This window comes from Nicotiana tomentosiformis, chromosome 10, assembly GCF_000390325.3.
Source record: "Nicotiana tomentosiformis chromosome 10, ASM39032v3, whole genome shotgun sequence".
Taxonomy (NCBI): domain Eukaryota; kingdom Viridiplantae; phylum Streptophyta; class Magnoliopsida; order Solanales; family Solanaceae; genus Nicotiana; species Nicotiana tomentosiformis.
Genome location: NC_090821.1, coordinates 9,871,638 through 9,943,726, shown reverse-complemented (window position 1 = coordinate 9,943,726; position 72,089 = coordinate 9,871,638). Strand labels below are relative to the sequence as shown.

At 36.6% G+C, this 72,089-nt stretch overlaps 1 protein-coding gene and 2 pseudogenes across 5 annotated transcripts; 2 read left to right on the top strand and 1 right to left on the bottom strand.

Annotated features, from left to right (window-relative positions):
* The first annotated feature begins 27,369 nt into the window (after nucleotides 1–27,369).
* Nucleotides 27,370–36,116, top strand: LOC104109177 (cyclin-T1-3-like). Of its 5 annotated transcripts, none has more exons than XM_033659426.2 (7): nucleotides 27,370–27,555; nucleotides 28,773–29,103; nucleotides 32,068–32,149; nucleotides 33,497–33,631; nucleotides 33,891–34,066; nucleotides 34,156–34,349; nucleotides 34,572–34,608. In XM_033659426.2, exons 2-6 carry the CDS (start codon nucleotides 28,871–28,873, stop codon nucleotides 34,340–34,342), a joined length of 813 nt encoding a protein of 270 aa, XP_033515317.1. In that variant the 5' UTR covers nucleotides 27,370–27,555; nucleotides 28,773–28,870; the 3' UTR covers nucleotides 34,343–34,349; nucleotides 34,572–34,608. The 5 variants fall into 5 exon arrangements, with proteins under 5 accessions (XP_033515317.1, XP_009616698.1, XP_009616700.1 ...); XM_009618403.4 differs by having other exon boundaries at nucleotides 27,372–27,555; nucleotides 28,863–29,103; nucleotides 34,156–34,307; nucleotides 34,572–36,116; XM_009618405.4 differs by having other exon boundaries at nucleotides 27,372–27,555; nucleotides 28,819–29,103; nucleotides 34,156–34,307; nucleotides 34,572–36,116.
* A 13,954-nt stretch (nucleotides 36,117–50,070) lies between these two features.
* Nucleotides 50,071–51,616, top strand: LOC104113302 (stemmadenine O-acetyltransferase-like; annotated as a pseudogene).
* Nucleotides 51,617–51,914: 298 nt separating this feature from the next.
* On the bottom strand, nucleotides 51,915–63,794 carry LOC104113287 (DNA (cytosine-5)-methyltransferase DRM1-like; annotated as a pseudogene).
* Nucleotides 63,795–72,089: the final 8,295 nt, after the last annotated feature.

The following is a 72,089-nucleotide window of genomic DNA, read 5'->3' as shown; positions in this document are numbered from 1 at the left end:
TGGGGTGTTGATAAACGGCCAAAAATAAATATTTTTCGATGTACTTTTATCTCATAACTTGTGTGGTTACGGTAGGTTACATGAGTTTTTGTAGTGAATTATGCGCATTACGTGCATTCTTATGTGTAGGAACAAGTTGGACAAAAGTGAGCAAAAGAAGTTGATTTGGGACCAAAAGACAAGAAGAACTTTGCTCGTTCATTCTTGCATGCGCACGAGAGAGTGAACGAGCTAACCTAAAAAGGTTGTTCCGAAGTCGGTTTGTATTATTTCGCCCCATGCAAACCCTATCACATATAAATAGTCCTTAAACTCACTTTTGAAGGGGATTAGACGTTTCTAGAGAGGATTATCGACTGAAGGAGGCAAGAACATACTAGGAGCAAGGCGGAGAATTCTTCTACGAGTTTTTCACTTCCTTCTTCCTATTTTCATTATTGGTTATGAATTCTAATATTGTAAATTTGCATATTATTACGAGTAACTAATTTGTCATTTAGGGTTTTGATGAAACCTTTTGTAGGATGAATTCTTATTACGTGTTTATATAATTGAGCCGTTGGATTTCTCTACTTGTTCAACTACATGTTTATTGTTGTTGATTGAATGGCCATCAATTGACTGTGTCTATTTAATGTGTATTGCTTGGAAAAGGGTATATATTTAGATAGTTGTTGAACAACATCACTCCTAACGTATGTGAGGAATCAATACAGAGGGTTTAAAGGTGGGATTATGAATAACGAAACCTTGGTGCGATCTTAGTGAGCGGTGAATTAGTGTCCGCTAGCGTAGTTCGGAAGAATATATCTAGTAAATTGTTATAGTTGCTCGGAAGAGAATTACGATACCCGAAGTACTCATGATCGGTAGAGAATACTTAGGCGAAATTATAGAAAACATAGCGGGAGAATTCCGACAATTGGGGAAATCATAACTCTAGACCTCCTTAGTCTTGTTAGTTGATAATTTTATTACTTTTGTATTTGTTAATTACTTAGTTTAAAATAAAAATTACAATCTTTATAACTAAAAAATTATTTGAACTTGTATTTCTTAGCAATACTGAACAATTGTAGCTAAGCCTTAGTTCTCTGTGGGATTCGACTCCGGACTTTTAGACCGGATTATATTTGCAGCGACCGATTATCCTTTTTAGGACTAGAATTGGGCGTGATCAGTACATGTATCAGGCGCAAATAGTATTTTTCTCATTGTATGAATCTCACCGCCTAGTATTTATTTAGTAAAAATGAGAAGTCTCAAAAAAAAACTCGAAAGTATATTTTCTTGAATTTCTTATTAAGTAACTTTTAAATTTGATGAATTATCTAAATAGACTATTCGAGTTATGCATAAATGAAGCATTTGCTGATACTAAAAAATATAATAACATCATAACGAAAGTTTGTGTACATATTAAAAAGATTGGAGGACGGCCAAACAAGGGAAATTGGAGAAAAGAGTTCACTTTAAGGTAGGAGGAAAACTTTAATCTCTCTCTATATATATACTATATTAAAAGCACGAAGGCCTATCGAAATATTTTTCGCCTTTTATACCCTTCAAAACTTGATTTCACATTAGATAAAATAATAATTTAATTATTTCTTTAATATTTAAAAATAAATATTTAATAATTTCCCTAATATTTAGTACTTATTTCTATTCTTCTAGGTTTAGGAGACCTTTTTTCTCATAATTCGAAACCTACGAAACTTTAAATTCACATGGAGACTTCTCTTTGTTCCTTTTCGATTTAGAAGTCGTTTTTCTCTCTCTCATAATTTGGAACCTATTAAACTCTAATAATCTAGGGAAACTGCCAAACATATCTGTAAGTTATGAATTATTGCCGCAAATGTGCATAAGTTGCAGATTAACGGCTTGACGCAACAGATTAGTAATATTTTATAAAAATAATAATTCCATAATTTATTTTTTGAGGTTGATTTATTTAGATAGCAGCCCTTCTTTAATTGCGGTTCATAGTTTTCTAACACTATTTTCTTCTTTATGTTGGTGTTTAATCCATATCTATCAATAGGATTTTGGAGAATTTTGTTGCAATGACGGAAGCTGAAACATTGACCCGCTTATACTTTAAGATACAGATATTGAAAAGCAAATAAGGGTAGGAAGAAGCAAGCAGTTGATATTGTCCTTATAAAAAAATAACTTGAAGGATTTCAAACTTTTGGTACGATTCTGAACTACATTTTTCTAACTTTTGGTGGGGTTTAGAACTATTTTAATTCGTTGATATTATCCTTATGAAAAATAACTTGAAGGATTTCAAACTTTTGGTACGATTCTGAACTATATTTTTCTAACTTTTGGTAGAGTTTAGAATTACTTTAATTCGTTGGTGGCTATATATATATATATATATATATATATAACCTTTTAGATTAGATTTCAATTACCACCCTTGATAGCTGGTCGATTGATATAATTTTTACTAAGAAGAAGAGACAAAAAAAATTTTGATAAGTGACTAGAGATGAAAAGAAAATTGAAAATCTTGAGATCGAGGACATAACCATTAAACTATAATTTCTGTAAATTTATCATATATTTTTAATTATCTTCGGTGATTTTTCAAGGAGTAGATATTGGCGACATTCAGTGATGAAAATTTAGTTTTTAAACAATATTATTGCAAGTTAATAGAAGTTTATTGTAAATACACATTTTGAGTCAAAAATGCTAATATGATTTCACTCATTATCCTCGTAGCACCATAGCAACGTATTCAATATGTGATTCTCTTTTGCTTTTGCTTTTGCTTTTGTTTTATTCTTATTTTTTTTGTTACTAGAATTTTGATATCCCAGATCATCTAAGAGATTGCCTAGCAAAGATTATCGAGAAAAAAGTTTGTTAAGATCTCTTATCTGATGGACACGAGGATTTAAGTAGAATTGATGCTTATGTAAAGACTATGTTGTGCGATGATGGGTTTAGGACTTTCAGTAATGGAGATATTTTCTTCAAGTGACTATGATTATTAAGATAGTAAAAAGAGGAAAATACTTAGGTAGGGCTTAAAAGAATAGCTAGTAAAGAGGAAAAAACTAACCGCATATGCAAACTAATGGGGCTTGAAAAACTACCACCAAAATAAAGCCAAGATCAGTAAGCGAGGATAAAAAGAAGATACTACATGAAAGAATATTAACTGCAATTTGAATTAATTTAATCTAGCTCATGATTATTTTTGTGTTGATAGCTCATTGTTTCTTTCATAACTTTCAGTATTTTTGTGTATGATGTGGAGAAAGTAGGCATATAAATGCATATATATTACTATTTTAATGCATACAAATGTTATATCACTACCTTAATTAATCAAAGTGTTGGCGTTTGCAAGTTTAGAAGATATTTAACATATTTGGCTTTACTTATTACATCAAAGTAATTACACTTATTTTTTCATTCCAATTGCGTGTTGAATCTATTTGAACATTAATTGCTATTAGACATAGTTTATTCTCATCGTATACTATTTTCTCACTAACAGAAGTCGTTTACACGTGAAAAGCATGTACTCTAAAACTAGTACTATATTAAAAGCACGAATGCCCTTATCGAAATGTCGTTCGCCTTTTTTACTCTTTTAAAATAGAGTTCACATTAGACAAAATAGTCATTTAATTATTCTCGTAGCTAATATTTAGGTGTTTGAATCAAAATCAAATTTATTATTTTTAAACCTTTCCTTATCTTAATTAAGTAAGAAGTCCTTATATTTAGGACTTTAAAATAATTAAAATTTTACCTAGATTGTTTCCAAGGCAATACCTTAATTTATGTAATGCATATTTCCGTCAACTAGATGAAAAGAACTTTTTTTTGGGAAAAAATTATTTATTACAGAATTTGACTTTAAAAAATAAGAATTAGCTTTGAAATTCTTCACATAGCTAATAGGATCCATCACAAACCTATAGCTATATTCTACTCAATAATGAATATTTGCCTTTTAGCTACATAATTTATTTGTCATTTTTTTTTTTTATTTCTTTAATTGCCCTGTCTAAAATACATATTACTAGCGCGGGCAACTGTTGGTTTCTTTTTAGAGCCCCAAGAAATTAGATTGTCACCAAAGTAAATGCAGAATTCAGTGAGCGACGAATTATTGGACAACCAGCCCCGCATAAGAGTATCAAAAAAAGTGTTGAGATAGGGCGATGAGGAAATCTAAGACCATAATATAATGGAGAGTGCCTTTCAAATACCTTAAAATGCGTTTAACACACTGATTATGAACAGTGATGGGATTGGCCATAAACTGACAGTCATAATTAACAGCATAGCGGAGGTCCGGTTATATTATATTAAAAGCACGAAAGCCCTTAGTGAAATGTCGTTCGTCTTTTTTACCCTTTAAAAATAGAGTTCACACTAGACAAAATAGTCATTATTATTCTATTTTTATTAGGAATATTCATTTAATTAATTCTAATATTTAGGATTAGTAATTGAATTATTTTCCTAATATTTAGTACTTTGAAATCAAACAAAATTTTGTATATTGATTATTTCCTTATTCAAATTAGGTACAAACATCTATATCTGGGTAATCGAGCAAACTTTTAGTTATAAAAATTATTTTCTCTTAGAATTTAGTAATTCTAGCACCAAAGTTTTAAACTAATTCTAAACTAAATATTAAAATAGGCTTTGACTTAAATGTTCTCTTATCAAATAGTAGATATTTTCACTCTTATTCTTGAATGTCTTATTTTCCTAAGTATAAGATCAGAATAACTAGGGTCATTTACTTATTTTCTAATATTTTAAAACTTTAAAATCAATAAAATTTTATTTATTATATTTTCTTACTTGAATTAAAAGTTTGAAAACAAGTAAGATTATTTTACTAAATTATTTTCTTTAATTGAGATATAACTATAATTTGTGATAAATATCAGTATTAACTGTATGGTCGTGATAAAGTCATTCATGTGATAAAAGAGAACATATATCAACAACATCATTCATGACTAAATGAGATTCAATCCGTTCAACCCAATATTGTGTCATTAAAATATTATCAACAAATAAATATTAATTAGTTAACTTAAAAAATTATATTTTAAAATGTGTATGTAGATAAAAGTAAATGTTATAAACTGTCACGATCCAGTTTCACCTATAGGTCGTGATGACGCCCAACACTACGGCTACGCAAGCCAACTTAATAAATTAATTATTTATTGACAACATTTAAAACTAAGAGAAATAACAAAAACCAAATTCTACCAATATGTGTGCCAAGATCTGGTATCACAAGTGTATGAACATCTAGTAGATTATACAAAACCTCAAATATTGTCTGAAATAAAAATAGACAGAATAAAAAAATACAAAGAGAGACACTAGTAGCTGCAGAACGGATAAGAGAAACACCTCACCACTATGCCACTGGATAACGTGGGTGTAAGACGATAGGTCCCCCCACTAGTACTTGCCTCAATTCCTGCACAAAAAGTGCAGCAAGTGTAGTATGAGTACGTAAACAACGTGTACCCAGTAAGTATCAAGCCTAATCTCGAAGTGGTAGAGACGAGATGGCTGACTTTGACACTCACTATGAGTCAATAATAATAATTGAAATACAATTAGGATATTTAAATCAGCATGAGTTACAGAATTTAAAATAATTTATTTAATCAAAGGAAATAATCAAATTCCTTCAATTCAAATAATTTCCAGTTTATTAATTAAATATCATTTACAGGAATAACAATTAATTCTTTAACAAGTAAGAATAATAATTCATTAAATTTCAAGTATTTTTTTTTTAATTTATCAATTAGCTTCGCAAGCTGAAATAAATTATTAAAGTATCGTGTAATTATTATTATTAAGCACGATTTCTGCCAAGGACGTACGGCCCGATCCAGAGTGTTGTGTACACTGCCGAGGGACGTGCGGCGCGATCCATAGATGCATCTATCCTGCCGAGGTGTTCGGCCCGCTCCATAAAATAGGATGACATTTTCTTATGTACCTCCGGAAGGAGAGTATATTTATTATAAGATAAATTCGGGAGGAAGAACAATTTCTCTTAACAACTAATTAACTTAAACAGAAAATTAAGTATATGAGATTTTTATCCTTTAATATTTTTATCTAATAATTCACAATATATGTATATATCAAATAATATTAATTAAATAAAGAATACAATTTACACAATTAATTCATGCTTTGAGTCCTAAACTACCCGAACTTTAGCATTAATAGTAACTACGCACGGACTCTCGTCACCTCATGCGTACGTAGCCCCCACAATTAGCAATAATTATTTAATTTAAATCACCTATGAGGTAATTTTCCCCTCACAAGATTAGACAAGAGACTTACCTCGTCTTGCTCCAATTTAATCCACTATAAGGCCTTTTCCATGATTATCCAACTCTGTCTGGCTCGAATCTAGCCAAAAATAATCGTTACAATCACTAAAAATTATAGGAATTAATTCTATAAGAAAATACTATATTTTTAATAAAAATTCTGAAATTAATTAAAAATTTATTCGTGGGACCCACGTCTCTACGAAATATGAACACCCACTCAACCACGAGTCTACCCATACCAAAATTACTAAATTCCGATAACAATTCGGCCCTCAAATCCTCAAATCTATCCAAGAGGGTTTTCAAACTTTTCCAACTCAATTCACCAATTAAATAATAAAAAATAGTAATGGATTCGGATAATTTAACCAATATTGAGTTAAGAACACTTACCCCGTTATTTTCTTTGAAAATCTCCCAAAAATCCCCTAAATCCGAGCTCCAAATCATTAAAAATGGAAAATGGGACGAACAGAACTTAAACTCTCTGCCGAGTGATTTCTTCTACGCGATCGCGAACTTCCTCACGCGATCGCGTAGCACAAATTTTCTGCCCAAACATTAACCCTACGCGATCGCATTAAGTCCCACGCGATTGTGATGCACCAGGTTCTGACTCTACGCGATCGCATCCAATGACACGCGATCGCGATACACATACTGGCCAATCCTACGTGATCAAGGACGTATCCACGCGATCAGTAAAAAAATTTCCAACTGCCTAAATTATCCCTACGCGATCGCAACCCCATTTATGCGATCGCGTAGAACAAATCCACCTCTGCTTAAATTACTCTACGCGATCGCAGACCAACTTACGCGATCGCATATAAGGATACCAGAAGAAAATACCAGCAGCTATCAGCAGTGTTCCAAAGGCCAAAAGTGATTCGCTAGTCGTCCGAAATTCACTCGTACCCCTCGGGACCTCAACCAATTATACCAACAAGCCCCACGAACTTAGTCGAACCCTCAAATCACACCAAACAATGCTAAATCCACGAATCATCCCTCAATTCAAGTTTAATGAAACTTAAGATTTCCAACTTCTACATTATGTACCGAAACCTATCAATTCAAGTCCGATTGACCTCAAATTTTGTACACAAGTCATAAATAACATAACAGAGCTATAAAAATCAGAACTGGATTCTGACTCTGATATCAAAAAGTTAACTCCCCGGTCAAACTTCCAAACTTAAATTTCTATTTTATCCATTTCAAGCCTAATTTAACTACGGACTTCCAAATAAAATTCCGAACACGCTCCTAAGTCCAAAATCACCATACGGAGCTGTTGGAATCGTTAAAATTCTATTCCGGGATCATTTTCTCAAAATATTAACCGAAGTCAAATTTAGCACTTTAAGGCCAACTTAAGGGAACCAAGTATTCCGGTTTCAACCCAAACACTTCCAAATCCCGAACCAACTATCCCCGCAAGTCATAAATTATTAAAAGCACATATAAAAAATTTTATTTTAGGGAACGGAGTCTTAAAAGTTAAAATGACCGGTTGGGTCATTACATTTTCCACCTCTTAAACAAATGCCCGTCCTCGAACGGGTTTAGAATTGTACCTGAAGTGCTGAATAAGTGTGGATATCTGCTCCGCATGTCTTCCTCGGCCTCCCAAGTCACTTCCTCGACTGGTTGGCCCCTCCACTGGACCTTTACTTTAGAAATCCTCTTGGACCTCAACTGGCGAACTTGTTTATCAACAATGGCAAATGGCTCTTCTTCATAACCCAAACCATGATCTAGCTGAAGTGTGCTGAAGTCCAACACATGTGATAGGTCAGCATGATACTTTTGGAGCATAGATACATGAAAAACCGAATGAACTCCCGATAGACTGGGAGGTAATGCAAGCTCATAAGCAACCTCCCAATCTCGTCTCAACACCTCAAATGGGCCTATAAACCTTGGGCTCAACTTGCCCTTCTTTCCGAATCTCAAAATCCCTTTCATCGGCGAAACCTTCAAGAGAACTTTTTCACCTACCATAAAGAATAAATCATGCTCTTTCTGATCTGTGTAACTCTTCTGCCTGGATTGTGCTGTACGAAGTTGTTCCTAAATCAACTTTACCTTTTCCAATGCATCCTTTACCAAATCAGTACCATATAACTTAGCCTCACCGGGCTCAAACCACCCGATGGGCGAACGACATCACCGACCATACAAAGCCTCAAATGGAGCCATCTCGATGCTGGATTGGTAACTGTTATTATAAGCAAACTCGGCCAAAGGCAAGAAACGATCCCACTGACCTCCAAAGTCAATCACACATGCCATAAGAATATCCTTCAAAATCTGAACTGTCCGCTCTGACTGCCCATCGGTCTGCGGATGAAAGGCTGTGTTGAGCTCTACACGGGTCCCCAACTCACTATGTACCGCTCTCCAGCAATGTGAAGTAAACTGAGGACCTCTATCTGATATGATAGAAATTAGCACACCGTGCAACCGAACTATCTCCTGAATATAAATCTTGGCCAACCTCTCTGAAGTATACGTAGTCACAACAGGAATAAAATGTGCCGACTTGGTCAACCTGTCAATAATCACCCAAACTACATCAAACTTCCTCAAGGTCCGCGGCAACCCAACTTCAAAGTCCATAGTAATTCGTTCTTATTTTCACTCTGGTATAGTCATCTGCTGAAGTAGGCCACCTGGCCTCTGGTGCTCATATTTAACTTGCTGGCAATTTAGACACCTAGCTACATACTCAACTATGTCCTTTTTCATTCGTCGCCACCAATAATGCTGCCTCAAGTCACGATACATCTTAGTAGCACCTGGATGAATAGAATACCGAGAACTGTGTGCCTCCTCCAGGATCTTTTTCCTCGGTCCATCCACATTATGAACACATAGACGATCCTGGAGTCGCAGAACACCATCCGCTCCAATAGCAACTTCTTTGGCACCACCTCGTAGTACCGTTTCTCGAAGAACCATCAAGTGTGGATCATCATACTGACGAGCCTTGATCTGTTAAAATAGTGAAGACTGAGCTACAACACATGCAAGAATTCGGTTGGGCTCTGAAATATCCAGCCTCACAAGTCTATTAGCCAAGGACTGAATATCCGAGGCTAATGGCCTTTCCTCTACTGAAATAAAAACCAAACTACCCATACTCTCCGCCTTTCTGCTCAAGGCATCTGCAACCACATTTGCTTTACCCGGATGATACAGGATAGTAATATCATAATCTTTTAGTAATTCCAGCCATCTGCGCTGCCTCAAATTTAGGTCCCTCTACTTGAACAAATACTACAAACTGTGATGATCAGTATAAACTTCACAGAACACCCCATAAAGATAATACCTCCAAATCTTAAGGGCGTGAACAATCGCAGCTAACTCCAAATCATGTACCGGATAATTCTGCTCGTGTGTCTTCAACTGACATGAAGCATATGCAATAACTCGCCCTTCCTGCATTAATACACAACCCAAACCAACGCGTGAAATATCGCAATACACTGTATACATCCCCGAACCGGAAGGTAACACTAATACTGGTGTTGTAGTCAATGTTGTCTTGAGCTTCTGAAAGCTTGCCTCACAATTATCGGACCATCGGAACTGAACACCCTTCTGGGTTAATTTGGTCAAAGGTGCTGCAATAGATAAAAAACCTTCCACGAACCGACGATAATAACCTGTTAAACCCAGAAAACTCCTTATCTCAGTCGCCGTAGTGGGACGATGCCAATTCTGAATTGCCTCAATCTTTTTAGGATCAACTCTAATACCTTCGCCCAATACAATATGTCCCAAAAATGCTACAGACTCTAGCCAAAACTCACATTTAGAGAACATAGCATATAGCTTTTGTTCCCGCAATGTCTGAAGTACTACTCTCATATGCTGCTCATGTTTTTCCTTACTGCGTGAGTAGATCAAAATGTCATCAATGAAGACAATGACAAATAAATCAATATACTGCCTGAATACCCTGTTCATCAAATCCATAAATGTTGCCGGGGCATTAGTTAAACCAAAAGACATTACCAGAAACTCATAATGATCATATATAGTACGAAAAGCAATTTTTGGAACATTCGAATCTCGAACCTTCAACTAATGATACCCCGACCTCAAGTTGATCTTAGAGAACACCCTAGCACCCTGCAACTGGTCAAATAGGTCATCAATACGCGGAAACGGGTACTTGTTCTTAATAGTGACTTTGTTCAATTGGCGATAATCAATACACATTCGCATTGTGTCATCTTTCTTTTTCACAAATAATATCGGTGCACCCCAAGACGATACACTCGGTCTGACGAACCCTTTAGCTAGTAATTCTTCAAGTTGTTCTTTCAACTCTTTCAATTCTTTTGGAGCCATGCGATACGGTGGGATAGATATAGGCTGAGTATCTGGAGCTAAGTCAATACAGAAATCAATATCACGATTAGGTGGCATACCTGGAAGATCTGAAGGAAATACATTGGAGAACTCCCGAACTTCTGGCACTGAATCAATAGCCGGAGTCTCTGCAGTAGTATCCCGAACATAGGCTAGATAAGCCAAACAACCCTTCTCAACCATGTGTTAAGCCTTTATAAAAGAAATAACCCAATTAAATGAACTAACCGACGAACCCTTCCACTCCAGCCTAGGCAAAGATGGAATAGCCAAGGTAACAGTTTTGGCATGACAATCTAGAATAGCATGATATGGAGATAACTAGTCCATACCCAAAATAATTTCAAAATCGATCATCTCGAGCAATAAGAGATCTGCTCTAGTTTCATAACCATAGAATGTAATAATACAAGACCGGTAGATCCGGTTCACAATAACAGAATCGCCTACAGGAGTGGACACATAAACAGGAGTACTCAAGGACTCATAAGAAACACCCAGGAATGGAGCAAATAGAGATGACACATGTGAATACATGGATCCTGGATCAAATAATACTGAGGCATCTTTGCCGCAAACAGAAATAATACCTGTAATCACAGTATCTGAGGCCTTTGTATTTGGTCTAGCCGGAAAAGTATAGAACCGAGCTGGAGTGCCAACTGGCTGGCCTCCGCCAGGCTGACCTCCATCTCTAGGACGATCCCTACCCACCTGTCCTCCACCTCTTAGTGGTCAGACTACTGGTGGAGCAACTGGTCCGGTAAGCATAGGCTGTTGACCCTGCTGTACTGGTCTACCCCGAAGCCTGGGGCAAAACCTCCGCATGTGACTGGGATCCCCGCACTCGTAATAACTCTTCGGTGCGATGGGCTGCTGACTAAGTGTCTGGCCCTGGGGAACTGAATACCCACTGGGAGGACCCTGAATAGCTGATGGGCGGTAAGAACTCTCTGGTATAGCACTGAGATAAGGTCGCACTAGAGCACCTCGAGGAGGTGATGGTACTGGATATGGGGGTCTGCTGGACTGCCCCCTCACAAACTGACCTCTGCCCCCAGACGGAGCACCCCTGAACTCTCCAGAGTACCTGAACTGCTTATCTCTCATAATCTCTTCTTGGCTCTGCTGACGCACACTCTCATTCCTCCGGGCTATCTCCACAACTCACTCATAAGAAGTACCCATCTCAACCTCTCAAGCCATAATGGCTTGAATACCAGTATGTAAACCGCTACAAACCTCCGCACTCTCTCCACCTCAGTAGGGAGTATCATAAGTGCATGGCGAGATAATTCAGAAAACCTCGCCTCATAATCAGTCACTGACATCTGACCCTGCTGGAGCTGCTCAAATAGAAACCACAACTCTTCCCTCTGGGAGGGTGGAATATACCTGTCTAGAAAGATACGGGTGAACCTGTCCCAAGTCATGGGAGGAGAATCTGCTGGTCTACCAAGAGCATAAGACTGCCACCATCTACGGGCTCTGCCCTCTAGCTGAAAAGTAGCAAAGTCAACCCAATGAGATTCTAATATCCTCATGTTGTGCAGTCTGTCCCTGCAACGATCAATGAAGTCCTGTGGATCCTCATGCCGCTCACCCCCAAAGACAGGAGGATGTAGTCTAGTCCATTTGTCCAATAGTTTATGAGGATCGGCGGCTACAGCTGGCCTGGGCTCAGGTGTAGCTGTTGCTACTGGCTGGGCTCCACCCACGGGTAGTGCACCCTGGGTCTGATTTACAGCAGTTGCTTGTCCATGAACCTGCGCGGTATGGGTCTGTGCTCCCCCGCCCGCCTGAGATGTGGCTGGATCTGCCGAAAATAAACCGGTCTGAGTCATATTGTCCATGAACTGTAGCATACGACCCATGACATCCTGAAATCCCGGTGCAGATATGAAATCCACCGGAGCTGGCTCTGCCATAGGCACCTCACCCTGCTCCTCAATAATGGGATTCTTTGCTGGACCCACTGGCGACATAACTGGAACAGTCCTGGGACGTCCTCGCCCTTTACCACGGGCTGAAGCCCTCCCTCGGCCTCGGCCTCAGCCCCTAGCAACTAGGGGAGTAGCTCTTCCCTGGTCTGGAACTTCATTCGAGCGCGTTCTCACCATCTGTGAGAGAATAAGAGAAGGATATTTAGTACTACATTAATTGCACGATGGAATATGAAGAAAGGTAATTTCCTAACACCCTATAGACTCTCGAAGATGAGTACAAACGTCTCTGTACCAATCCGTAAGACTCTATTAGGCATGCTCATAACTTGTGAGACCTAAGTGAACCTAGTGCTCTGATACCATATTGTCACGACCCAATTTCACCTATAGGTCGTGATGGCGCCCAACACTACGGCTAGGCAAGCCAACTTAATAAATTAATCATTTATTGATAAAATTTAAAACCAAGAGAAATAACAAAAATCAAATTCTACCAATATGTGTGCCAAGACCTGGTGTCACAAGTGTATGAGCATCTAGTAGATTATACAAAACCTCAAATATTGTCTGAAATAAAAATAGATAATAAAAAAAATACAAAGACAGACACTAGTAGCTGCAGAACGGATAAGAGAAACACCTCACCACTATGCTCCTGGATAATGTGGGTGTAAGACGATAGGTCCCCCACTAGTACTTGCCTCAGTTCTTGCACAAAAAGTGCAGCAAGTATAGTATGAGTACGTAAACAACATGTACCCAGTAAGTATCAAGCCTAATCTCGAAGTGGTAGAGACGAGATGGCCGACTTTGACACTCACTATAAGTCAATAATAATAATTGAAATACAATTAGGATATTTAAATCAGCATGATTTAAAGAATTTAAAATAATTTATTTAATCAGCGAAAATAATCAAATTCCTTCAAATGCAATAATTCTCAATATATTAATTAAATTCCTTCAATTCAAATAATTTTTAATTTATCAATTAAATATCATTTACAGGAATAACAATTAATTCTTTAATAAGCAAGAATAATAATTCATTAAATTTTAAGCATTTGTTTTTAATTTATCAATTAGCTTCGCAAGCTGAAATAAATTATTAAAGTATCGTGTAATTATTATTATTAAGCACGATTTCTGCCGAGGACGTACGGCCCGATCCAGAGTGTCGTGTACACTGCCGAAGGACGTACGGTACGATCCATAGATGCATCTATCCTGCCGAGGCGTTTGGCCCGCTCCACAAGAAAGGAGGATATTTTTTTATGTACCTCCGGAAGGAGAGTATATTTATTATAAGATAAATTCGGGAGGAAGAATAATTTCTCTTAACAATTAATTAATTTAAACAGAAAATCAAGTATATGAGATTTTCATCCTTTAATATTTTTATCTAACAATTCACAATATATGTATACATCAAATAATATTAATTAAACAAAGAATATAATTTACACAATTAATTCATGCTTTGAGTCCTAAACTACCCGGACTTTAGCATTAATAGTAGCTACGCATGGACTTTTGTCACCTCGTGCGTACGTAGCCCCCACAATTAGCAACAATTATTTAATTTAAATCACCTATGAGGTAATTTTCCCCTCACAAGATTAGACAAGAGACTTACCTCGTCTTGCTCCAATTTAATCCACTATAAGGCCTTTTCCACGATTATCCAACTCTGTCTCGCTCGAATCTAGCCAAAAATAATCGTTACAATCACTAAAAATTATAGGAATCAATTCTATAAGAAAATACTACATTTTCAATAAAAATTCTAAAATTAATTAAAAATTCGTCCGTGGGACCCACGTCTCGGAATCTGGCAAAAGTTACGAAATATGAACACCACAAAATATGAACACCCACTCAACCACGAGTCTACCCATACCAAAATCACTAAATTTAGATAACAATTCGGCCTCTCAAATCCTCAAATCTCTCCAAGAGGGTTTTCAAACTTTTCCAACTCAATTCACCGATTAAATGATAAAAATAGTGATGGATTCGGATAATTTAACCAATATTGAGTTAAGAATACTTACCCCGTTATTTTCTCTGAAAATCTCTTAAAAATCGCCTAAATCCGAGCTCCAAATCGTTAAAAATAAAAAATGGGACGAAATCTCATTTTCAAAACTTAAACTCTCTGCCGAGTGATTTCTTCTACGCGATCGCGAACTTCCTCACGCGATCGCGGAGCACAAATTTTCTGCCCAAACATTAACCCTACGTGATCGCATCAAATCCCACGCGATCGCGATGCACCAGGTTCTGACTCTACGCGATCGCATCCAATGACACGCGATCGCGATACACACACTGGCCAATCCTACGTGATCGCGGACGTATCCACGCGATCGCAGTAAACAAATTTCCAACTGCCTAAATTATCCCTACGCGATCGCAACCCCATTCCCGCGATCGCGTAGAACATATCCACCTTTGCCTAAATTACTCTACGCGATCGCAGACCAACTTACGCGATCGCGTATAAGGATACCAGAAGAAAATACCAGCAGCTATCAGCAGTGTTCCAAAGGCCAAAAGTGATCCGCTAGTCGTCCGAAATTCACCCGAGCCCTTCGGGACCTCAACCAATTATACCAACAAGTTCCAAAACATCATACGAACTTAGTCGAACCCTCAAATCACACCAAACAGCGCTAAAACCATGAATCATCTCTCAATTCAAGCTTAATAAAATTTAAGATTTCCAACTTCTACACTATGTACCGAAACCTATCAATTCAAGTCCGATTGACCTCAAATTTTGCACACAAGTCATAAATAACATAACAGAGCTATGAAAATTTTCAAAACTAGATTCCGACTCTGATATCAAAAAGTCAACTCCCCGGTCAAACTTCCAAACTTAAATTTCTATTTTAGCCATTTCAAAACTAATTTAACTACGGACTTTCAAATAAAATTTCGAACACGCTCCTAAGTCCAAAATCACCATACGGAGCTGTTGGAATCGTCAAAATTCTATTCCGGTGTCGTTTTCTCAAAATATTGACCGAAGTCAAATTTAGCACTTTAAGGCCAACTTAAGGAACCAAGTGTTCCGGTTTCAACCCAAACACTTTTAAATCCCGAACTAACCATCCCCGCAAGTCATAAATCATTAAAAGCACATATAAAAAATTTTATTTTAGGGAACAGGGTTCTAAAAGTTAAAATGACCGGTTGGGTCATTACATAAACACTATCTTAACTATTTATACACATCAAAATATACATGAAATGTTAATAGACCTTATATTTTTGAGAATTATATGACGCCACGATACACTTCATGTTGGATAAAATAAAATAAAATAAATAAATAAATAAATAAATAAATAATAATAATAATAATAATAATAATAATAATAATAATAATAATAATAATAATAATAATAATAATAATAATAATAGAAGTACTGATTTTCTACCTTAAATTATTTTGACAATCATTTTATTTCTTTCTAGAAATAAAAAATAGTACTCATCCAATTAAATTCTCCGTAAGATAACTAAACCAAATAATATAGAATTTTATATATTAGGTACTTAAACAAATATAATTTATTTTTAAGGTCATCAAAATATAGTATTGTTGCATGATATTAGAGTACAAGTCAACATATTATTCAATTTTGTCTGAGCTACTAAACTAATTGCACAACTCATATATCAAAGTAATGATAAAGTATTAGAATACTTTTGTGTGACATCATTTTTTTCTTTATTAAGTTGGCTAATAGCATCAATATATATATTTTTAAGAGCTTGGGAAATTATTTAAAGATTTTATTTTATAACTCTATCATATAGTTTAATAATATTCGTGTCATTTTTATCACTGAGATCGAGTATGCATGTATCCTAAAACTAGTGTATTCAAGTTTTCCCACCCTTCATTTGTTATTTTACTCTACTAAACAAAAATTTGAAGGTAATAGTTCTTTACAACAACATAAGTTCAAAACATAGGTCGAAAAGTAATCTCTGCCAAAGTCGCACCAAAGAATTTTCGAGCCACATGTGTCACGTCACAAAATTCCATCACAAGCGTCGTGATGACACCTAGTCTCTAAAACTAAGTAAGCCGATTTCAATTATATTTTGAAGCCATTTTTAAAAAAAATAAGTAATCAAAACTAACAGCGAAATAAATATGAATATAGAACCTCCCAAGACTGGTAGTACCGAGTCACGAACTCTAACTGAATACATGGAATGATTACGAGGACCGAATATACAATATTGTTTGATTAAAATTAACAGTACAATGAAATGAAAAGACTCCAAGGGACTGCGACGACCAAGCAGCTCTACCTTGAATCCTTATGATCCCGCTTTAACTCTGCTCAATTCCGATATCTCCAATACCTGTCTCTGCACAAAAATGTATAGAAGTGTAGTATGAGTACACCACGGTCGGTACCCAGTAAGTATCAAGACTAACCTCAATGGAGTAGAGACGAGGTATAGTCAAGACACTCACTAGTCTAATAACATGTGCAATATAATATACAAAATAATAGGAAACAAATAACAATAAGGCCAATACAAAACAACCAGTGATGTGCACAGTAAGACAATAAAATCACCATTAATATCTCTCAATAATTAATAAATACAATTACACCCAGTTAAATCAAGTTCTTCAATTAGACATTTTCACACATAATTCTTACTAACAAAACTCTTTTTCAAATGTAATTTCCTCAAATAAATGTCTTTCGAATATAAAATTCTTTCAATAAATGTCTTCAAATATAATTTCCTCAAATAAATATCTTTCAAATGCAATTCTTTCACATAATTCTTTTTGAATAAAAATTATTTCAAATAAATATTTTAAAAATAATTCTTTCAATTAAAAAGTCACCATGTGACACCTTATTTAATAATAATAAAAATACGGGTCTCAACCCATTTTCATATTTTTCGTAAACACGTGTCTCAACCCATTTTCAAATTTTCACAGCACTTCGTGCCCATAATTATATCATCATATTTTTCCGGCACCTCGTGCCCATTTTTCATATCTCAGTTGCACGGACAGTTCACGTGCCAATATTATCATCATTAAATCATAGCACCTCATACCCACATTTCATATCACAACTGCACGGACAATTCACGTGCCAACATCTTCATTATTTACTCACGGCACCTCGTGCCCACATTTTATTTTATAATCCGCCTAGCAATAGCCACAGGCTCTCAATTTCAATATAAATCAGATTGTTATCAATTTACCAACAACAAGACAAATTGCACAAGGTATAAAAATAAGCACAAGAAAATCAAAACATCACATGAAAATCACCAACACCACAAATCCACATCATCACATATCGTCCCTGACAATAGCCACCCTTATCGCTCCTATTGCCACCCTTATCGCTCCGCCCAGACAATATCAATAGTCACCCTTATCGCTCATATTACCACCTTTATCACTGCGCCCAGACAATATTCTAACAAATACAACAATAGTGAAATATCACTCTTATACCCACATAATATCAACGGTGAAATGTCACCCTTATCTCCCCAAAATAATAACTCACACAACATAACAATTTACACAAAAAATTATCACGGCAACATAACAAAAATCAATTCATATCACAATTTTTCCAATGGACACAACCAAATTTTCAAAGATACAACCAAATCAATTAATTTCACAACAAATAGCCGAAGGCCCCACACAATGTGTATAATACCCCAAAAGAAATCAACAGAGATAGAAATTACTCAGCATAAAGCAAAGCCTTCATTAATCTAAACTTAGATAATTATATTAACACTTCTTTTTAAACTTGCTTAATTAATTATTTACACAGGAAAATTCATATTGAAATTAAATTTCAAGAAATATCAAACCAACAATACTCACGAAATTACATAAATTTTCAAGTAACAATCACATCAAATTTTCATATAAAAACAAATTCAACAACAAAAATTTTGGCATGGCAAATAAATGATTTAATAAATACTAACAACTATCCAAATTACTATACAATTTGCCCAAGACTTTAACTCAATGAATTTTGCATATATAAGCCCGAGTACGTACTCGTCACCTCACGTACACGGCATTTCACATTTCACAAATGGCATATAAGACTCGATGCCTAAGGGGTAATTCCTCCACTCGAGATTAGGCAAGACACTTACCTCGACGAAACTAAGTCAATGCTTTGAATGATCTTCGTGAGTGAAGCCATCTTCGGACGACTCAAATCTGAATTTCGCCCCTTAATAATACTACGATGGTCCACCGCACTAAACAAATTTTAATCTACAATAATGCAAAACAATTGCACCAATATTAGTAAACAAGTTTCTAGATTTTTGGTCATTTAGGCATTTTATCAAACATGTAGTAGGTATGAATCTCTACATATCTTAACCATAGAATTAGTTCATCCAACTACTACCATTTACCAATAATTTATCTCACCATCATTCTTAAATAATTCATAACTTCCAACATCACATACATTACCATCCATCCACACCCAACCAACAAAATTCCATCAAATAATCACCTTTAAATCTCTACAATGGTTATGTATTTAAATTGGGAACATATGGCTTCCAATCATCATACCATAAGTTCTAATACTTAAATTCATATCCCCATCATATATCCATATATGTAAGTCTAAGGGTGTAGGATTACCTTTTTGGAAGAAATCTTGCAAAACCCTCCTTTGAGTTCTTGAAATAATTTCTTGAAGATCTAAGTATTTTATGTGTAGATTTCATCAATAGTAGTGTAGAAATAATGGAATTTAACATCAAGATAATGGAGATTGCTTACCTCTAAGAAGAGAGGAGTTGGTGGTCTTGAGAGAGTGGAGAAGAGCTCCGAAATTCGTCCAAATGAAGTGGGAAAAATGAACCTCGAAATTGTATCTATAGGCCCAGATTTCTGGGTTTCGGATGCTGCCCCGGATGCTATGGCAGCACTTCACTGCCAGCCCTTCTTTCGGATGCGGCCTCGAATGCTTCACATCCGTAGTCTCCTCTGCCAGCCTTTGGTAATTTGGTCATAACTTCTTATAGAAATGTCCAAATAACGAACGGTTTGAAGCGTTAGAAACTAGACTCGAAGATCTTTCATTTAATAGGTTGTACATCACAAAAATCCTTATATATATGTCTTGTGCCAAAACATAACAAATCGATCCAGAATGATCTCAAATTTTGCACACAAGTCGTAAATGACATAACGAAGCTATTCAAGACTTCAAATAGTTAGAAGGAGCGTAAATGTTCAAAATAACAAGTCGGGTCATTACAATATGTTTGCTATACGAATGAAGAAAAATAATTGATTATCAATATGATAATATATTATTGGATATTGAATTTTTATTACTAATATGATGTATGCATACTTGGGCAAGGTAGATTTACAAAGAATATAATTAGTTGACATGAATGGTTTCAAGTTAGCTTCTGAGTTGGGATCAAAATATATATATCTACCGGGCGGTAATGCGATAGATATGATCCCTCCATTTTTAATGGCTCTCACGCTATGTGAATTCGAATTGAAGTTGACGTCCTAATACGGGTATAGAACACCGAATGAGAAACCAAAAAAGTATTTAAAATCATATAATTGCTAGAATTTTATGAGAGCTTCCAATAATTAAAGCACAAAAATGATTGAATATGAACATAAAAATATACAAGAATTATCCAATAAGCTTAACAGGCATGACTCTCTATTAATACTATTGTATAAATTAAATTTCACAAAGGGAGAATTTAAACTCATAAATATTTCACCACAAGAACCTCGTCCTTATATAACTTTCACCGCGGCTTGTAGCCGGTTTAAATATTTTACATCATATATAAAATGCGAGGATCTCGTCCTCAATTCCGAATTGCAAGTATTTTGCATATTGTGCCAACTGAAATTTTCAATTTCTTTTCTTTCTTCTTTTCAATAAATTTTGTAAATATTTTTTTTCATAACACATAACGAACCCTCGTACCGGTAGGGCATATAATTTATAAAAATTAGAATCAATTATTCCGAAATACATTAAACTCATTGTAATTAATAATAAAAATTGCTTTTGGACTTACAGCCCTCAATGGTGCACAACATAAAAATGACAGACACGGGCTTACATCCTCAATTTCCCAACAGGGATAATATATAAGTGAGTCACAAAATTATGAAGCTCGCCCATAAGCGGAGCATAATAGGAGGATCCACCTCAATATTCAGAACCGAATCAAATTAAGGGAAAATATCCTTTTATAACAAAAGTCAAGATCATACATGTAACGACACCATCTAGTGTATCGGCCTCAGCCAAATCATAGCATTTATATCAACGGGTCGGGGCTCCACCTCGTAGGCGTCCTCTACCTGCTTGTCCTCCACCTCTAACTGGTTGTGTACGTGGAGTAGTAACTGCATTGGGGTCTATCGCCTGAGTGTTCTGATAAAATTCACCCCTCCCAAGTCTGGGACAATATCTCATAATGTGCCTAGTGTCACCACACTCATAACAGCCCCTATGGGATTGCGGTTGCTCATACCGAATCTGTACCGGAGAACTGGAATAACCATTATAGGAATCCCGTGCTGGTGGTGCATTGTAAGAACTTACTGGAGCACTCCGAGTAATCTGATGTGCGGACTGAGCTGGTCGACTGCTCGAGCCTCCGCTATAATGGGTCCTAGTTGAAGAGTAAAATCCACTGAGCCCTCCAAATCTTCGAGACCTTTTAGCCTCCTAAGACTCTCTTTCTTCGCCTAAAAACCCTCAATCTTTCTCGCAATCTCCACTACTTGTTGAAATGGATTATCAGTTTGCAATTCTCAAGCCATGCATATTTTAATATCATAATCGAGCCCTTCAATAAATCTGCGGACCCGCTCTCTGATTGTAGGAACCAAGATAGGTGCATGACGGGCTAACTCACTGAACCTGATAGCATATTCTAACACTGTCATAGTGCCCTGACGCAACCGTTCAAACTTTGTGCGCCACGCATCTCAGAGAGTTTGGGGAACAAACTCTTTCAAGAATATTTCTGAAAATTGAGCCCAAGTCCGTGGTGTTGCATCGGCTGGTCTACCTTCTTTATAGATTTGCCACCACCTATACGCTGCGCCTGACAGTTGAAATGTAGTAAAGGCAACTCCGCTCACTTCAACAATACCCGTGGTGTGGAGAATACAGTGACAATTTTCTAGAAATTTTTGGGCATCCTCTGTAGCTGTACCACTGAAAGTAGGTGGGCTATACCTATTAAACCTCTCAAGTCTCTTTCGTTCTTCTTATGATGCCTCTAGCCTGACCTCAGGCCGAACCGGAGTAACATGTTGTACCGGTATTATACCCAGAATCTGACCAACGTGAACCTGCTGCTCTAGAGTTATGATAGGAGTCTGAGCCACTCCCCCAATTCGCGAAATATTTGGTGCAACAGAGATCAATCCCACCTGGGTTAATGTACCAAATATACTCATGAACTGTGCTAAAGTTTCCTGAAGTCTGGGGGTAACAACAGGTGCTTCTGGCACCTGTCCCCCAACTGGAGCTACTGGTGGCTCCTCAACTGTTGCTCTGATAGGTGTTCCAGTCACAGCACGTACCCTTCCTCGACCTCTACCTCGGCCTCTACCTCGGCCCCGGCCTCTTGCATCCCTAGCAGTATATGCGGATGCCTGTTCAGCTAACCCGGTAGCATGTGCCCTCACCATTTGTGAGAGAATAGAGATACAAAGGCTCAAATTCCAAATTCAACAAATTCCGCATGACAGGAATGAAAGAAGTGGAAATTTTTTAACAGTTTTGTAGCCTCTCGAAGATAAGTACAGACGTCTCCGTACCGATACGCAAGACTCTACTAGACTCGTTTGTGACTCGTAGAACCTATGAATCTAGAGCTCTGATACCAACTTGTCACGACCCAAAATCCAATCACAAGCGTCGTGATGACACCTAGTCTCTAAGACTAGGTAAGCCGATTTCAATTACATTTTGAAGCCATTTTTAAAAACAATAAGTAATCAAAACTAACAGCGGAACAAATATGAATATAGAACCTCCCAAGACTGGTAGTACCGAGTCACGAACTCTAATTGAATATATGAAATAATTACGAGGACCGAATATACAATATTGTTTGATTAAAATTAACAGTACAATGAAATAAAAAGACTCCAAGGGACTGCGACGACCAAGCAACTCTACCTTGAATCCTTATGATCCCGCTTTAACTCTGCTCAAATCCGATATCTCCAATACCTGGATCTGCACAAAAATATGCAGAAGTATAGTATGAGTACACCACGGTCGGTACCCAGTAAGTATCAAGACTAACCTCAATGGAGTAGAGATGAGGTACAGTCAAGACACTCACTAGTCTAATAACCTGTGCAATATAATATACAAAATAATAGGAAATAAATAACAATAAGGCCAACACAAAACAACCAGTGATGTGCACAGTAAGACAATAAAATCACCATTAATATCTCTCAACAATTGATAAATATAATTACACCCAGTTAAATCAAGTTCTTCAATTAGACATTTTCACACATAATTCTTACTAACAAAACTCTTTTTCAAATATAATTTCCTCAAATAAACGTCTTTCGAATATAAAATTCTTTCAATAAATGTCTTCAAATACAATTCTTTCATATAATTCTTTTGGAATAAAAATCCTTCCAAATAAATATTTTGAATATAATTCTTTCAATTAAAAAGTCACCATGTAGCACCTCATTTAATAATCATAAAAATACGGGTCTCAGCCCATTTTTATATTTTTCGTAAATACGGTCTCAGCCCATTATTATATTTTTATGGCACTTCGTACCCATAATTATATCATCATATTTCTCCCGCACCTCGTGCCCATTTTTCATCTTTCAGTTGCACAGACAATTCATGTGCCAATATTATCATCATTAAATTATAACACCTCGTACCCACATTTCATATCATAATTGCACGGACAATTCACGTGCCAACATCTTCGTTATTTACTCACGGCACCTCGTGCCCACATTTTATTTTATAATCCAGCTAGCAATAGCCATAAGCTCTCAATTTCAACATAAATCAGATAGTTATCAATTTACCAACAACAAGACAAATTACACAAGGTATAAAAACAAGCACAAGAAAATCACAACATCACATGAAAATCACCAACACCACAACTCCACATCATCACATATCGTCCCTGACAATAACTACCCTTATCGCTCCTATTGCTACCCTTATCGCTCCTATGGCCACCCTTATCGCTCAGCCCAGACAATATCAATAGCCACCCTTATTGCTCCTATTGCCACCTTTATCGCTCATATTACCACTCCTATCGCTCCGTCCAGACAATATTCTAACAAACACAACAACAGTGAAATGCCACCCTTATACCCATATAATATCAACGGTGAAATGCCACCCTTATCTCCCCAAAATAATAACTCACACAACACAATAATTTACATGGGAAATTATCACAACAACATAACAAAAATCAATTTATATCATATTTTGCCCAATGGCCACAACCAAATTTCCAAAGATACAACCAAATCAATTAATTTCACAACAAATAGTCGAATGCCCCAAACAATGTGTATAACACTCCAAAAATAATCAACAGAGATAGAAACTACTCACCATAAAGCAAAGCCTTCATTAATCTAAACTTAGATAATTATATTAATACTTATTTTTAAACCTGCTTAATTAATTATTTGCATAGAAAAATTCATATTGAAATTGAATTCCAAGAAATATCAAACCAACAATACTTACGAAATTACATAAATTTTCAAGTAACAATCACATCAAATTTTCATACAAAAATAAATTCAACAACAAGGATTTTGGCATGGCAAATAAATGATTTAATAAATATTAACAATTATCCAAATTACTATACAATTTGCCCAAGACTTTAACTCAATGAATTTTGCACATATAAGCCCGAGTACGTACTCGTCACCTCACGTACACGGCATTTCACATTTCACAAATGGCATATAAGACTCGATGCCTAAGGGGTAATTCCTCCACTCGAGATTAGGCAAGACACTTACCTCGACGAAACTAAGTCAATGCTTTGAATGATCTTCGTGAGTGAAGCCACCTTCGGACGGCTCAAATCTGAATTTCGCCCCTTAATAATACTACGATGGTCCACCACACTAAACAAATTTCAATCTACAATAATGCAAAATAATTGCACCAATATTAGTAAACAAGTTTCAAGATTTTTGGTCATTTAGGCATTTTATCAAATACCTAGTAGGCATGAATCTCTACATATCTTAACCATAGAATTAGTTCATCCAACTACTACCATTTACCAATAATTTATCCCACCATCATTCTTAAACAATTCATAACTTCCAACATCACATACATGACCATCCATCCATACCCGACAAACAAAATTCCATCAAATAATCACCTTTAAATCTCTACAATGGTTATGTATTTAAATTGGGAACATATGGCTTCCAATCACCATACCATAAGTTCTAATACTTAAATTCATATCCCCATCATATATCCATATATGTAAGTCTAAGGGTGTAGGATTACCTTTTTGGAAGAAATATTGCAAAACCCTCCTTTGTGTTCTTGAAAATATTTCTTGAAGATCTAAGTATTTTATGTGTAGATTTCATCAATACTAGTGTAGAAATAATGGAATTTAACATCAAGATAATGAGGATTGCTTACCTTGAAGAAGAGAGGAGTTGGTGGTCTTGAGAGAGTGGAGAAGAGCTCCAAAATTCGTCCAAATGGAGTGGGGAAAATGAATCCCAAAATTATATCTATAGGCCCAAATTTCTGGGTTTCGGATGCTTCCTCGGATGCTATGGCAGCACTTCACTGCCATCCCTTCTTTCGGATGCAGCATCGGATGCTTCCCATCCGTAGTCTCCTCTGTCAGCCTTTGGTAAATTTGGTCATAACTTCTTATAGAAATGTTCAAATTACAAACGGTTCGAAGCGTTAGAAACTAGACTAGAAGATCTTTCATTTGATAGGTTGTACATCACATAACTCCTTATATATGTAGATACTCTCGTCCTAAGTTAGGTATTTTGCCGAAACATAATAAATCGATCCGGAATGACCTCAAATTTTAAACACAAGAAGTAAATGACACAACGAAACTATTCAAGACTTCAAATAGTTGGAAGGAGCGTAAATATTTAAAATAACAAGTCGAGTCATTACAACATATTTACTATACGAATGAAGAAAATAATTGATTATCAATATGACAATATGTTATTGGATATTGAATTTTTATTACTAATATGACGTGTGCATTCTTGGGCAAGGTAGATTTACAAAGAATATAATTAGTTGACATGAATGGTTTCAAGTTAGCTTCTGAGTTGGGATCAATATATATATATATATATATATATATATATATATATATATATATATATATATATATATATATATATATATATATATATATACCAGGCGGTAATGCGATTGAAAGGATCCGTCCATTTTGAATAGGTCTCACGCGATGTGAATTCGAATTGAAGTTGACGTCCTAATACGGGTATAGAACACCGAATGAGAAGCAAAAAAAGTATTTAAAATCATATAATTGCTAGAATTTTATGAGAGCTTCCAGTTGGGTGCCACCTAGGTTAAATAGCTAGTAGCCTAATAAAGACTTTAACAAAATGTTTAGGCAAGAGTATTTTTCGATTTCATAGACCATCGTTTATCTTAAGCATTGTCTAAGACCATTTCCAAAATATTCTGAATACATCATTAATTCTCTTAGCTAGCGTATGGATATAAATTTGATTGAAACTTAAAAAAAATAATTTTTGAAGTTGTGTTAAAAAATAATTTTGAAAGTTGAAATTTTATTTGGACATGCATTTTATTTGAAAAAAACTTGGAATTTTGTGAGTGGAAGAAAACTTGGAATTTTGGAAACTTGAAAATTTTTGAATCCCCCCCTCCCACCCCATCCAAAAAAAATATGATCATATTTAATAAACAAACAACATATTCAATTTTTTTGAATAAATGAAGACAAAATCTATGACCAAACGGGACCTTATTATTTATATCATGCTTGGTATTTTATAATTTTCATGCTTTGGCCTCCTTCATGAATAATCAAAATTAATAAAGTATTTAAAATTTAGCTACATCGGAATCAAATTACAAGACTCTAATTTTTTAGTTATGGGCCTGAAGATTCAAATTTTGGATTGTTGGGTCAGAAATTCGAGCTGCAACGTTTAACTTGATATTTTAAACTTCGAAGTTCTAACTTTAGAGAGCGAAAGTAATTGTGACAAGTCACCCAATAGTATAAAGTTAAGAAGGATGATGAGAAGGAGAATTGTCTTAAATTCAGCAAATTTAACTAAATTTAAAATAAATTTTAAAAACTGAATGTGTTTTAAACAATGCCCTTAAAACCGGTTACCTGGTGTCATTTCAATGTCTCGGTTATCAATTTATTTTTTTATTTTTTATAGCAAAACTCAATAAAGTTAAGCAAACCGGACAATTAAACCAAAAGCCGGACGGTTTAAGTGAACCGCAAATTGGAATAAAATCACTTATAGTGAGGAATAGTCTTTCTCCAATTTGCATAAAGCCCCCACATTTTTCCTCCCTGCGCTTCTTTCACTCTCTCGTCCTCTCCCAAACCCAAACCCTCCGAATCTTCAATTTTCTGAATTGCCGTCATCCTCGCCGTCTCTCGCCGTTAAATCTCGCCGGCGGTGAAGTAGAATCTCCTCAGTTCCTTGTAACGGACAGGTTTTTCTCTAAGTCTTGTGTCGTATCTGTTTGTTCTTCTTCTAACCCTATCTTGTAGAATTTCTTTTTTGTTTTTGATTTTCCGTTGCAGTGGCTAAATGAAAAAATTATTTTAAAAAAGGGTTCTTTTTTGTTTTCATAGTTGAGGAGTTTAAGCTCTTACTAATATTATTATTATTATTTGCGTTGAGCATGAGAGATTTGCTTATTTTTAGTATCATTCTTATATATTTGAGCAAATAGACTTACCTACCTTGTAAAAATCTGATTTTTGGTGACACTTAGTTTCTTGATTTTTGAGCTTGTTAATTGTACTAACTATTTTGGTGAATTTATCAAAGTTATTGAATTTCTTAAGAAATATATAATAATATAGAATCCAAACGATAAGTAAGTTGATGTTATTTTTGTTAAAAAAGAACTTCCACAATTTGCTCAAAGCATGTATCTGCTTTCTTGTTTGCATTTTTTTCTTTTCTTCTTGACCTATAAGAAACTGTTCATGTGGATTTTTCCTGCTTGTAAAGTTTTATCTGCTTTACCCCCGAGTTAAATGGAGAAACATGGTCAATGAGAATTCATATAGCTGACCCCTACTTGTTTGGGACGGAGGCATAGTAGTAGTAGTATTTTTAATTGTAACCTTCTTCTGGGAATTGATTGGTGGCGGCATCAATTTTCTCTTTGCTCAATCTACGTCTTTTTCCAAATGAAGTTTTAAATGATCTCAAGATTGTGTCCACCAACCCCCAAAATCAGTTGCGGAGGAAGAAGCAACATTCTTTGTCTCATGGATAACATATTCTTGGCCTGTTTATGTGTTTGTTAAAATCTTGTTGACTAGAATCATGGATTTGAAAGTGTGAAAGTTGAATGTTCAGACTTATTAATGCCATTGGATAGTACCATATGCCAATTGTTTGTCAAAAAAAGTGTTACGTACCATTTTACGGCTCTCAGCAGATGCTAAGTGTTATGATGCGACATTCTCCCCCTTTTTGGGAAAGTAAGTCATATAAATGCCTCCTCAAAGAAATAGTTAATGTAAGCTAGAAAACTTAAATTGGTTAATACAGACTCAATGTCACTTGCATCTTGTGAAATTGACAATGTTTTTCATTTTGGGTTTTATGCTTTTATATTTTGGGTTTTGACTGCCTCTATGCAGTTATGTTTCCTGTTCAAATCCTCTGTCTTTCTGGCTGATTTATTTATAGGATGTTGCTCGGTGATGATCATGTAAATAATTGCTGTTGTCCATAGAGACCATTTTCATAATTTATTGATAACTTTCGTGGGGATTGAAGAGGTTCTTATGGCTGGTCTGATGTCTGGTGATCCCTTGACGCATCATGGAGCTTATGAAGGTGGAAGTTTTAGGGCTTCTCAAGAAAGGCCAGATGACAGTGGTGGTCGTTGGTATTTCTCCAGGAAGGAAATTGAAGAGAACTCCCCATCGCGACAAGATGGTATAGATTTGAAGAAAGAGACTTATCTACGCAAGTCCTATTGTACATTCCTGCAAGATTTGGGCATGAGGCTTAAAGTGTAAGTCCTTTTTTTTTTTTATTGTCGTCGTCATTGTGGCTTTCTTATGATTGGATTCCATTTTTTGTGCTATTTGGTGATTGTTCTTTTAGTCTTTTCTTTTAGCAGGTGCAATGTTTGCATTTTTTTACACACTGCTAGAATTGCTAATGCGTGACTTGGTGTAATCTATACCTTTTTGATAAAGATGACTTCGTATAATCTGTACTGCAGTTCTGCCTTATCATTACACTGTCAATCTGAGGTTACTCTAGGTTGTGGTGAAATTGGCTTACGATAGACCCTTGTGGTCCAGCCCTTTCCCGGACCCCGCGCATAGCGGGAGCTTAGTGCACCGAGCTGTCGTTTTTTTTAAGCATTCAGTTACTTGTAATTTCTGTTGAGGAATACAACTATCGAGTTTATTGGTTGTGGATTGTGCTGTTCGAATTTCAGTTTGTTTCATTGGTGCTTTCATTGAGAGGTCACTCATGGAGGACCAAAAGTTACTCAAGGCTCTAGTCGACCATTCGGTTCAGGAAGTCAAAGATTCAGTGTTTAAGGAACTCTCTAGAATTCGTGGTCTTCTCATGGAGGTTGTTGCTAACAGACCGCCGGCAGGATGAGAACCGGCGACAACCACCCTCCGCCACAAGCCAGTGGAGTTCAGTCGCTTTTGTGGTGAGAATTCGGAAGCCTGGTTGTTTCAAGCGGAGCACTATTTTGATCACTATGGAATTGCTGAAGATGAGAAGCTCACTATAGCATCGTTTCACCTCGACTACGAAGCTTTAGTGTGGTACCGCTGGTTGTTTCGGAATAAGCAGCTAGCGGGATGGACACATTTTGCAGAGAAGGTACGCGTTCGTTTCCTTCCAAAGGGGCTTGAATCGGCTGAGGGGCGACTGGCTAAGCTCCGACAATTGACCACTGTATCGGAGTTGCAGAGCCGTTTTGAGAAGGTGGCGAACGAGACTGATGACATCTCCGATAGGCTCATGGGCCGCCTGTTTATCTCTGGGCTGCGTGATGACATTAAGAACTCGATTTTGGCCCATTGGCCCACTACGTATGAGGATGCATTAAATTTAGCCCACATCCATGAGCAGCGGATTCTCAGTGAAAAAGGACCGACCCGACCCGCGTTTGCCAACAAAACACCCCCATTATTACTAAACCCTAGCCTGTCGTCATTTCACAAAACACCCACGACTCATGTGTCCACCGTTTTGACTCCTCAAACACCCAACTGACCACCCCTAAAACGATTGACTCATGCTGAACTCCAGAGCCGATGTGAGCGGGGTATGTGCTACAATTGTGATGAGAAGTATACTGCTGGCCACAAGTGCAAGGTTCCTCCCCAATTGATGCTTCTCACTGATGGCTCCGATTTTGACCCAACGATGCCAGAAACCTTTGTTTCCGATGATATTTTGGCCGAGGAGCTGCAATATTTGGAGGTACAGGAGCATTCTGCTATTTCTTACCATGCTCTCGCCGTTGGCAGTTCGGGTACCACCCTCCGTTTTACCGGACATGTGAATGGATCAGCGGTCAAGGTGTTGGTCGACGGTAGCAACACCCATAATTTAGTTCAAGCAAGGGCCGCGAAATTCCTACATTTATTGATCACCTCTGTACCCACCTTCTCGGTGGTGGTGGGAAGCGGCCAGCGGCTAGCGGCTGCCTTGCAATAGTGTTGCACGCCAAGTATCATTGTCTGTTCAAGGAAGTGTTCTCGACTTGGACTTGTATTTGCTGGCCGTTCATGGAGCAAACGTGGTCCTCGGCGTTTCTTGGCTAGCTACCTTGGGGCGAGTGGTGATAGACTATGCTGATCGTCTATTTGAATTCACGCTCAATGGAGCCGTTGTTAGTTGGAAGGGTGAGGAGCCGGTAGAAGCACAACCAGTTCAACTGCATAGTTTGAGGCGGTACACAACTACAACTGCCATTTCCGCATATTTTTGTTTACAAGTGGTACCATAAGATGTTCTTACTTCCACTGTTAATCAGATTGCGCCAGCACCGCCACCAGCAAATCTGTTTCCCCTGAACTGCGCCAGCTCTTAGATTCATTTTGTGATGTCTTCCAGAAGCCTGATGGGTTGCCTCCTAGCAGGCCACAGGACCATGCGATACACTTGGATCCTGGGGCTGGTCCGATAAATGTCAAACCATATAGGTATCCATATTTTCAGAAGCATGTTATGGAACAATTGGTGTCGGATATGCTCAAAGATGGAGTAATAAGGGCGGGCACCAGTCCTTTCTTTCTCCAGTTCTCCTAGTCCGCAACAAGGAAATAAAATAAATCTATACAATCAACCCATCTATCAAATTAAGTCGGATCTCCTAAATATAGTCAAATCTCTTGAAATCATGCTAATCAACACTCCTAAATCAAATCTCCTTGAATCATGCTAATCAACAAGTAGTTGTACCCCGTGGTGCTCTTAATAACACAATGTTTTCTTGCTTGTTCCCCACCTCCTCCTCCCCCCCCCCCCCAAATTTTTTTTTTTTTTTAATATGGCCAAATATGACCTCTTGTGTCCCCTAAATGTTTCAAAATTCTTTAGAGATATGATTTTTTAAGTATTGCTCTCTCTTCCCTTTCTTCTTTTGACTGCGGATATAAGTTCAAACTAGATAAAAAGGAGGGATATCTGCACTAAGATTTTCTAGTGTCATTTCTTACTGATAAATGCATATGCCAATGCATATTTATGCATGTGTAAATATATAAACATAGTTTAGAGGACTAGTCCGCGTCTTGTTCCTTTGTTGATATACAATATCATATTAGATACGATGATTGGAGCTCTCTTGATGTTACAGCGGCTTACAGCATTAGCAGTTGTTTCTTTTAAGAACTCTCATTTGCGCTTTCTCAGGCTTGTCATAAATGCAGTATCACACCTATTTCACTGTATGAAATAAACCATTATCATTCATGGTTCAATTGTTGGGTGCTTGCAGGCCTCAGGTAACAATTGCCACTGCAATAATATTTTGTCATCGGTTCTTTCTCCGGCAATCTCATACAAGGAATGATAGGAGGGTAAGTAACTCTCCGATCCGTTTCAGTTTTACCATCTATTGCATCTATGGCTGCTTGACCTTTTGTATATATTTGTTAAATGAAAGCAGTGATTGCATAACATATTTCCTTGAATATCGTGTAAGCTTGTGGATGAGCAAAAGATCTTTTGGTGCCTAACCAAGTTACAGGATATGCCATATAGTTGGGTTTGGCATCTATTGGCTAAAAACGATCGGTGCCATTAGTTGGGTTTGGTTGATTAAATTGCATGGAAAATGAAAGCTGCATGGTCTCTGATTGGTTTTGTAAGTAGGATTATGTATTCTATTACTATTTTCTGATAACGGAGAAAATTGCCGAGCGCCAGTGGCAATTCAGTGGATAATGGGCCCGCCCCTCTACCCTTCTCCGCATGTCACAGGTTCGGACCTGTGACATGCGCCTAACCCATAGAACTTTATATTTTATCATACCTTGCATTTAGTTTATACCTTGCAATTCAAGCGTTGGTATATGTTCTTATCAGCTATGCTACCTTGCATTTTTAATAAAATTCAAGAGAAACAAAGGTTCAATTAAGAAAGGAAAAAGAAAAAGACACAAGGGGGCATTAGATGTATTTTTATATCACCCAGCAATAGAGCAACCATCAATCTTTTAGCATGTAGTGGTCCAATAGAGGGCCACCAACTTTTGACGCCGAAAACCGGTTCCTTTTATGTGACTAGATTGAATCTCCAATACCTACTAAAAATGTATTCGGGTAGAAGAGTTATCAGATGTTTTAAACTTTTTAGATTCATTGAGATGAGTGTGTTTATCGTTATATGGTGACCTCTGTACTGCTGTAATCTTGTATTTTGCAGTACTTGGTACTTGCCTTAATAATATTTACTTATTAAAAAAAGTATGTGGACCCAAAATCATCAGACCTGTAAGCATTTTCTCATGAGTATTATGCACAGGTTTCCAGTTAGTACATCATTTGGAGAAGCAGTTCAAAATGATGCTTTACGTTTTCAAATTGTGAGGTTTGTGAAGAACAATGAATGTAGGAAAGGTTTAAGGAGGAATTCAGTTAGATATCTTGGTCCTTTATGGTACTAAAAGCTATAATAAACATAACTTAATTGAGGGGAGATTCTAGAATGACGGGCAACAATTCAGTTAGCTAATAGTGAAGGAATTTTGTATTACTGGTAAATACTAATGGCTGTCCACTTATCAAAAGAAAAAAGGACATCTTTACGAGCATTTTTTTTGATAAGGTAAGAGAACATCTTTACAAGTAATTGTACTAATTAGCTAAAGTTTGTGGTAGATAGAACTAACTAATATTCTACCCAACTTCCATACCTTTTGCAGAGCATTGCCACAGTATGCATGTTCCTTGCAGGAAAGGTTGAAGAAACTCCTCGTCCCCTGAAAGATGTTATACTTGTTTCTTATGAGATCATTCATAAGAAAGATGCTGCAGCAGCGCAGAGGATTAAGCAAAAGGTATTGCCAATTGGCCTGGTGGTTGTGCTCTGTACGTATCTATTAAATCCATCTTCTACTTTTAGGTCCTCTTCTAGATTTGACCTTAAAACTTTCTTCCTACTGCTTATATGTGGAAGATTTTGCCTTTCGCTAATTTGTATGGATAGTTACTGGCCGTTCAGTTTCTGTTCATCTGTTTCCTCTGGTACCTTTAATCATTTTTAGTGTCTTATTATTACATACTAAAATAATTCAAAAATTTTGTGTGGTCATGCAGGAAGTATACGAACACCAAAAAGAACTACTTTTGCAGGGAGAGAGGGTTGTTCTTGCAACTCTTGGTTTTGATCTTAATGTACATCATCCATATAAACCCCTTGTTGAGGCGATAAAGAAATTCAAGGTTGCTCAGAATGCCCTAGCTCAAGTTGCATGGAACTTTGTGAATGATGGGTATGATATGTTTCTCTTCTATTTAATATTTGTATGTACCAATTGATGGTCACACCTATCTCTTGTTGACGTGGGAGAGCCGCGTGCAGGCTTCGGACGTCCTTATGCTTGCAATTTAAGCCCCATCACATTGCAGCAGGTGCCATTTTCCTTGCAGCCAAGTTTCTCAGAGTAAAGCTCCCATCTGATGGCGAGAAGGTTTGGTGGCAGGAGTTTGATGTCACCCCACGCCAACTGGAGGGTTGGTGTCTTGCCTTGGATATGTATACTATGTGAATTTGTGGTATTGGATGAACCCAGTTTGGCTTACTTTCAGGGATTCTGTGACCACATCAGTACATGGAAACGTTCTGAAATGAACTTCCTGTTTTTTCCTAATAAAGGACTAATTTACAATTGGGCTTTTTTGGGGGTGGGGTTGGGGGGGGGGGTGGGGGGGTGTAGAGTGCAAACAATCAAAGCAATAGCTCTTCGCTATCTTACTTTGCATTCTTTACCCTTGCAGAGGTGAGCAACCAAATGCTAGAATTATATGAACAAAATAGAGTACAACCTTCTCAGGCTAGTGAAGCAGAAGGAAGTGCTGGTGGAAATCAAAGGCCTGCAGGAAAAGCTTCAGCTGCAAATGAAGAGCATGCTGCAAATAACAGTAACTCTCTGGGTGGAGCTGCAAATTCAAATGCAGGAACCTCTAATCGCGCATCTTCTAGGGCAATTCCTGATCAACCATATGCTGATAATCACAGTGGGCCCTCTGAGGCAGCTCAAACTAGCACTAATAACTACGGAAGTGCTGAAAATAATGCTTCAGATCGTATTGGAGATGATGAGATTAATGATAGGCAGAAGCTTGAAAGTGAGCAGTTGGCTTATCAGGGTAATGCAGCAGAGGTACAAAGTAGATCAAAGTATGGTTCTGAAAGCCATGATGAAGATGATCAGGAAGAGAACACTGGGAAAGCTGAAACAAGGCGTAAAGGGGAACCAAAGGAGAGGTACCATGGTCGAGCCCTGGAGAACAAGGATGGCAGACTTGGCCAGTCACCGCAAGGAGTTAAAAAGATTGATAAAGACAAGGTCAAAGCAGCTGTTGAGAACAAGGTCAAGGCAGCATTGGAGAAACGCAGAAAATCCCATGGGGATGTAACCAGGAAAACTGATGTTATGGATGACGATGATCTCATTGAGAGGGAATTGGAGGATGGAATAGAACTGGCAGCTGGGAATGAGAAAATCAAACGGGAAAGAAAAGAAAGCTGGAGCAAGCCTTCAAACAGACCGGAGCATGAGAACACATATCATGAAAAGCCTCAAGATGAAGCTGGGGATGGGCATCACCAAGGGTCAAAACGGCAGTCTTCACGTGGGGAAGATTACGACTATGTTGAAGAAGGGGAACTGGAACCATATGATGATGCTGACAAGGTTTATCGGTCACCAAAGTTGAACAGTAGGAAAAGGAAGGCAAGTAGCCCCTCAGAGAAACTGATGGAGGGTAAGCGGGATGAGTATGTAACAGGGAGCCACAATCAATCTTACCAAGATTTTCCAGATGATAGAAACGGGGCTGGGAGGCTTGATTATTCTGAGAGGGACCACAAAAGGCAGATGCAGGAAAATCATGCCTGAGATGTCTTCTGTGCTTTGAAGCAGCATATCTAGCTAGTTCTGTTGAACAAGATTAGACATTCTGATCCGAGGAGAGAAGTTTATTTCAGGCTGTCACAGCTAGATCCTATGTTCTCTCTCCTTATTCATGTCTCTAAAAAATTTTGCCACAACTTCAATTGGTGAAAGAGCCACTATTTATATGAAGGAAACCATGTAACTCTATTCTCCGGATTGATTTTGAACCCCTACCATATTCTGCTCTACCCTATTTCCCTTTTCGATATCTCAAATATGTTGCAGAATTTGTAAGAATGGATTCTGGTAATTGTCCAAGTTGTTAGTGTCCTTCAAAGTGTTGTTCATTATTTCCTGTACATTATGGGAGAGTTAACCTTTAAAACTACTTATTTTGCTGTGTAACGAGTTATATTTCTGCCTACTTGGTGCATCATCCAGTCCTTGATTTTATCCATTTCTGTTAATTGAAGATGTCTCTCTTTTCCCCCGCTTTTATTTTTTGTTTTTGGGTGCATCTTCAGTGAGTAATTCCAACTAACAATTAACAAGTAGGGCATGCCAAAGTAGTTTAGAATCAACAGCTGTTCGAGTATTCTTCAATGGATGATCACCAAAATTTTGACTCTGTGAGGATGTTTATACAGTGGATCAGCATTCATAGATCAAAGTTTTGTCTAATGTATAGCAACTCTTTGTATTATCTCAAAGTTATTCTACTCTTATGGTTATGGAGATCATGACTCTCGACTCAATTCGTTTTGAAAATTTTAATAAGACCAAGACTGTTCATTAATTTATTTGGTTCACATTTGCGTTTGAACTCATTCTTAAAACAACAGCGAATTGAAGTATCATCTTTCTACGAAGTCTTCTTGCCCCCTATTTGCATGAAAATATAATACACGTCTTCTTGCCCCCTATTTGCATGAAAATATAATAGATGAATGTAAAAATTTGTTTGAATATCTTATTTCCTACCAATACCATACTAAGCATTACTAGCATATTTGTTCTGAACGTAAAAATGCAAGCGCGGCGTGGGAAATTATGTATTCCATCAGACTACTTCCCAGATCCAAAATTGGATGGAAATCTGGTTTCTGTTTATGTCTTTTTCAAACATAAATTGAAATATATGAAACAGGACTATATGATAATAAGAAGCGATTTTTTTTTATATGAAGAAAGTTACTTTACAATAAAAGCGGATAAAACAAAAATAAAACGGAAGAAATGTTAGGCCTGAAAAGTATGGCTTAAGGGTGGTAAGTGGGCCGGGCCCGGTCCTAAGTGGGCCGGTCCTATGCGGTCCGGTCCTAAACGATCCCGGGCTTCGCGGGCTTATTGCTGGAACCGGCTCGGGACCGGGACCACGAACTAACGGTTTCGGGTTAAGTGGGCCGGTCCCGAGCCTAAGTGGGCCTAAACGGGCCCAACAGAAATTTTCTATTTTTAATTTTTTTTTTATAGAAGTTAGAGAAAAAAAATAGTAATAAAGATATATAAGCTATATTCGATTTATATACTATATATACATCTTAAAATATATATATATATATATATATATATATATATATATTATATATACATAGTATACATCTTAAAATATACTATATATACATCTTAAAATATACTATATATACATAGTATACTAGATATACTAGATATATATATAGTATAGTATAGTAGATCTTAAGATATATATACATCTTAAGATATATAGGCTATATATATATAGTAAGATGTATATATAGTATATCTTAAGATATATACTATCGAATATGACTTATAAACTATGTATATATATATTATAGTATATCGGCAAATTAAATAGATGCATCTATGGTTCGCGCCGTTCGACCCTCGGCAGTGCATAATTTAAATATCGTTATGTTGGTTCGGGCCGTACGTCCTCGGCATTATATGCGCATGAATATTTTGGGATTGAATACTCATAACTGATATTGCTCCAATGTTTAAATGGAAGATAAATTTAGGATTTATAATTGTGAAAAAGGGGTATTTTCCATCACTTACTGTTGAGTTTTAGTATATTTATTGTAATCCTTGCTCAGTTATAAATTTTAAATTCATTATCATTAGCCTTAGTAAGTGTCAAGTCGACCCCTCGTCACTGCTTCTTCGAGGTTAGGCGGTATACTTACTGGGTACATGTTATTTTATGTACTCACGCTACACTTCCGCTCTTAACTGTGCAGGATCTGAGGCAGGTGCATCTGGATATCCCTCTGGCGCGCATTCTTGATCTGGGTTCGAGATTCCACGATGAGCTGCCCTTCCGAGCCGTTCAGCAGCATGCCGGAGTCCCCCCTATTTATTTTGTTTCTGTCTATTCCTATTCAGGCAGTAGGATAGATATCTTTTTTATATTCTACTAAGTTGCCCATATACTTGTGACACTAGATCTTGGTACGTAATAGTAGACTTGTGATTTTGGGTTATGTTCTTACAGTTATTAATGTTTCTAGCTGTTTTTACTTAATCATTTAAATTGGTTTTCATTAAATCTTTTAAGTAAAAGAAAAGATCACTACGTGGGAAAAATCTCTAAAATGGGATATCATTAGGTTATTCATTGTTGGCTTGTCTAGCAACTGTGCTGGACGCCATCACGGCCTGATATGGAATTGGGTCATGACAGAAAGCATGCCAGATCCCCTTTTCTCCCTTATTTCAGTTCTAGTGGAAGCACTTCTATTGGACCTCCTCCAATTTTCAACATCAAGCATCCATTTACTGGGGTTATTGGCAATGATGTTGATTTTGATTTGTTGGAAGAATTCAATAAGTGATTATATTTAGGTACCGACACGGTTTCAAAGAGGTTAGATTCTACACTTTTTCATATTATCGAGTGCTTTGAATTTGTGAATTTTCAATTGCAACTACATTTTAATTGTACTTTCTATGTCTTTAAATAGGAAGAAGGCGCCTTATACTGTAAAAGATAACCATCTCAACCTGTGGTTTGATCTTGGAATGGAGAAAGTTGATAAAAAGGATTGGTTTTATACTTTGGCACATCCTGGGAAAATCCTGAACAACACGGTACACTCATACCCCGACAAAATTTAATGATAAGCTGAAGTATTCTATTATTTTAGATATCCATAGATTTTGTGTTTAAAAATGGTAGTTAAATTGTCTACTGCAGTGAGAAAATATGTAATTTGTTTTTTTGCAGCACATTGATTGTAACGACCCGGCCAGTCATTTCGAGAGTTGTAACCCCGTTCCCCCATTTACTACTCCTTTTATGCTTATTAGTTGTTATCTGACTTGCGGGGTGGTTGGTTCGGGCCCGAAGAGATTTCGAAATGGATTAAGACACTTAGTCTCAAATTTGGAAGCTTAAGTTGAAAGGGTTGACCGGATATTGACTTATGAGTAAACGACTTTAGAATATAATTTTGATGGTTCCGTTGGCTCCGTTGGGTGATTTTGAACTTAGGAGCGTGTCCGGATTGTGATTTGGAGGTCCGTGGTTGAATTTGTCTTGAAATGGCGAAAATTGGATTTTTGAAAAGTTTGAGCGGGAGTGGACTTTTTGATATCAATATCAGATTCAGATTCCGGAAGTTGGAGCAAATCCGTAATGTCAAATGTGCCTTATGTGCAAAATTTGAGGTCAATCGAACGTGATTTGATAAGTTTCGGCGTCGTTTGTAGAAGTTGGAATTCCTTAATTTTTATTAGGCTTGAATTGGGGTGTGATTTGTGTTTTTGATGTTGTTTGAGGTGATTTGACGGCTCGACTAAGTTCGTATCATGTTTTAGGACTTATTGGTATAATTGGTTGAGGTCCCAGGGGCCTCGGGTTAATTTCGGATGGTTTTCAGTCAAAGTTTGAGTTTGAAAGACTGTTGTAGCTGAAGCTTTCTGGTGCAATCGCACCTGCGGAACATTGGTCGCAGGTGCGAGCTGGGAAGCATAGAAGCGGAGGTTGAGGTGCGGACTGAGGAGCGCAGATGCGGAAGGTATTCCCCATGTCACGACCCAAAATCCATTATAGGTCGTGATGGCGTCTAACGCCGTCGTCAGGCAAGCCAACGTTGATTTATCAATTTATTTACTCATTTCATTACTTTCGAGATCATAATCTCCATTACTTAAATAGTATAAAAATGGAATTTACTAGGGTAAAATGATAATAACTACGTGATCTATAATAACGAACAACCAGTAGAACCCCCCAAAATCTGGTGTCACAAGTGCATGAGATATTTCTAAGGAGTACAATAATAACACAACATCTGTCCTGAATGTAATAAGACAGAATAAAATAAATAGTACAATGGAGACTCGGTGGACTGTGATGCATAGCCTGGAATGCAACTCACATAAAGTCTCCTCAATAGGTGCGCCTACGCGCCAAGGTGATCATCAAATGAACCTGTCAGATCCTACACATTTAGTGCAGAAGTGCAACATGAGGATGTAAATCAACGCGTACCCAGTAAGTATCTAGCCTAACCCCAGAGAAGTAGTGATGAGGTTTCGACATCGACACTTACTAAAGGTCCAATAAAGAAATATAATAAAACATAAACAGATATGAGGTATACGGAAATGATGGGGTTAATCTGCAAGTTACATAATCTTCCAATTTTTTCTTTCCAAGCGTAAATTTCTAAATATTTTATTCTACCTTAACGGCTCAGAAAATGCCAAGGGTCGATATCAAATAAATAAGGAATACCATATAAAAATGTGGGGCATCAATGGAAAGATTAGCTCGTAAATATTCGGACTATTAGCAATATAACGCACGATTCTGTCGAGGTCATTCGGCCCGATCCATAATAATGTGTACACTGCCGAGGTTCGAGTGGAAAGAACTATAGATGCATCTATATACTACCGAGGCGTTCGTCCCGCTCCACAGAAAAAGGAAAGAAGTTACCAAATTACGAGACACGTGTTTACAATATCATACATGAGTACAAAATGGATATAATCTTTACCGTTTTTCAAATAACTCGCCCACAACACAAAGTGTTAAGGCTTGGCCTAGTATACATATATGTATTTCTAAATCAATTTCATTTATGACTTCAATTAATTAAGCCAACAAAAATGAGTTCAAATAACTCAAATATTACAGGATAAGATCCTAAGTCTACCCGGACATAAACATGTTTTAGCTACGTACGGACTCTCGTCACCTCGTGTGTGCATAGCACCCACAACTAGTTGCACATAACGATAAATATCACCTAGGGGTAGTTTCCCCCTCACAAGGTTAGCCAGAAGACTTACCTCGCTCCGAAGTTCCATAACCGGCTCCAACGCCACTCAAGCACCTCAACCCGATGCCCGTCTCTTCAAAACTATTCAAATAATGTGCAAACCAATCAAAATATATTTTAATACCCATAATTAATCAATATAAACAATTCCCAACTACGCTCAAAAAGTCGATAAAGTCAACCCTCGGGTCCACGTGCATGGATTCCGAAATGTTTTGAAGATAAACCCCACCCATAATATCACGAACTCAAATATATAGTTTATTCCTAATCCCATGTCCAATTTCGTGGTCAAAATCCAAAAATACCAATTTTCTAGGTTTTCCACCAAAATCCTAATTTCTACAAATTCTCAAGCTTAAATCCATGTATAAACCATGTATTTAACTCACAAGGTGAAGAAATCACTTACCCCATAATAGTTGATGAAGATGGCACTCCAAAAGTGCTCCAAAATCGGTTCCCATGGACGAAATGAAGTGGAATTGAGCCAAACCCCTGATTTAAAAGAACACACTGCCCAACGACCTTACGCACCTGCGTTACCTTAGTCGCTTCTGCGGCTTCGCACTTGCGTAAATTTCCATCGCAGGTGCGGTTTCCACTAAACCCAGCCAAGTCCGCTTCTGCGGACAAAACGCCGCACCTGCGGCCTCGCTTTTGCGGCCACTCATCCGCTTCTGCGGAAAATCCCCCAACACGAAGCCTCGCACTTGCGGAAACATACCCCGCTTATGCGGCATGCAAGTGCGATATTCCTCCACTTCTGCGCCTTCACCCGCTTCTGCGCCCAAGGTTTTGCTCCTGCGTTTGTGCAGATGTGGCCAAAGCTCCGCACCTGCAGCCCACCTCCTGGTCGACTTTTCTCCGCTTCTCCGACAACCCCCATTGCACCTGCGACCAAACCACCGCAGGTGCGGTGACACCAGACTTCAGCAGTTTCCAGCATTGCCTCAAATCCAAATTTCAATCTCTTTCAAACTCGAGGCCCCCAGGACCCCATCCAAACATACCAACATATCCCAAAACATGACACGGACTTAGTTGAAGCCTCAAATCGCGCCAAACAACATCGAAAACATGGATCGGTGATCAAAACCCTTATTTAAACTTTCAAACCTTTAAACTTCGACGAACGCATCCGAACTATATCAACACATTCCGGAACAATGCCAAACTTTGCGCGCAAGTCATAAATCACAATACTAACCTATTCCAAGGCTCGGAATCCCAAACATACATCGATAACACTAAAGTCCACCTCAAACCAAACTTAAGAAATTCTTAAACCTTTAAAATGCCAAATTTTTCATAATAAGCGCCAAAATGCTCCCTGGTGATCCAATACTCAACCCGAACAGACGTCCAAGTTCGAAATCAACATACAAACCTATTGGATCCTTTAAATACCGATTCCGAGGTCTTTTGCTCAAAAGTCAAACCTTAGACAAATTCTTCCAACTTAAAGCTTCCGAAATTAGAATTTTCTTTCCAAATCAATCCCGAACTTCCCAAAATTCAATTCTGACCCTACGTACAAGTCATAATACTTGAAGTGAAGCTACTCAAGGTCTCAAACCGCCGAACGACGTGCTAGAGCTCAAAGCGACCGGCCGGGTCATTACATTCTCCCTCACTTAAACATACGTTCGTCCTCGAACATGCTAAGGACTGCTTCGGAGTTGTCTAAAATCAATGTTTAACACCTCGTGCACCTACCTGTGCCACCACAATCCGGTTGAACACATTAGCTCGAGTCAGACTGAATATCCTCCCTTTTATTTAATCAAAAAGCCTTAGAACAAAATTCCAACCTCCGAATTTATTTACAAGACCTGATTCTAACATACGAACATCGTACCAATCACCACACACTGTACCAAAACATAATCATGCACTTATGCTGAAATCACACCATGCACCACATAAGTCGGTTGCCCATATTAACATCCCCTGACCACAATAGCTGCAATTTCACGAATCCAATGCCCACAACACACCTCATGACATATATGTCCTGTTCCAATTCTCGCTGTACTGCCACGACAAAAGATACGTGTAGAAAATCATAACTACCTGTTGAATCAATAATTCATGGATTCTCTCCTCCGGACAAGAACCATTATCTCATTTTGGACTAAATAATGTTATTTTATCTTTAATGTACCTTATATAAGTCTGATTGCACTAATTTCAGAGTATATTCGATATACTCGATATACATATATATATAAGCTTATATATATACTATACTATACTATATATACATCTTAAGATACATAAGCTATATTCGATTTATATACTATATATACATCTTAAGATATATATATATATATACACACACTATACTATATATACATAGTATATAAGTCATATTCTATAGTATACATCTTAAGATATATTATATATATATATATACACACACACACACACACACTATACTATATATACATCTTAAGATATATATATATATACACACACTATACTCTCTCTCTCTCTCTATATATATATATAGTATATAAATCATATTCGATAGTATACATCTTAAGATATATATAATATATATAGTAAGATGTATATATATTATAGTATACTATAATATATATACATCTTACTATATATAAGCTATATTCGATTTATATACTATATATACATCTTAAGATATACTATATATACATGTATATCTACTATACTATACTATATATATATCTAGTATATCTAGTATACTATGTATATATAGTATATCTTAAGAGGTATATATAGTATAGTATAGTATACATATATAAGCTTATATATATATGTATATCGAATATAGCTTATATATCTTATGAGATGTATATATAGTATAGACTATAGTATAGTATAGACTATAGTATAGTATAAATATAAGCTTATATATATATATGTGTGTGTGTGTGTGTGTGTATATCGAATATAGCTTATATATCTTAAGTTGTATATATAGTATATATATACTATACTATACTATACTATACTATACTATACTATACTATACTATACTATATATACATAGTATATAAGCCATATTCGATAGTATACATCTTATTATATACTATATATACATGTATAGCTACTATACTATACTATATATATCTAGTATATCTAGTATACTTAGTATATCTTAAGATGTATATATAGTATAGTATAGTATATATATAAGCTTATATATATATGTATATCGAATATAGCTTATATATCTTATGAGATGTATATATAGTATAGACTATAGTATAGTATAAATATAAGCTTATATATATATATATATCAAATATAGCTTATATATCTTAAGATATCGAATATAGCTTATATATCTTATGAGATGTATATATAGTATAGACTATAGTATAGTATAAATATAAGCTTATATATATATATGTATGTATACTATATTATACTATATGTATAGCTTAAGATATATAAAAAGACAAAAATATTGTAAAGAGATATTCAAATCAATGCGTTATATTTTTATTATAGCATTAAAAATCATGGCAATATCTTTCTTAGTCTTCCTCCCCCATGGAATGAGCACAACAAGGTGCTAATACCACCATTGAGAAGAAAAAGAAACTAATCAAGATGTGCCAAAATACAAGTTACATATTAATTTATATGGTATCTCTTACAAATTTCATAAATCCTTCAAGGTCCGGAGGAATTTCCGTTGGTGGTGGCGGAAATGAAGCTTGGTCATCACCGCTTCCAGGCGAAGCATCATCCTCCGCAAGTTCAGCTAGCATTTCTTCGTAAGCTTCGTCTACCTCTGGTTGTGATTCAGCAAGTCCAAAATTTCTTCTTTCCGAACGGATCCAATCTCTAAAAAGTACTGATTTTTTCAAGCTCTCCCTCATAGACGCTCTATAATCACCGAGTTGAAGTCTTGCTTGACTGAAAGCGCTCTCTGATGCCACTGTTGAAGCTTGAATAGTTAAAATATCTCGGGCCATCCTTGAAAGAATCGGAAAGTGTTTTTCTTTGTCCTTCCACCATTCCAAAATATTAAAGGAGCAGTCGGGATTCACTTCCTCAATTCTCTGTGACAAATAAACTTCAAGCTCATTTAGTTGTGAAAAATTACTAGTACTAGAACCTTGAGAACCCCTGAACCCTGCCCAAGCACTAAGTGCTCTTACTCCCGCAGTTCTTTTAGATGATTGAGAACTAGAAGAAGAAGGAGTTGGAACATTTGGTCTAGCATGATCTAATGCAACTTGATAAGCATTATAAATAGTTTGAACATTTATTTTAATTGAGGCTATTGCGTTCGGAAGTTTAGACAACTCCTCATCTTCAAGTGCTAAACCATTATAAACAGTTTCATACCAAAATTGAGGACCTCCTAATTTCATAGTAGGATTTAACAATGCAGCAATACCATAAATAGGGAGAATAGGGAAAAATATTTTTTAAACTTTTTTCTCATGGAATCAATAGCAAGTTGATAAATTTTTCCACCCTCTGAAAAATGATCAAACAAATTTGCAATTTCTGCAATATAAACTAAACAGTTAGAAATAGTAGGATAATATTGCCCAGAAAATTCATTTGTAGCAATATAGATTTTTCTAAAAAATCTACAAGCATTTTAACATTAGCCCAATCCGCATTTGTAAGGTGCTCATCATCATCACTTACATGAGCATTAAACGTTGAGTTTATGGGGTTTCTATATTCATATGCAACAATTAAACTTTCATACATGTAATTCCATCTAGTTGGACAAGGTTTAGGAACCTTTCTTTCTCTTAGGCCAAATTCATCGCATCTTTTAAAATATTCTCTAAGTCTACTTCTACGGTTTGAATAAAAAAGCCAATTAAGAGCCATTTTAATCTTTTCAATTTCAACATTTAAAATTCTCATACCATCACCCACAATTAAATGGTAAATATGACAAATACATCTAACATGAAAAATGTTACTAAATACAGGACTTAGTGTAGTGGTAAGCAAGGCTACAACATTTGTATTACTAGTAGCATTATCCATTGAAACTGACATTATTTTATCACTAATGTAAAAATATCTACAAATATCCGCAATCGTGCTAGAAATAAACTGTCATGTGTGACGTGAATTAATTATTCTATAAGCAATAATGCGCTTTTACATTATCCAATGCTCATCAATCCAATGACTGGTAACAGTAAGGTAATCACAGTCATTACCACTTCTACCAATATCAGTTGTAATAGCAAGACGACAATTTATATGAGTAAATAAATAGCGCAAATATTGTTCATATTCATGTTTATATTTATAAATATCACTCTTTACGGTTGTGCGAGGAAAACCTTTATAAGTAGGATTATAAACTTTTCTAATATAATGCACAAAGTGGGGGTTAGAAGGAAAACTATATTTTAAGCACATAACAGTAACCATTTTTGCCAATTCTTCCCGATCTTTTTTTGGATCATAATATAAAATACCACCGGTAACAGTATTAATTCCCGGTTAAAATTGATTTGATCCGGTACTAAGGTCAGCCTGACTAGGTGCACTTGTCCCCTCAGCCAAAGCTTTCATACGAAAATATCTAGCTTTATCTTGAGGGTGTAGCAATATGTGTCTAGTCAAACTTTCCGTCCCCCCCGACTTCTAACATATTGAAAAACTAACTCTTTGCCACAAGTTTTACACTTAGACCTATTTTTTTCTCTCCCTATTTTTTTCTCTTAGTTGAGTAAAAAATTGCCAAACAAGAGATGTTTCTGCCCGTTTAGAAGGTTATCTAGAAAAAGTAGGGGCACTAATAGGAGGGTCAGATGGGGGATCATCTGGATTATTATTAGTTGGGTTAACTTCAGGAGCAGGACTAGTGGGTGTATTGTCATCCGGTTGGGTTTCATCAAAATCTATTTCTTCATCGTCATTTTCATCAATAGTTGGATTACCATAAAGAGCATTCATATATTCATGGTTTAATTGTTCAGCGGGTAAAATAATATGGCAAAATTGACTTTCGGTAAATTATAATAAACTATTATCGCTATCAAGAATAGGAGGTGTAGGACGGGTAACAGGTTTGGGTCGGGGAGCCGGGGGAAGTGGAGGAGGAACAGATTGGCCACTAGATTCACCACTCTTCGATTTTTCCTTATTTTTACTAATTATATTTTTTAAGGAATAAGCCATCTTAATTAATCAAGCAAAGTAAATAAAATAAATAAAATTATAATATTAAAACTTAAGAGTTGGAACGAGTTTACCGAATTGACGAACAACTTGTTGGAAATTGATTATCGTTGAAGACTTCAATTCACCAACTTCACAATTGTTTCACAAATTGTAACAATAAAGTAAGCAATAGTAGCAATTATAGAAGTAAATTAGAGAGAGATTGTGATAGATTGATGATTTTGTAAGAAAAATAAAATAATGATGGGGCATTTATAGTTGAAAATAGAGAAAAAGTGTAATTATAAAAAGTTTGGGATTAAAACAAAGTGGGGGGGGGGGGGGAGGGGTTAAATGGCTATTTTATAAATAGCCAACGACTATTTTTGACAGCCCAATGGCTATTTTTTTTTTTTGTTAAAAATAGCCGTTGGGACCGTTTGGCCCGCTAAGGGACCGGACCGGTCTCGGGCCCTGGCGGGCCAAATGGTCTCGGGCCTGACGGGCCCAAATCATAGGACCGGCCCACGAGACCGGACCAGGCCCGCTAAAATCGGACCAAACGGTCCTGACCCGTTTAGCCGTTTGGCCCGTCTGGCCCGCGGTCCCGGGCCGGTCCCGGGCCTGGACCGGCCCACTTGCCAGCCTTAGAATGACTACAAATTGATGAAAATAAAACACATCCTAATCCTACTCAATAGCTTTATGTAGAGGGAAGCAAATTGCAAAGATATCGAATTTATGTTAGGGTTCTACAAATCGTACCGGAAAACCGCATCAAACTGAAAAGTCAAACTAAACCGATTAAAAAATCCGACTAGGTTTGGTTTGATTTGGTTTGGTATTGAGTAAAATAATCCGAACCAAACCGACATATAAATATGGAGTATAATTTTTATATATACTTTTAAGATTTTATATAGAATTGTTTTATAAAAAATGTCTAAGAATATTTGGGAATATCTTGCAGGATATAATATTTAATAGAATATGAAGTGCTCCATATTTATTAACCTTAAATAATGGGTTGTATGATACACTTACTTATCAAGTGTTACTGAAATGCGCCAATCTCTTTGTTCTTCCATATTCATATAATATGTTAAGATCTATTAAATTCTTATATTTTTTTCGAATGTAAAGTGATTATTATTATTTACGTACATCAACAAAAGATTATTGTCAGACGACTAAAAAAATACCTATGATGTGTTACTAAGAAAATTATCCCATAAAAATATTTTAATAGATAATATGTTTGTCAATTTTTTTATATTTTTACTAAAGATATATTTACTTATAAAAAATTTAACAAAGTAAGATTGAAATAATATTTAAGTAACAAAAAACCCGAAAAATCCGAGGAAACCGAACTAATCCAAACTGATATAGATGGTAACCAACTCGGTCCATGTACATCCCTAATTTATGTATTGGCAATTGAGCGAAATATTTATGTAGTATAACAGCCTGTAAATGAAGGAAAACTCACATAGAAGATGCATGTCAACTTAATAAGTGACTATAGTATATGGTTATAATTAGGTTGTTTTAACATTTTTAGTGCTAATCTACGGCTTGAAAAGAAGGTGTGAACCACGTACGTACAGCTGTAGCTTTGAACTTTCAATATTAGTTTGCAATTTTAATTTTTTTTTTTGTGTGCCAACTGTTGTGCGATTAATGATTTCTGCTATCTTCACTGCTAGGAGAATCGATGGTCTTAATTAGTTTGATTGTATTTGCTAGTTTACTTGGTTAGTTACTATGTGCAAATTTGACATTTTATACATGAAGCTTGTTCAGGATAAATTAAAAACAATATTGTCACGGACGATAATAATACTTTGATTGAAGATTTAATATATGGATTTGCAATAATAGGCGAAAAGAAAGAAAAGAAGAACATTTGTGAAATTTATAATAAAAAGAGCAAATGATATTCCTCCATTCGTTTCGCCGCCTGCATTGGAGTAAATACTTTTATGCAATTGTCGGTTGTAAAAGTCTTTTACTCCCTCTAGTCACAATAAGTGACAATTTTACCTTTGACATATTCATTAAGAAAATATAAAATCCTAGATAAAAAAAGATATATTCACCAAATTAACCTTAATTAATTATTCCCTTGACACATTGAAATATATAAATAAGGGCAAATTTCGAAAAATAAAATTAATTCATTCTTGATTATATAAATGGACACTTATTTTGGACCAAAATAAAAAAGTAAAATGGTCACTTATTATGGAACGAAGGGAGTACATAATTAGGCAGATTTATTAGGTATAATTACAGGTAAATCTCTTGATAAATATTACTCCCTCCGTTTCAAAAAGATTGTCCTAGTTTGACTTGGCAGTAGTTTTAATAAAGAAGGGAAGACTTTTGAGATATGTTATCTTAAATAACCATAGCATTTATGTGACTGTAAAATTTTTGAAACCCGTGGTCTTAAACTTGCCATAATATTTGTATTGCTATAAATACTTCCTATTAAGAAAATATTGAAAGGTGCCAATTTTTTTAAAACGGACCAATAAAGAAACAATGCCTATCTTTTTGAAACGAAGGGAATAACTAGCAATAAATTCAGATCCATTTTGATTGATTTCTCATTTTTCAGATCTGATGGTAACAATGGAGGAGTAGGAAGATTTTGGCTAATGTACTCCAACTTATAATATGCTATCGCACGTTAAATTCACTGATAGTAAAATTAAGAAAACTTTTTACACTATAACGATTCACGATATATAACTTAAATCCATCCTATCTTCTAGGGCGTGTGGTAGATCATAATAGTTCAGCCTTAGCTACACCAGGTATGCCTACCACATTAATGTTAGAGGTTAGGCAAGGATTTGATTATACAACTCTATGAATTAGTAGAGTACCAACTTTTTTTTAGACTTACCTTAAATGTTAGAAACATCCCCAATAGTATAAATCATACTTGCATGTGCTTGTCGTTCTAAAAAAAAACAAGCTACAACCAACGAAGGATCAAACATACTATTAAGGATGGAGATAATTTCCAAAGAATTCATCAAACCTGTTTCTCCCACTCCCAATCACCTCAAATCCTATGGATATTCTATTCTCGATCAGTTTGCTCCATCAAATTACATCCCTATACTTCTATACTATCATCCTCCTCCTCCATCACTTCAGGAAAATAACCATATGATCAACTCATCAAGATTAAAACACTTAAAGAAATCCTTGTCTGAAATTCTTGCTCGTTATTACTTTTTGGCAGGAAGACTTAGAAACGACACTGCTTCTGTCGATTGCAACGATGAAGGTGTGCCATTTCTCGAAGCATTTGTGCACAATCAACGCTTGGAAGACATTCTCAACGACCCTTATATTGATTAGACACATAGGAAATCTTTAATTCCACTAAACATGGAGTCTTTTTCATCGACCCTTTTACTTGTTGTTCAAGTTACCTTCTTGGAATGTGGTGGAATGGTTGTTGGTATTTCAGCTACACACAAAGTTTTGGATACTTCTTCCTTTATCACCTTCTTAACTAACTGGACATCTTTGGCACGCCAAGACGATCCAAATTTTGTACTATCTCCAATTGATCCCATTGCGAAATTCTTACCACCAAGTAATGCATTGCCGCCCTCACCTAGCACTGAAGCCGCGCTTTCAAAGGAGGCCTGTGTTACGAATGTTTATGTTTATAACCCTTCTAGAATAGCACTTCTCAAGACGAAGGCATCTCGTGTCGATGTAGTGACAAGTGTCATGTGGAAGTGTTTGACTGTGCACTCCAAAAGGCCGTCTACCTTAGCCCATATGGTAAACATGAGGAAACGAGTTGATCCTTCAATGCATGCTCATTATATTGGAAACTTTGTTGGGCTCGTTGAGGCATCTAAGGATGAGACTGAAAAAGATATAGATAACATGGTGGCTTTGATAAGAAAAGGGTTAGTCAAGTTTGATAATGACTATGGGAAAAGATTGAAAGGGGATGAGGCCATAGGAACTATCCTAGAGCACATAAGGGATATAGTAAGCTTGGTTAGTAGAAAAGATGATGTGGATTTCTACCATTTCAGTAGCTGGTGTGGTTACTCATTTTATGATGTGGATTTTGGATGGGGGAAGCCAATTATGTTTAGTACAGTTGAAGGAAAATTCAAGAACATGATAATGTTAATAGATACAAAGGATGGTGGAGTGGAAGCTAGGGTTACTTTGAGTGAACAAGATATGAAAATGTTTGAGAAGAACACAGAGCTGCTAACTTATGCAACTCTCAAGGCTAGTTTCCCTATCAAAGAATGACACAAGATTAAACAAGTTGCGAATAAGGTTCTTGTTATGTACTAATAAGAGCAAATCTTCAATCGTTCTTAAGGGATAGCTCCTCCCAAATTGTTCTAGATAAGTTAAAGTTTGAGTGCTTTTAATTTCTTGAATGAAATGTGAAATTTTCTGATTTCCTTTTTAGAATTGTTTTTTCATCAACAAAGATAAATTCCTTTAATGATTCTGAGTATATTCTCTCCTCCTGACATCTATTGATTTCAATTAAATCAATTTATTCCCATTGCCAAAGGACAGAGAAAATTAAAAGCATGACAAGACTGTTCTCCGTCCTTGTCCTAATTAAGAGATCAGTTGACACTGATCAAGATTCTAAAATGGCACCAGACAATATTTTCCCCTAGTGTCAAACAGAACCTTTGGCTTTAACCCAAACAAATATAGAGATGTTATCACTAGGTAACAATCCAGGAAAACGCGGCACTCAAATGACAAACAATTTCAGCACCTTTATCAGCAAAAGATTGTTTCTGTTTGTAAGAACCTAGTTTCGAAACAACTAAACCAACAACAATCAGATTAGTTTGTTTACCATGAAAATTCCATTAATTTCATAGTAAACTAAAATAGCCATGCACAATGCACAATGCACAACTGCAATTACTATCTTGTTTCATTATACCCTACAAAGAATAAACCTAGCATTGACAACATTGAGAAAAAGATATAGGATAAGATAATCTGAAATACTATCTACGTCTACTAGACATTATGGATTTGACTAAGTTCAATATCCTAACATAGTAAAAAAATAGAGAAGACTCTGTACCTTCAAGCCCATCCCCGCTCACCCTGTTACCACCTGCAAGATTGTTGCACGGGCTTCCACCAATTACTAGATCAAATTCTCCAAAGGAATCCATCAGTTTCTCCAAGCAGTCTCGGCTCAGCTCCTTCACATCCTCAAATTCTTCAAGCTTCCCTTCCTCATCTGTTTGATCCCACCAGCTTCTCAAAATAACCCTGTTGACTTCAGATTTTTCAACTGAAACAACATTCTTCATTCGAAGAGCGACTTCGGCACCGCCAATTCCAGAGAATAGCGATAATACCAGCTGGAAACTTGTCTTTCAACACCGATAAGTGATACGCCACTGTGTCGACCTAATAGAAATATTGATCCAAGTACCATTAAAGATTATTCTAACAAGAAAAAAAAATTCAATAAGCCAACGGAAGAGCTACACTTTTGCAAAATAAGACTTGGATATATACAGTGAAAATCAGAAGAAAGAATGTTAGGCTAACCTGGAACGAGTTACCAAGGGATTTGTATCTATCAGTCCTACTTATACCCCTAGTATGGTTCTCTGGAAACCCCAATAGCATTTCAACTTCATCAGGCTCCAAAGGAGCAACTTTGTTTCTTCCAACCCACACCAAATTCCACTTTTTGCATTCTGCAAGAACATACTTCTGCACTTCCATAGGTGGCTCACCATCATATTTCTCCAAAACTTTCCTGATCCTATCTGTCAATTTTGCACTCCCAATGGCTGTTAGCAAACAATTTAGCTTTGTTCGTGTATCCCAAGATGGCCACCATTTCTTTGTTAGGGGAAGTGCCTCATGAATAGTACTTGGGGGAAGTGGACACAAATGAAATCTTTTTTCAACTGGCAGATTATGAATATATCCCCTTTTCCTTGCAGCAGCGCAAAAGTATATCGAGTCGACAAACTCAGGCAAAACATCAAACAGGTGTCTGGAAATGGTGTTCCACGCGTCCTTTGGAGCTTGAGCAACATTTTCATAGTAGAAGAAAGGGGGGCCGACAGCTTGCTTCGAAAGTTTTCTTTGGACTATTGTTGGAAGAGATACTGTAGGAACTCCAAATCCAATCATGTGTTTGGGCAAACGAATTGTCCCTTTATCAAGAATCGACCTTTGTATTTTCCTTTTGCTCAACTCATTGTACATCTTCCTCTTGTATCCACCACTATCATTCGATATATGCTTCAGTTTTGGCTGTCACAATGGAAGGGAGGCATCAATTCTATGAAAAATGATATTGCTAATTTGCAGTTATAAATGCGAACAAAGTTGAACAAACTGTTAGTTCACACGAGTCAATTTCAAATACCGCAGGGAAAGCATACCTTCACATCTTCTGGTAGATAGGCATCTTCTGCTCTTGACATTTGAGCAGTACTGATGAAATCTATCAATACATCAAGCGTTGCTTCTGGACCTAGAAAGTTGTGAAGACTGAAGAGTACATTAATTACCTGGAAAGAACAACAACTACTCCTATATAACAACTACTACCACCACCACTACTAAACAGCAACTAACCCACTACTACTACTGAGCCTCAATCCCAAGTTAATTTGGGTTGGCTACATCTTTTTTATTCAAATGATCCACTATATAACTTGCATGAATAAGATTTCTTCATCGAGTGATAAAACCTTGGCATAACTATTACATATCAAAAGCCAAACTAAATGTCTAACGATAAAAAATTTAGATAACATTAGTAAGGTAGAAGACAAAATATAATTTCATATACGCACCACATCTCTCCATTGCTATGGAAGCCTCACTGAATATCCCATAGTTGCCAGGTATAATAATATCTGCTCTTTTTCAGACAAAGAACTGCTCTCGTCATTCAAGTAGCACTGTTTAGCAGAATTCTGTCACACGTTGCAAAGGAAAATGTTAGAAAACCCTTATATAATAGTGCCCAGGAAGCAGCTTATAACAAGATTCAGGACCACCAAAAATCCTGAATGGTAAAAGAAGTATTAGTTGATGCATAAATACGTGGAGAAAAATGTCCTTTAAGCCCCAAAAGTAGTGAGCAGTAAAAAATTAATTTTGGATCAGTCGTCCAATTTTCAGCAGTACATTTACAGGTCAACATGTCCTCGTTTGTAGAAATTACTTGGCAAACCATTTCTCTGTACCCCCCAAATCCCAAATTAAAAAAAGGAGAAGGAAATCTTGTGTTTCAACTGGAAGAACCTGATGACAGTCAAAGACAACTAGTAAAAATCACAGATACCTTTAATTTTATTTGTAGTTCTCCACAAATTTGTAAAACTAAACCACCTCATATTAGACATAAAATTTAGTAGGAGAAGCCATGGGTGTTCAAAAATACCATATCACTAACGTAGAATTACATAAATGATGTGTTACAGGTATAAAAAGGGTGCTCTTTCAAAAAAGTGACTAAATGTATCACTTTGAATAAAGAGAAACCAGATTGACTATAATCTATGCTACAGTTAGACACTGAAAAGAAAAATGGAGAAAGCTGTATGATAGAGGATGACATACTATACAGCTGTCCAAGTCGGAGGACCAACTATCTTCCGCATAAACATCATCCAAATGGTTCTCGTTGTACTCGAAAGAGCTATCATCAGAACTATTGGAGGGATCCAGCTGAGGGCTAGTATAGGGCTGTTCTTCAGGGGTCTGTAAAAAAAATCATAAGTTTTCTATCTTTATGGGGGGGGGGGGGGGGGGTTGCTAGTATTAGAGGGTCATTACTGTGTAAAAAATAAAAGGACAAAGAAAAACCATGCATATTCTTAACACAATTCAAGCCCAGAGCCGTGCAGACCGGATAATGAACAATTGGCATCATTCATTGCACAGTCAAGTCAACACCTAGGAATCCAGTGTTCACAAGTCAAATAAAGAGGCAGATGTTACGTACCTTGAATGTCAAAAGTGCATCCAGCACCAGATCTTCTTTTTCTCCTGCGTCTCAAATCAAATAACATTAAATACCACACTTAGAAAATTCAAATACCATTTTGCTGTATTGTTTTTGCAATAGATTCTTCAGGAAATCCCATCATTACAAACTGCTAAATGAACTGGCGGGGCACTGATGACGAGCTCGCCTTCAGGTAAGAGAAGACCACAAGAGATCATAAGTTGAGATGCAATGTTATGAACAATTGTTTTTGGGTTTGTTTTGGGGGGGGGGGGGGGGGGGGTTCCAAAAGATGATCAGTAGGTATCAATATAGGCTCGAAGCATTTACCTCACCATCACCACTAAGAACATGCTGCCCAGTAGTTCTTAAATCTGTGCATGAGGAAAATGGTGTGTCCCGTATTTCTAGTTCATCTTCAGTATCCCAGTCAATGTTGTCATTGTCTTCTCCAGAAAGACTTTCGTCCTGCATGGGATTGAACAAGAAATTAAATGCTTTTCCTCCGTTTATCAAAAATATGAATAAAGAAGGGCGATAAACTTTCTTTTCTGATCTAGAAGACCAGAAGGAAGTCAAAAAACTGCACTGTATTAGACAATCGAGAAACAAGATAAATTTACCATTTCTCCAGGTAAGCCTGAAAAAGAACTCCAACTTGTTCAGCAAGGAGAATAATTCAGCAGCCTACATAACACGAGAAGGTAAACCTGAATTACTGCCAAAAGTTCCACAAGGCAATCATCAAAGCAAAAAGATATTCCATCAAATCTCACACAGAAAACTCAAAAACATAAGTTTCTTCATCTCTTGACATTAAGACCAAACCCCATACCTTTAGCAAGAAAAGGAAAAAGCCAATATGGACACAATAGTATAAATACAATTCTGTATATTCTTATTTAACTCTCATCTCTGCCGCCCATGCTATACATTTTTCTTCCGAATATCTAAAGATGTTCCTCCTAGCTTGATAGAATGAAATATCTTTCTTAGAAGAACAAATTTGTTTCTCGCGCCACATTCATCTCATGATATGTAGTAAAAGAAAGAGGAGAGAAGTTATGTTTTTGTGTAGTACTCTCCCCATCCCAATTTATGCGGCACACTTTCCTTTTTAGTCTGTCCCAAAAATAATGTCACATTTCTATATTTAGAAACAATTTAACTTAAAATTCCCCCATTTACCATCAATGAGATGATTTATAGCCGCATAAATGTCTAAGGCTTGTTTTAAGACCACAAGTTTCAAAAGTTTTCATTTCTTTCTTAAGCTCCGTGTCTAGTCAAATGGTGGCACATAAATTGGGACGGAGACACTAATAGTTTAGCGCTTGTAATAGTGAAGCAAGAGCTCATCAAGATGCTGATCCAGAAATGGGAGCCAGACGTTTATTGTTTTCAAGAAACAAAAGTTGAAGAGGGGGAAGAGAGGCATTTTAGACAACTTTGGCCAAACAGGTAGCTTGGACATATAGAATAGGCTCCTGCGGACGTACTGGGGATGTTTTACTTCTTAGGGATGAAAGTGATTAAGACTGTATCGACCCAGTTATTGGTGACCACACTCAATCAGCACTTTCCTCAAGTACACAGAATGATTTGAAATGGCTTATGCCTGGGGTATACATACCAAACAGAAGAACAGGGAGGAAAAATCTATGGTTTGAGGTTGCTGCTGCAAGAGGTCTTTGGAATAATAGCTGGAGATTCTTATTGTTGCGGAAGCCAAATGTATATAGTGTGAATGAGTCACAACTACTATACCAAAATAGATGACAACCACTAAATAATAAACAAGACAATAAGACAACAATAAAAGAACACCAGAATTTACGAGGTTCGGCCAATTTTGCCTACTTCCTCGAACACAATCAATATTTTATTCCACTCCAAAATTACAAGTGAAATAATACTAAAGAGAGAAGATACAAATGCCTTAAGAAGATAAAAAGAGGCAAATGAGAGGTGTGTCTAAATCCTAAACATTAGGCCTCCTTTTATAGGGTGAAATTCCCATTCAAAATTGTCATCCACCGATGTGGGACTTTTGACAATTTCAACAAATCTCCACCTTGGCAAAATCTCACATCTTCAATTTTCTCTCAATAACAAATTTTGGTTGTGTCTTCATCTTCAATCTTTAGTGTTCAACAATGTTGATCAAATCCAAACAATGTTGAAACTTGACCGCAGTCACCACTTTTGTCAGCATATCAGCAGGGTTCTCCGTAGTATGAATTTTCTTCACCGTGACTCCACCTTCTTCTATGATTTCTCGTACGAAATGATACCGAACATCAATGTGCTTCGTCCTTGCATGATAAACTTGGTTCTTCGCTAATTGAATAGCACTTTGACTATCACAAAAAATTGTAATATTTTTTTGTTCAATACCAAGCTCCTTTAGCAACCCCTGAAGCCAAATTGCCTCCTTCACAGCCTCCGTAATAGCCATGTACTCTGCCTCTGTTGTAGACAAAGCAACTGTTGACTGCAAAGTAGACTTCCAACTAACTGGTGCCTTTGCAAAAGTAAACACATAACCAGTAGTTGACCTTCGTTTGTCCAGATCACCCGCAAAATCTGAGTCACAATATCCAACTACAGACCGATTGCCTTCCTGCTCAAAAACTAACCCAACATCTACAGTACTATGAATATACCGTAAAATCCATTTCACAGCTTGCCAATGCTCCTTTCCTGGATTATGCATATATATGCTAATAACTCCAACGGCTTGTGAAATGTCAGGTCTCGTACAAACCATTGCATACATCAAGCTACCAACAACATTTGCGTATGGTACCCTTAACATATACTCCTGTTCAGTTTCATCCTTTGGCGACATAGTAGTACTTAGCTTAAAATAGGGAGCAAGTGGCGTACTAATTGGCTTAGTCTTCTTATCTATGCCAAAACGCTGTAGTACTCTCTTCAAATATTCTTTCTGAGATAAACAGAGTTTCTTTGAACGTCTATCTCTTCTTATCTCCATGCCAAGAATTTTCTTTGCCTCACCCAGATCCTTCATCTCGAACTCCTCCTTCAGTTGAATCTTCAACTTATCAATTTCTTCCGAATTCTTGGAAGTTATCAACATATCATCAACATATAGGAGAAGATATACAAAGGAACCATCATTAAGTTTGCGCAAATACACACAATGATCGTATTTGCTTCTCTTGTACCCTTGCCGCAACATAAACTTGTCAAATCGCTTGTACCATTGTCTAGAAGATTGTTTCAATCCGTACAACGATTTTTCAAGTTTGCATACCATATTTTCTTTTCCAGCAACTTTGAATCCTTCTGGCTGATTCATGTAGATTTCCTCCTCCAAGTTTCCATGTAAAAACGCAGCTTTTACATCCATCTGAACTAGTTCCAAATCCAACTGTGCTACCAAAGCCAACATAATTCTAATGGAGGAATGTTTTACAACTGGAGAAAATACTTCATTGTAATCAATTCCCTCCTTCTGAGCATATCCTTTGGCCACCAATCTTGCTTTGTAGCGAACATCTTCTTGGTTAGGAAATCCTTCTTTCTTTGCAAATACCCATTTGCACCCAATTGTTTTCTTTCCCTTCGGGAGATTGGCCAATTTCCATGTATGATTCTGATGAAGGGACTGCATTTCTTCATTCATGGCAATCCTCCACTTATCTTCTTCTGAACTTTGGATTGCGACTTTATAAGTGGTAGGAACACCATCAACTACAATTGAGGTTGCGCAAGCAACCGTCTCTATGAGACGAACATGTTTCATTATTGTCTTTTTTGGCCTGCTGGTTGCTATTGATTCAAGTTGTTGTCGAGGTTCCTGAGTTGGAATCTCCCTCTCTACTGGCTCTTCTTCCAGAGGGTAATCTTCATGAGTTTCCTCCTCTGCTTCTTGTGTAGGAAAAATAAATTTTCCCTCAAACTCCACCTGCTTTGATGCACCACCAGTTTGTTTGACATCTTCAACTGTCACCTTATCTGTTATGGCAGATTCATCAAAGGTAACATCTCTGCTGAATATAATATTCCTTGTCTCTGGACACCATAAGCGGTATCCTTTGACTCCAGAAGTAATCCCCATAAATATAGCCTTCTTTGCTCTCGGATCCAATTTTGACTCTTTCACATGATAGTATGCAATTGAGCCAAACACGTGCAAAGAGTCATAATCTACAGCAGGTTTTCCATACCATTTTTCAAATGGTGTCTTTCCATCAATAGCAGCAGATGGTAGACGATTAATGAGGTGGCATGCATATGTAATTGCATCAGCCCAAAATTCTTTGCCCAAGCCAGCATTGGACAACATACACCGTACCTTCTCCAGTAAAGTCCGGTTCATACGTTCTACCACTCCATTCTGTTGTGGTGTATGTCTGACAGTGAAGTATCGGACGATGCCATCATTTTCACAGACCTTATTGAAATGATCATTTTTGTATTCACCTCCATTGTCTGTGCGAATACACTTGATCCTCCTGCCTGTTTGATTCTCCACCATCGTCTTCCATTTGAGAAAAATTCCCAACACTTCATCTTTCCTCTTCATTGTATACACCCACACTCTTCGAAAAAAATCATCAACAAAGGTTACAAAATAGTGCTTCCCACCCAATGAAGGTGTTTTGGAAGAACCCCAAACATCAGAGTGTACATAATCCAAAATGCCTTTAGTATTATGGATCGTTGTACCAAATTTAACCCTTGTCTGTTTCCCTTTGACACAATGCTCGCAAAACTCCAAGTTGCAAGTCTTTACGCCTTTTAACAATCCTTGATCAGATAGAGCTTTCAAGGATTTCCCTCCAGCATGTCCCAAGCGCATGTGCCATAGCCTGGTTGCTTCTGCCTCTTGTCATCACTGGATGTCACTGTCGCTGTCCCAATAACTGTACTACCACGATAGCGGTACATGTTATTGTTCTTCCGATTGGCCTTCATTACCACTAGTGCACCGGAACATATTCTCATCACTCCATTTTCTGCAATGATTTTGAACCCTTTTGATTCTAGGGCTCCCACAGAGATGAGATTCTTCTTCAAACCCGGTACATATCGAACATCTGTTAATGTTCTGATCATTCCATCATGGCTTCTTAATCTTATTGAACCAATGCCATATGAGGTAAGAGGGCTGTTATCCGCTGTGTGGAATGACTCCATATTCTCCTTCTTGAAAATTTACGAACCAGTCCTTGTTGGGACACATATGATAGCTACAAGCCGAGTCCATCAACCATATGTCTGATGATGTTGATAACTCTGTTGTAACTAATGAGAAGTCTGAATCATCACAATCAGCTACATTTGAATCCATAATGGCCTTTCCATTGTTATGTCTGGCCTTATTCTTCAACTTCGGACAGTCTTTCTTCCAGTGCCCCTTTTCTCGACAAAAGGCACATTCATCTTTGCTGGGTCTAGATCTCGACTTGGATCTTCCCTTCTTAGTCCTCGTTTGATTTTGAGGACGACCCCTCACAATTAGTGCTTCTCCTTCTCCGCCCTTCTGTTTTTCTCCCTTTCTTTGTTCATAGCTGTACAAAGCCGAACAAACTTCTCTGAGAGAAATTTCGTCATTTCCATGGAGTAGAGTAGTTTCAAGGTGCTCGTACTCATTAGGAAGTGACCCCAACAACATCAAGGCCAAGTCACCATCATCAAAAGTTGCATCCATATTTTGCAAATCTGTGACCAACTTATTGAAACTGGTGATATGTTCATTCATTGTGGTACCAGGAACATAGGTGAAGCGAAACAGTCTCTTCTTCATGTACAATTTATTTTGACTGTTTTTCTTCAAAAATTTATCCTCCAGTGCTTTCCATAATTTACTTGCAGAAGTTTTCTTTGTGTATGGATATTTCTGCTCTCTAGCAAGGTAGGATCGAATAGAACCGCAAGCAACACGATTGATAATTTTCCAATCTTCTTCTCCACTAACATCTGGCTTCTTTTCTTCAATGGCAAGATCTAACCCTTGTTGAAAAATAACATCTAGAACCTCGCCTTGCCACATCCCAAAATGTCCCGACCCGTCAAAAATTTCTACCGCAAGTTTCGCATTTGACACAATTCTTGTCATAAGCGAAGATGCCAACGATGACGTATTATTGACACTTGATGTAGATTCTTCTTGTTTATTGTCTTCCATTTTGACACAAATATTATTTAGTAGCTGACGACACAAATCAAGATTATTTCCTTTCTGGTGTGGAAGATCAGACTAAGCTGCAACCACAGAGTATACTCAGACAGAACCTTGACTCAGTTACCAAGATAGATCTTTTCTGATGTGGAAGATCAGACTATGCTGCAACCACAGAGCATACTTAGACAGTACCTTGGCTCTGATACCAATTGTTGCGGAAGCCAAATGTATATAGTGTGAATGAGTCACAACTACTATACCAAAATAGATGACAACCACTAAATAATAAACAAGACAATAAGACAACAATAAAAGAACACCAGAATTTACGAGGTTCGGCCAATTTTGCCTACTTCCTCGGACACAATCAATATTTTATTCCACTCCAAAATTACAAGTGAAATAATACTAAAGAGAGAAGATACAAATGCCTTAAGAAGATAAAAAAGGCAAATGAGAGGTGTGTCTAAATCCTAAACATTAGGCCTCCTTTTATAGGGTGAAATTCCCATTCAAAATTGTCATCCACCGATGTGAGACTTATGACAATTTCAACACTTATGTGGTTAGGTTCCTCAGTGAGAGACAAGGTAACAACAGAAGCACACGGGCTACAGATGATTTTCCAAGTACATACAAGAGTTGGAATTGATTGATCCCCAGCTATACAGAGGAGAGAAATGACAGATCTATAGTGGTCTTCAGAATTGATAGGTACCTTTACTCAAATGTCTGGAAATGAGGAATTCAAAAATATTAAGCAGTCTATGCTTCCAAAAACTTGGTCAGACCACAATCCTATTGAGTTTTCCTGTGGCCAATGGCAAAGGAGAACTTCCTATTTCAAGTTGAGAACAAATGGTTCTAGGAAGCAGACTTTATGAATCTGATCAGCAGCTGGTGGAATTCCTTTGAAGTGAGAGGGCGTTAAGATTTCGCGTAAGCCAAAAAACTGTTTTTATTGAAGCAGAAATTGAAGGAATGGATCAGAAAGAAATTTGGTAGACTGGATGACAGAAAATCTCTGCTGCTGAATAAATTACCCGAGTTGGACAGCTGAGGAAAGAGATTAAACGGATCAGAAAATGGCTGAAAAAGCTGATATTGTAATGCAAACACAAGATGTGGCCAGATTGGAGGAGATATCATGGAGACAAAAATCTAGATTCTTGTGGCTAAAGAAGGATACAAAAATACTAAGGTTTTCCAAAAGATGGCAAACACGCATAGAAGGCACAAGCAAACTGAGAAGCTCAGTTTGGTTAACGGGTGGATAAATGGGTTTACAGTGGCAACTCATAATTGACACTTAATCAAATCTCACATATACTTTACGCGAATGATACGCTTATCATGTGTGAGGCAGAGAAATAACAATTGAGGTACCTGAGGGTGATTCTATTGGTTTTTGAGTTGGTGTCAGGACTAGGTATATTAAATTGATGAATAGCTGCATCTATCCCATGAATGATGTACAGAATACACAGGGGTTAGTAGAAAATCCCGGGTATCAAGTTCGTATACTTCCGACCAAATATTTGGGAATCCCCCTAGGTAGTAGTTGCAAGTCTCTAAATTATGTGGCAGGGGGTAATTGAAAAAGTGGGGAAAAAGCTGGCGACATGGAAAATACAGTATTTATCATTAGTAGGTAGATTGATCTTAAGTAATAGTGTGCTTGACTCTCTCCCTACTTACCTAATGTCAATATACCCAAGGCCAGCAAGGTGATTAACAAGTTGTTTTGCTTAATCAAAAACATGGTGGAATGGGAGTAATAAATCTGAAGCACCATAATCAGAATTTAATTATGAAATGGTTATGGAGATACACAGACGAAGAACAGAGGCTTTCGAGAAAGTTGAATTAAGTATTAGTGCAAAAAGTGCATAAGAATGAGCCAGTAGGTGCCAATAGTCTCATTCAGCTTAAGCATTTGCCTTCCCATTTTTAAAAAGATATCAACTTTTAGCCAAAATTTTAGTACAAAATCAGTTTTTTCTTCTTCTTTTTGGAGTCTACTTCTGCAATGGGGAAACTAGGTTTTGTTATTGGCTAACAATTTTGAAATAAAACGTCAAATTGGAGCTGAAACATTCCATGCAGACAAAAATTAGGTCTTTGCTCATTCGCTAACGATTGCAAGTAACCAAACAACCAAAAACTTTTCTAAACCATAAAACTTACCTGAGATGCTTTGGTTATGAAGCAGCTTTGAGCTATATCGATCAGAAACTTTCTTAATATCCTGCATTGCCCAAAAATATAGACACAAAAAAAGAGCTAAGATTTAGGAGGAAAAAACCACAGTTTCAGCAAATTCAAAAACCAAAAAAAAGATTTTTTTTTTTTTGTTTACAAAGTGAAAATAGAAAAGAAAGACAAACGTACAGAGTTTTGAGAGGAGAGGATAGTCTCAAGAGTGAAGGAACAAAGAGAGATTCTTGTGCATAATACTGAGAGTAGAAACCCTCTTGCTTTGAATTTGCCTCAAGTATTGAGACGGTACGACAATATTACGCGCCTCGTCTAATCAGTTCTTCGTTTATTTTTGAAATTACACATATATATTACTCCATTATTTTAATAAATACAATAAAATAAGAAAATGGGAAGAAAAGGGTAAATGTAGGAATTTTTTTCAAATTTTAAATTATTTCTAATGATGTTCTTACTTAAAATATTCCTATTGGTGGAAGCAATTGATGAAATAGTAGAATGAATTCTATACTCTCGAAAGTAGACATTATAAAATTGGACTCTTGAGAGTATATAACAGTCACTAGGTTTAATTCGATCGAGAACCATTGACATTATTGGAAGTTTCTCAAATGTTGAACTTTAAAATTGTCTCATCAATAATTAAGGGTATTTAGTAAATTGTTTGATTGAAATAAGGCAAAGAAAAGTATTTATTGCAGTAATTCATATAAAACCTTTAAGAGTGAAGGTTCCTTAACAGTGGATACTACAATTTTGGAAATGAGGCTCAGAAGAATTACTATAGAGTATATGAATTGTAAAATTTGAAGATCGGCAAGGAGGAGTTCTTCCCTATATTTAATGGTCAAGAATTTCGCAAAACTGAAGTCTTTCCGACAGTAAATCCTTAAGTAGTACTTACAAAATTGTTACACAATATATACTAGTAGAAGAAAAGGAAGATTCACTACTAAAAACCTGTCAAAAAGTGTCCAAATCATACCGACTGACATTGGTCGGAAAGAAATATCGACCAAAATCGATCGAAAACAAAATAAATTGGTCGAAAAAATTAAATAAAAAATTATAAATAAGAATACCGACCGTAATCGGTCGGTTAATGTGGTCCCACAAAAAAGAAAGTTTGCTCTATCTGACACAGTTGAAATTTTCGACCGACTTCGGTTGGAAACTGGTCAATCTTTGACCAAAGCCTGGTCAGACTTGCATACTATCTACAAAAGAAATGATTAATTAAAATAATTATAGAATACCGACCGATGTCGGTCGGAAATTTTAATTCATTTTTCCCGCCCTACGTCAATTATTTTTTTGATAATAAAAAATTATTTATCATATAATTATAAAAATACTGACCGATATCAGTCGAAAATACTAATTTATTCATGCGTCAATTATTTTTTTTGATAATAAAAAATTACTTTTAATATAATTATAAAAATACCGACTGAAGTCAGTCGGTATTAGTTGTCCAAATGATCGTACATTATTGTTACTTACAATATCCATATATATAACATCCTAAATTGTATATATATATATTTATACACACACATATGCACATATACATATACACACAAATCTTGTTTAAATACACACACACACACACCACACACATATGGGCGCGTGTGTGTATAAGCGTTTGATCATTTTGACCACTAATACCGACCGATTTCGGTCGGTAACTTATTTAAAAATAAAATGTATAGTGCTATAAGATGTAATGTTATATTAAACATAAGTTGTAGCAACAACAATATATATATTCGGTCAAATCACCCAATTGGAGAATATATATATATATATATATATATATATATATAAAAATCCAAACAACAGTGCTAATCAATTTTTGAAAGACATATCTTGGGGACCTGCACCTACGGTTACAACTATGTCTAAGTATTTTGTGAATGGTTATAAATTTCACACCGAGGAATGCTCCAAGTATAAAAAAAAAAAAAAATAACAGTGGGGTGTGTGTTAAAAGGTAGTGAAGGCAACCAGGATGGGGACAGTGATTATTATGGTGTGATCAAAGAGATTCTAGAATTATCATATTCAGGTTGGCCAAATAAGAGGATCATACTTTTCTGATGCAAGTGGTTTGACCCAACACCTAGAAGAGGTACAAATGTAAACTCGCAGTACAACATAATTGAGGTTAATAAAAAGAGGGAGTATGATCGTTATGATTCTTTTAAAATTACAGAAAAAGTTAGGCATGTGTATTATGATCCATATCCATTGCAGAGGAATAAGGCTGATTGGTTGGTTATAATCAAAACTAAGCCTGTTGGTAGGGTGGAAGCTGAGAATATGCTAGATGTTACTTACCAAAACGATACCTCAAGTGTTAACCAAATGGTGGATGATGTAACGACCTAACCAGTTATTTTGACTTTTATAACCCCGTTCCCCTAAATAAAACTTCTCGTATATTCTTTTATTGATTTATGACTTGCGGGGATGGCTGGATCAAGATTTGGAAGTGTTGGGGTTAAAATCAGAACACTTGGTTCCTTAAGTTTGCCTTAAAAATACTAAGTTTGACTTCGGTCAATATTATTTTTAGAAAACGACCTCGGAATATAATTTTAATAATTCAAACAGCTCCGTATAGTGATTTTGGACTCAGGAACGTATTTGGAATTTTAATCGGATGTCCGTAATTAAATTAGGCTTGAAATGGCTAAAATAGGACATTTAAGTTTGAAAGTTTGACCTGAGAATTGACTTTTTGATATCGGAGTCGGAATCCAGTTCCGAAATTTTTTTATAACTCCGTTATTTTATTTATGACTTGTATACAAAATTTGAGGTCAATCGGACTTGATTCGATAGGTTTCGGCATCGAATGTAGAAGTTGGAAATTTCATAAGACTAAAGTTTCAAGTGAGTTCGCAAAAGATCTAACTTCAAATGAGTATAACTCTTATGATATAAAGTTTTATATGGTATATTACCTATCCAATGAAAGATCTTTGAGTCTAGTTTCTAATGCTTTAAACCGTTCGTCATTTGGACATTCCTACAAGAAGTTATGACCAAATTACCAAAAGATGGAAAGATGCAATTATGCGGCAAATTGTGCGACCGCAAATCAATTATGCGAGCCGCAAAATAGGTTTGTGACCCGCAAAATGGTCGCCGATATGCCCAGCGCACACCACTTATGGGTATCAGTTTTGCAATCCATTGTACGACCCGCATACCTATTTGGCGGTGCATTGTGCGATCGCCTATCTGTTTTCGGAGGGGTAATTTTTCTATTTTCATAACCTGACCCCATTTTGATAAATAGGTTTTGGGGCTTATTTTGGGGCAATTATCTGATGATTTTAGAGAGAAGTGAAAGTGTTCTAGAGAGAAAATAGATAAAGTATCTTGTTCATCAAATTCTTGTCCAAACCTTGAAATCCAACAAGAAATCCCTCAAGTTCTTCATCAAAGAGGTAATGTTCTAACCCCTAATCTTCAATTTCGAGTCTGGGTAATGATTGATGATTAAGAGTATAATTCTTGAGTGTAAGAGTATTATTTATACGTATCAATAAGGTTTATGGAAAGAGTGTTGAGTTCAAATGGGTAAAGATTGGGTTGAAAATGATAGAAATCTTCAAAGACTTTAATTGAAGATTTGAGGGTCGAGTTGATGTCGGAATTTGGTAAAATTTATATGGTTGGACTCATGGTTGGATGAGCGTTCATATTTTGTAACTTTTGTCGGGTTCCGAGATATGGGTCCCACAAGCAATTTTTGAGTTAATTTCGGATTTTATTGAAAAATGTAGTATTTTCTTATGAAATTAATACTATAATTTTTAGTGATTGTATCGAATTTATTTTGGTTAGATTCGAGCCATTCATAGTTGGATAATCGAGGAAAAGGTTTTCTATTGGATTAAATTAGAGCAAATTGAGGTAAGTCTCTTGTCTAATCTTGTGAGGGGAAAATTACCTCATAGGTGATTAAATTAATAATTGTTGTTAATTGTGGGGGCTACGCACGTACGAGGTGACAAGAGTCCGTGCGTAGCTACTATTAATGCTAAAGTCCGGGTAGTTTAGGACTCAAAAGCATGAATTACTTGTGTAAATTGTATTCTTTACCTAATTAAATTATTTGATATATATGTATATATATTGTGAATGGTTAGGGAAGATATTAAAAGTTGGAAATCTCATATGCTTAATTTTCTGTTTAAATTAATTAATTATTAAAAAAAATTGTTCATTCTCCCGAATTTATCTTATAATAAATATACTCTCCTTCCGGAGGTACATAAGAAAATGTCCTCTTTTCTTGTAGAGCGGGCCGAACGTCTCGGCATGATTAGATGCATCTATGGATCGTGCCGCACGTCCCTCGATAGTGTACACGACACTATGGATCGGGCCGTACGAACTCGGCAGAAATCGTACCTAATAATAATAATAATTATGCGATACTTTGATAGTTTATTGCAGCTTGTGAAGATAATTGATAAATTGAAAATCTTTGGAATTTAAAGAATTAATTATATCTGCTTGTTAAGGAATTATAGTTATTCCTGTAAATGAGGCTAATTGATAAATTAAAAATTTATTGGAATTGAAGGAATTTAATTAATATATTGAGAATTATTGTATTTGAAGGAATTTAATTATTTCTGCTAGTTAAAGAAAATCATTGTAAATTCTATAAATCATGTTGATCTAGATATTGCTATTTTTATTTCATTTATTATTATTGACTCTTAGTGAGTGTCAAAGTCGGCCATCTCATCTCTACCTTTTCGAGATTAGACTCGATACTTACTGGGTACACATTATTTTTCGTACTCATGCTGCACTTGCTGCATATTTTATTGTGCAGGTATATATATGTCTAGCGGCTTTGTGGGCGCAGAGGTGTGGTTACAATTGTGGGGACATAGGTGAGCTGCATTCTGTATTACAATCTGCAGCCAACAGAGTCTCTTTCAGAGTTATTATATTTTTCCTGTCTAATTTGTATTCCAGACAAATGCTGTATTTTATTTTAACTCCCTACTAAATGCTCATACACTTGTGACACCGGGTTTTGGGAATGGTTATGAATTATTTAGAAATTTAGTTGCTAAAAATATTTATCATTTACTCTATGAGTTTTATTTTTATTATTTCATTGAAGAAATTTTAATTTTAAAAATACTAAAATGGGTAATTAAGCTAAGTATGTATTGTTGGCTTGCCTGACAGCGGTGTCCAGCGTCATCACGACCTTTAATGGATTTTAGGTCGTGACAACATGGTATCAGAGCACTAGGTTCACTTAGGTCTCACGAGTCATGAGCAAGTCTAGTATAGTCTAGTGGATCGGTACAGAGACATCTGTACTTATCTTTGAGAGGCTACAGGGCTGTTAGGAATACTTCCCTTTTTGATTCCTCATCGTGCGATTTGATTCCTTTGAGACTTATGCCTTCATCTCCTTCCTATTCAATCCTATGCGACGTGAAACACTTGTTATAAACTGGGGATTGAGAAAATTTTTAAAATGGTACTACAGATGTAGTGCAAGATACTTCTCCCTGTGTAATTAATTGGGATATTGTCGTCGCCTTATGGAAGGTCGCTCTGTCGTTTCAGTTCAGTAACAATAATACCTAATGTTTTGAGATTTGTCATTTATTGTTATGACGATTCATGCGTTGTTATTGCACAGTGTTTATGTAATGGTAGAATGCCTGTCTATGTGTCAGAGCAGTAAACGACTTGAAAGAATGTTTTTCTCAGTACATGATTAAGAGGTTCCATGTTTTATTCCCAGCAAGGAAAAGTTAATCGTATTATGAATGTTCAGGTTTGGGGTTGATGGAATAATGAAGCTTGATATTTTTGAGCGTGGTAGAGTTCTCAATTGTGATGTGGTGTCATCGCCTTGTTAAATGCGTTAAGGTTCACCGGTGCTATGGTTTTCTTTAACTCGCCTTCACGGCGGGGTGTTAGGAATTGGTGTAAGGGAAGCAGTTGTTAGAGATCGCGGTGTGCAGTGGTTCAGGATTGAAGCAGTGTTCCTAGTATTGATGGTTCGAGAAAGATGACCCTCGGTAAGGTTTAAAGCTGGTAACGACCTATTGGTTCAAGTGCTACAGAGATGGATTTTTAGTTAAGGCAACAACTGGACAACGAAGGATGGGGAAGGACATGTGGAAGGTGTCTTGTGGTGGTTAAGTTCCTAGGAGGCCAAGTGTGAGAAACAGAAGTCGAGTAGTTGCTTAAAGGAGAGTGGCAAGGTAGAATATGAGTTACGTGGTAGGATAACTACATGGCTTGAGGAAAGTTTGAAGTGATTTGGGATTTAGGATGGACAATGACTAGGTCTACGGACTTAAGTTGTAATATTAGCTGCCATATTGAGGAAGATTGGATACAATAGGAGGGATTTGCTTGATATGAAGAAGGATACAACATGATTTTGGATTGGAATGTATTGTCGCACTTCTAGTTGACGTCCATGAGGAGTGAACGGACTGGTGCAACTGGTGAATAAGCTCGGACTCAGGATGATCTACTGATTTTGTAGTAATTGCACCCAGTGCAGCGACGTTGGAATATGTCGGCATGTAATTTTCACATGTGGGTTATCTCTTGTGAGCAGGTTAGCGGTCGCGTGGTGTTGACGAAGCTTCTGCGATGAATTCTACTAGCTATCTGGTAAGAGATTTAATATGTAAATGTGGCTAGTGGTTCGGAGTGTTTATTAAAGGTTAATAGAAGGATTTCGAGAAATTTGGCAAGATGCGTGTGCAGGATCATGTCAACGATGAAGAAAGAATCTCGGTGGATTCCAGAGTTATGTAATTGTAGCTTCAAGCTAAGTGGGAGAGCCCCACCATCTACAATTGGATTGCATGGTTGTCTATTTGTGAGGTTCCTGATTATCGGTGTATTGGTGGGTCATTGCAACTAAAAAAAAACATCAGTGGTAATTTGAGCAAAGGATTTGGGAAATGTGTGCCATATTTGGCCTTATCGATTCATATTCAGGTTTTTTTGGAAGACTCAGAGTTTATGCTTCGTGTAGATGTAATGCACAGGGAAAGTGAGACAGTCGGGTATTTCCTTGAGAAAGTGTCTATGTGCTAGCAGGGCCTTGGAGTTGATCATGTTTGGAAACAAGTCAGAGCAAGTGACTCTCGATAACGGTCTTAGAGGGTTCAAAAATTTAAAGTACAGTGCCTAAGGATCTCGAGTCTGTAGTATGGTTGAGTATCGAGCTTTCACAACAGATTATGAAACAGGGCTTGGAGTACTCTACGTTATCTTCAGGTTGTGGTGTAGCATTTGAGAAACAAAAGAAAATAACTTCGGATTCACAGAATGGGTGTACCAGTTGAAGATGTAAAAGTGCGCACAAGGAGGGGTATGAGATGATTTGTGGGTTTTGAAATAGCGTGGTCTCGTGAAATAAGGTCACTCGAGATGAGTGCGTATTTGAGTTCGTGATGTAATGAATGTAGCTATTATTATTTCTAAGGAAAGTTGAGAATAAATTGAGAAAAGACGGGTCGGCTAACAATTATTGAATTGGCATGATGCTGGCAATGATCAGTTCCTTCAGCGAATTGAATTATGCATGTGATTTGTGGCGGTACGTGCGAGGCTTGACGACCGCCGTAATTGATTTTATTTGGAGGAATTCAAGTATTATGGCATGTTATATGTAGAGGGATCCTAGAAGAGTTATGGTAGTTTAGACCACTACTGGAGGCCGGTATTTTCTACGGATATGGGAATTCAGTCACGTGTTGCAATGGTTCTTTTGAAATGAGTTAAGTTTCTGTTTCTATATGATAAAGTATTTACCCTATTAGTGGTTCGGGAGTTACGATGGAATTCTTGTACTCCTGCGCATTTGCGTGGTTAAGTGCACTAAGTAGCATGGGATTTGAAAGTTGAGGATTCAAGATTTCGGTTCGGTGTTGACAAGGATGTCATGAACTCGTATGAGCAGGAAAAGGATTTAGATGTTTAAAGTAAGATGGTATTGTTTTTGACATCACCTAATGTCGATGTCAGGTGTAAGAGACCTTGTGTATTGATTGGTGGATTCTCGATATGCTTTACAACATTAGTGTAACCGGTAGCATGGATGTGCAGACTTGTTACCTGGTGCGGAAGGTCGTGGGAGCGTGTCTCACGGAAAGATTGTGTAAGAGTAATATGTAGTCACTTGATTGAGTGAAGATTGAAACCAAGTATGAAGATTGTGGTAATATCGCTGATTTGAGAATTTATGCATTGAGGGCGCTCGGTTCATTTGTGTAACACCCCGAAAAATTTTAAAGTACTTAAGCGCTATTAAGAAAGTCGATGTGCACTAATTATATTATTTTGTATGAAGACGAGGTCTACTAATGGAATGGATATCAATTAGATATGATAATAAGTGTACGAGTCATATTATAAGTGATGTGGGGTCTAGGGAGAGCCCTCAGTGCAAGTCAAGTTGAGAATTTCATGATAGACTAAAGTTGCAAATGAGTACGCACAAGACCAAACTTTGGACGATTATATATACATATATATAAGGAGTTATTTGGTGGATGA

What these genes read in the sequence shown, in the direction of transcription:
- LOC104109177 (XM_009618403.4), top strand. Translation starts at nt 28,871, where the DNA reads ATGGCTGGTCTGATGTCTGGTGATCCCTTGACGCATCATGGAGCTTAT. An exon ending in TTGGGCATGAGGCTTAAAGT is followed by an intron (nt 29,104 to 32,067) that starts GTAAGTCCTTTT and finishes GGGTGCTTGCAG; the next exon opens with GCCTCAGGTAACAATTGCCA. An exon ending in ATACAAGGAATGATAGGAGG is followed by an intron (nt 32,150 to 33,496) that starts GTAAGTAACTCT and finishes TACCTTTTGCAG; the next exon opens with AGCATTGCCACAGTATGCAT.